Genomic DNA, 72089 nt, shown 5'->3' with positions numbered 1-72089 from the left:
TCCATAGATATCTGTGGCAGGGGCAAAATCCCACCAGTCTCTTTGCATAAGAGTAACCTTTACTCCAGTTCCCCATCTCCTTCTGAAACCTCCTTAGTCTAGACTTGATTGTTCATATCACTATCAGCATTTTGGTCAAAGCTATTCAACAAGTCTCTAGGAGGTTCCAATTTTCTGTCTTCTTCTGAGCCTTTTAGACTGTTTCAACCTCTCCTTTTACCAGTTGCAAAGCAGCTTCCACATTTTCAGGTATTTTTACAGCAGCATCCCACTCTACTGGTACCAATTTACTTTTTTAGTCCATTTTCACACTGCTAATAAAGACACCGAGACTGGCTAATTTATAACGAAAAGAGGTTTAAGTGACTCACAAGTCAGCATTGTTGGGGAGGCCTTAGGAAACTTGTAACCATGGCACAACGGGAAACTAATACATCCTTTTTCACATGGGAGCAGCAAGGGGAAGTCCAGAGCACAAGGGGTACTCACGAGATCTTATAAAACCAACAGATCTCCTGAGAACTCACTATCACAAGAACAGCATCATGAGAGTAGCCGTCCCCATGATTCAATTACTTGGCACTAGGTCTCTCTCAAGACACATGGGGATTATAGGTACTACAATTCAAGGTGAGATTTGTGTGGGGACACAGGCAAACCATATCAACTCCCTTTAAATGGCCAGAACTCAGTGTTTGGCATAAGAGTAACATACGCTGCATTTACACCTCCATTTAGGATATAGTTCACTATGTACAGATTAAAATACATAAAGAGGCAGCTGTAGGCTAAATTTGAGTTTACGGAAGAGAAAACCAGAAAACCAAGGCAATTAAGAAGAGACCTAATGAGGTTCAAAGACTGTTCTCAAAAGCTCCCCTCTGCAAAGAGACCTATATTTAACTGCAGATCAATATATATTCCAAGACAATGTTAAAACATCAGAGAAAGCATCGGGTAAACGTCAGAGCCTGACATCTGAGTATGATTCCTGACAAGGCAGATAGCTGCAAAGCAAGATCAGAAAAAGAGACAAAGGGAGCCCTCTAAAAACCACAGTCACCTATGGTGACTAAGTGAATGCCTAAGACTGCATCTTCTGAGGAGCAATGCCAGAGAGTTCACACTGCAGGAGAAATAGACTTCACTGAAATACTACAGCCAAGTTACTAAAGAAATAAGCAACAACAACAATAACAAGCCTTGAGGTAGATTGGGGCAGAGAGGTGGTAGCCACAGTTGCAATAGTATGCTATCCAAAATATTCAGTTTTCACAAAAAAATTATAAGATAGGAAAATAAACAAGACAATGTGACCTATACCCAGAAAAAATAAGCAGGCAACAGGACTGCCTGTGACAGGACTATGGTGTCTGACGTAATAGAAAACAATGTCAAAGTAGCCATGATTTCAAAGAAATGAAAGAGCCCATGAATAAAAGAGAAAAGGAAAAATTGATGACAAAGTCTCACCAGTACAGAATATTAATAAAGAGGGAATTTTAATTGTTTATTATATTAAATAAACAATTAAAAATTGAGTTTAAAAGCACAATAATTGAAATGAAGGAGTTCACTGGAGAGACTCAGCAGGACATTTCACTACCAGCTGAAAGAACCAGCATAGTTTAAGATATAACTATGAAATGCAAAGAACAGAGGGGAAAAAATAGAAAGAAAATAAACAGGGCCTTAGAGAAATGAGGGACTGTACTAGCTATACCAACACACAAATAATGGGAGAACCAGAAAGAGAAGAGAGAAGTAAATAGACTGTACTAGTTTTCTACTGGTATTGTAACACATGACCATAAACTTAGTGGCTTTAAACAACATACATTTATAATTTTATGGTCCTGAGGGCTAGAATTCTAAAATGAATCTTTTTGCAACTAAACTCAAGGTGCCATCACCTGGAGGTTCTACAAGATAATCTGTTTTTTGTTTATTTGCTTGTCTTTTGTTACATTTTCAAGATTCTAGAGGTTGCTGCATGCCTTGGTCTATGGCAGCCAGCAATTACATCCCCAACTAGGCTATTGTCTCATTTGTTCACTTACCTGGAGCAAATGGAGAGTTTACAAAGGAGAAGAATTCTTCTAGATGCTGGGGTATCGCAATAGGTTAACTATGTCATTGATTTTTTTTTTTGTCCCTGTTCCAAAATAGTGCATAGCTAAGCAAAAAAAAAAAAACATGCTGCGTATCACAATTTAATTAAAATAAATAAATGAAGAAGATAATTGTGCTACATATAGTCAAAATACAACTCTAATATAGTGTCATATGGAAATCAGAGTGGTAGGTCAAAAAGGGGAATTATGAACTCTGCAACAATCAAGTTTGGAACAAAAAAATAGGAAAAAGAATAATCCAGAGAAAAGAATAAAATTTCTTAAGACCTTGCATGATAAGCAGGACTTTCAAAAGCTAAAACCTGGACAAAGTAATTTTTAGAAGGACGAATGTTATTCACAAAAATTTTAAAAATAATATCATTTATTAATAATATTAAATTATGATGAGAAAGTATGTTAGATAAATATGTAATATTTAATAGTTTTGATACTAACTTATACAGTTATAATTATATTTTATTTCTAAGAGCAAATGAGGGTCAATTCTCAGACATATTCTATACATGTCTTCATAATCTTCACTACCAACATTATGTTAACGGACATGATGTAGTTTTTTACCCTCCTCTACTCTACTTTCTCTCCTTTTTCACTTCTGTTCCCTGGGTTCCCCATCAAAATATATTACGTGCATTTAAATCCTTACCTTAGGTAGGCTTTTGAGATAACCAACATTAAGAGAGATCATACGGGCTATGGACTTTCAGATAAGAGCTTTAGGGTGGGATTCATGTATGAAAACATTTATATGTTGGATTGCATCAAAGACCCCATTGCTAGTGGTAAGTGGAGAAATGGTAACTCCTGGTAGGCTGTAACATCATTGTTATTAAATCATTAGTTTGTCAGTCAGAAGGCTCAAAGAGATGGTCATTTAGAGTGAATACTTACATGAAATCAGAGGACCCATTACACGTCTACGTTCCCAGATGACAGTTTCTTAACTAGGGAAATTAAAAACACACTACTAAGATTGAAACCAGCAACCTGGCACGTTGGCTCAGGTCTGAAATTCCAGCATTTTGGGAGGCCAAGGTGGGCGGATGACAGGGTCAAGAGTTTGAGACCAGTCTGGCCAACATAGTGAAACTCGGTCTCTACTAAAAATAGAAACAATTAGCCGGGCATCATGGTGGGTGCCTGTAATCCCAGGTACTTAGGAGGCTGAGGCAGAATAACTTGAACCTAGGAGGTGGAGGTTGCAGTGAGCCAAGATCATGACACTGTACTCTAGGCCAGGCAACAGTGTGAGACTCCATCTCAAAAAATCTCTCTATATATAAAAGATTGAAACCAGAATGTCTGAGAAGCTATGTTATTGTTTGTGTCTAAGATTTGCAGTGGGACATATAAAATTAGTCTGCCTACTGTTAATTGATGTGGCAAATTATATTTCCTAATGATGGCTATAGGAAGATAGGTAAAATATAAAGATACAGATATTCTGCATATATATATAATAGAAATATATATATGCATATCCCAGCTTATGTATTATTTCTACATATTTTGCTAAAACATCTTCCACTGAGAACAATACTATCTTTGCTTCCACGACCCTCCTTAAAACTAGAAGGAAAAAAAAATAGACAAATTTTTCAAGTATAAATGGAAACTTCAACACTCACGTTTCAGCAACTAATAGAATTACTACATATAAATTATGTAAGAATATAAACTATCTGAACAACATATGCTACCAACATGATGTAACTGACATATGTAGAATACTCTACCCAATAACAGAATGCACTTTTTTATCAAGTGCCCATAGAACATATACCAAGAAGAAAACATAATTCTATCTTAAGCTGTAAAACAAACATAAACAAGAGAATTCGTAAACATGTGGAAATTAAACAATGCACTTAATGGATTAAAGTGGAAGACTCAAAGGATATCTTTAGCAATTGAATTAAAAGTAAATTGCACCATATCAAAATGAGTGGGATGCAGCAAAAACAGGGCTGATTGGAATGCATTGTATTAAATTATTATGTTAAAAATGAGAAAAGATTGCATAGCAATAAGCTGTTTCTAACTCAAGAACTAGGAAAAAAGCAAAATGAACCCAAAACAAGCAAGAAAGATAAAAGATAACAAGATCTGTAAAACTGAAAATAGAAAATATTAGAGTAATAAAACAACACTCATATACCTTATATGCAAAAAAGAGCTAATATCTAGAATAAATAAAGAAAATGCAACAGTATAAAAAGGTAAACTAAATAGAAAATAAAGTCATGAACAGAGATGTTACCTAAGTCACATAAATAGATGAAAATATGTTCAACATCATTACCTATCAGAGAAGTATGAAAAAAATTACATGAGATTGCTCTACATTTATCAGAATGGCTATTTTTTTTAAAGAAATAGTGAGAGCAGCAAATTTCGGTGAGAATTTAAAGAAACTGGATCACCTATACATTGCTATTATAGCCACTCTAGGAACCAGTTTGGCGCTCCCTATAAAACTAAACTTTCTATTTCTGTCTGACCTGGAAATTGCACCCCTGGGCACTTTTTCTTTAAAAATTATTTATCTTGACAAAAAAACTTGTATATGAATGTTTATAGCAGCTTCATTTGTGTTAACTAAACTTTAGAATCAACCTAGATGTCTTTCAGCAGGTGGAACGTACATACCATGAATGCTACTTGACAAAATAAAGTAACTAAACTAATGATGCACGCAACAATTAGAACAAATCCCCAGGGAATTATGTAAGTGATAAAGACAAATCTAAAACATTATATGCTTTACAATTCCATTGACATACATTTTTATGTAGCATTTCAAAAACGACAAACATTTTAGTGATAGAGAAGAGAGTGGGTACATATGGAGGAGAGAGAGTGAGTGGGGTTATATAAAGGATAATTTAAGTATCCTGGTTTTGTTGAGTTGGTTCAGAATCTTTACTGTGGTAATACATACAGGAACCTGCACAGGTGATAAAATTGCATAAAACTTAATACACACACACACACACACACACACACACACACGACTACAAGTAAAACTGAGGAAATCTGAATAAAACAGTGGGTTGTACCACTGTCACTATTGTGATTGTTATATTACAATATGGTTTTGCAAAATGTTACCATTAACACAGGGAATAGTATACACATTATTTCCCAGTATTATTTATTACAGGGCATACCATACACATTATTTCTCATTATTATTTATTACAACCACATGGAACTGAACAATTATCTAAAAACATCAATTTGAAAAAAACCCAAAAAACAGAGAAGGCTGTGATTGTAACAACCAACAAAATAAAGCAGAAATGATGCTGTTTGACTTCAGAGGCTGGATCTCTCTCTCTCTCTTTCTCTCTCTCTCTTTCTGTCTCTCTTTCCTCTACACATACTTTCTGAGCTCTCACATACCTTTTAAGACATTTAATTTCCTGAAACTTTCATGCTGGGAAGACGAAGAGAAACATGAAAATACCTGAGGAGTCCCAGCTTTTCTGTTTTTAAGCTGTTTGACTCTTTCAAATCTCAGTGACAGGCATGAGTCACTGAGTTATCATCTCTGAGTACAACTCTCAGTCAATAGGAGGTAGAGCTGTATGGATACAGGCACTTTTCTTTGCAGTGCCTAAAGAAGTAATTCGGACTGATATATACAAAGTGGAATTTCCACAATCATAACCAGACCGTTAAACTCTTTATGAGCTTTTTTCTTTCCTTCTTTCTTCCTATCTTCCTCATTTTTTTCCATTCTCTCATTTCGATTTCCTTGTTTTATCTTTCAGATAATCTAACTATTTCTATTTCTTTTTCTTCAAGTTTGATTTTTAAATAATTGAAACTGAAATCAAGACATCTTCAGGGGAATGAAAGAGCAAATTGCAATTTTATACAGTGTGATATTTCAGCAAAGAACCAAACATGTTGATCAAGTCCAGAAGAAGACAAAAAAGACAACTATGCAGATGTCTCAGAGCACAGCATTCCAGGTAGACAAGTGCACAGGTATCAGCAGATACCAGTGCTCAGAGGTAGGGGTTCAAGAAGAAGTTCAAGAAGAGAATGGTTGGGTTAGAATCTGTAGAATTAGAGTTTTATGATATGAGATTGATGTTAGACATAAAGAATCATGGCACCATGAGAAGCTGCTATGAATTATTGTCAGCATTTTAGTCCTTACTAAGATTAAGATAATAATATGTTGGTAAGTACCAAAGAGGAAATGATAGGATGTAATTTATATTGTTTTGAAAGTATCATATGCCGACTTAGTGAAGAAAAGAATAATGAAAAACAAAGGTATTAGTGGGAAAAATTTGGGGGAGATTTTAACAATCAAGCTGGAATATGATGAGGGACTGAAATCAGGTGTGTAGCAGAATTATTTTGGACAAATATCATTAGAAATGGTAAATTTGGAATGTGGACATAACGTAAGATAAAATGCAAGTGTTATTGTGCTTTTTTTAAGTGAGTAAATAGAACTGAGTTGACAATTACTGAAATGGGAGACTTGTTTAATTTTCCCATTTAAACTTGTAGGTTAAACAAGTTTAGAAGACACAATTGGACATATTAATTTGGAGATATCTATTATATATTCAAATGAGGTGCCTGATAGGCAGTTGAGGATATAAACCTGGAATTCTGGGAAGTAGCCAAGGCTGGATGTACACCCACTCAAATCATAAGATTATAAAATAAATAAAAATCATGAATGGACAAACTTGTACTGAGAAGAATACTGGTAACAAAGGAAAGAAGTCTAAGGACTGAGCTCTAAACTTCTTCAACATAATTAAAATGTTATGGAGGGTAAGAAAAATTGTACAACTGAGGTTGAGAAATAGTCAGTGAGATAAGGAAAAAAAGGAGACAGAAGAGTCATTTTCCATAACAGTATAAATCATTTTTTAAGAAGCACTGATTAAACATGTCTAAATCCACTGACATCATGGAAGATAGTTGACTACTAAATTTAGCAACGGTGAAACCACTAGGAAGCTTTTCCAATATTGATGGAAAGGTGGGGGGTAGGCCTGATTACAATATTTTTTAAATAGAAAAGAAATTGACACCGGGAAGTTCAAATAACTCTGCAGAAATAATTTAAGGTGAATAAATTGCCTATTTCCAGTATCCTCTTTCTCCAAGAAACCATGTGTGAGAGGATTTATTATAACTATTAATTTATGAAAGAGGAGACTGAAACTTTGGCAAATTAATTTATTGAAGTTCCTGAGAGAATATATCTGTAGGTTCTACTACTTGCTTAATGTGGTTTCAACGTATTTCTAGATAAATTCTATGCAGATTGCAATTTTATTGCTGCTATTTCATTTATATGTCTCTCTATCTTCACCTTTTTCTCTGACTTTCTGTGACTTTCTTTTAGTGCAAAACTCAAAATTGGGTTCAGTCAAGTTGCAAAAGAATGTGGGACAGTGTATTTTATTGTAAACACAAAAGCATCTTGCACTGGTAGATAATTAATGATAGATCATTCATTTGTTCTTACACATAATCCTTATGCATTATTCGATTTCACTTTAGTAAAAACTGTATCAATTATTTTCTGCTGCTCCTTTGCTATGTACAACATCAAGAGGATTACTTTAGATCTCATGTGCATTTGTGTACTTATTATTACAATAACATAAAACATTCATGAGTCTGTGCTGAGCCTAAAAACAAGGGCAAGTCTTAAAGTTTTAAGACATTAAATATTTAAATTTTAAACAAGTCTTAAAAGCTCTGAGTATCAGGTCAAGTGAAACATTAGCAGTTTACCCAAAGCATGAAGAGAAGGAAACAACACCATCCCTAATGAGAAAGTGATAAGAATTGGAAGAATGGCCAGAGACACTAATGAGGATAATTCTTCATCTTCATTATTGAGGTTTTAGGTAAATTTACGATTCATAGATAATATTTGGAAATACTGGAATTTCCTATTTTACAGCAGAACACTTTTCTCTTGACTATCCATTCATTCAGCAAACATTTATTGGGCTCTTGTGACTCGTATAATATTTCATTCAACAAATATTTATTGATTGCCTACTATATGCCAAGTGTTGGGCTAGGCATAAAAGAGAAAACAATAAAAAGCCAGATATAGTCTGTCATCGTGGACTTAAACAGTAGTGGGAAGAAAGACATTGAAGAATTTAGTTACAGAACAAGAAGTTTAGTCCACTAAATGAAACTTATTCATATTAATCAGTTTTCTTTGTTTATTATTTTTTAGGTATATTATTCCAGAGCCCCAGAAGAAGTTTTGCAAAACTGAAGACATCTCATAGACCACTGCCTGTTGTTAAATGGAAAGAGTGGCACACTGACCTAGGACTGGCCTTCTGTTCTTTCTACAAAACTTTGCCTTCTTTACTGAGGGCTAATTCAATAGCAGGTATGTGATTGCATGTGATTTGGCCTAAAATTGTTGTCATTTGTCATTTGTCATGGGTGCATTTTGAAGCATCCGTTTGCTTGTCTGCAGCTAATTTGTGATTAGTCAAAAGCATTAGGAGCAGTTGACACAAATCACGTGTTGCCTGGTAAATGCCTTTGTATTTACCGGAGCTGTGGTCCTTTCTGTTTGTTTTTATTTTAAGTACACCTGCGGAGTCACAGAAGAAAGTCAAGATCAGTGTAGGGAATTGATCATATTGATTAATTGTAAATTTTAAGGAGATAAGTGGATTCATGTAAATACACACTTGATTGTTGATTCAGTTATAGCATGTCATTCTACATAGTATGTTCAGTCCTTTTAAGTACTTAATTCTAGTATCGGACTATATGAGATTATGCTCCAGCCCTATCATTCAGTAAAAGAAGAAGAAAATAAAATACACAGCGAAAGGAAACAAATACTCTTGAAAACGTGGGACATTTACTATCCAAGGAACAATAGTCTATGCTTGGGGATCAAATGGCAGATACACTGGTTCCCACCAAGCTACTAGAGGGTGAGGGTTTCAGAACCACCAATAACAGATAAAGTCCATGTTTTATTTTAAAAAATGAGATTTTATTTTGCAAAAGGTGGGTTTCCTGGGCCTGAGTAATTATATAGCAGAAGCCAGTGGAAGAAACAAAGATGGCCCAGGACTGAAAATACCTACTCACAAAGTGGTTATGTCAATAAAACTATTTACTTTAATGCAAGAATGATAGGAATACAACAACAATAAAAACAACAGCACCTATAGATTATCTATATATATCACACAATCATCACATTTATTCTCACAATCTACGAATCTGTAATTAGATGCTATTACTAATCCTCTTGAAGAAGAAAGGGAAGGGCATGAGATTAAATAGTATATTCTAGGATATACCTCTAGTATTTAATTTCTCTCTGGTGTTTCCCTATATTTTTAGGATGGTTCATTTGATTTTTTAAACATTTGTACATTCTGCTTAAGTTGAGTTTTTTCCTTCTCTACCACATGTAGTTTTATTATTGTTTCCAAGAACTGCTTGCTTTTCTTCTTTTAAGTTTTCATTTCTCTGATTTCTAAGCCATTAATTTTTTAACGTTCTACTCTGGATCTAATGTAGGTGAATCCCTCATAGTGAGTAATATAAACGCAGGATTTTTTAATCATGCTTAAATTTAAGAAAATATACTAAGGTGTATTATTCCCCTCTCATGGCTATGAAGAAGTACCTGAGACTGGGTAATTTACAAAGGAAAGAGGTTTAATTGGCTCAGGGTTCTGCAAGCTATACTGGAAGCATGATGCTAGAAACTGCTCAGCTTCTGGGGTGGCCTCAGGAAACTTACAATCATGGTGCAAGGGGAAGGGGTATCATGGCATCTCACATGGTGGAAGCTAGAGTAAGAGAAAGAATGAAAAGCTTCTCCACACTTTTAAACAATCAGATATCTTGATAACTCTATCAGGAGAATAACACCAAGGAGATGGTGCTAAACCAATAATGAGAAACCTGTGGCCATGATCAGATCACCTCCCAACTCCAACACTGGGGATTACAATTGGAGATGAGATTTGGGTGGGGACATAAATTCAAATCAGATCAGGAGGCGTAACAATTAAACACATTCAATTCAATATAACCACAACATTTTAAAATAAAAAGCTGAGTTGCAAGAAAGTAAAAGACAGCCTCGGAGTACTAAAACAAAACACAATTTGAACTTGAAGATGATAGACTAAACACAATAGAAGGAGGTAAGGATTTGGCCATACAAGGAAGAGAGTTGAAACTAAGCTGTGTTATTAAGCCAGGCTAAGGTTCTATCTTTCTAATAAAAGAATAGCTAGAAAAAATATATGTATATAAATTGTTCACTGAGAAATGTAAACAGTAAGGAACATTGTCTGCCTAGCCTGTCACTGAACAGAACGTTTTTTTCTGACTGTGACTATATACAAATGTTTCTGGTCTTTGCCCCTGTTAGGTCCCTTTGTCTGCCCACTCCTTGTGTCTGCATTGTCACACTTTCTGCCTCATTTCTGCTGGTCTCTGTTGCTTTGGGCCACAGTGCATGCAATGTGGAATTTATGTTTCTGTTGTCTCCTGGTTTATCTCTAAAGATTGTATTCTCCTTATCCTTTTGCATACATTCCAAGTGAAAAGGTGAGGAGAATCAGAACTAAGTTACTGATCTGTCATTACCAAATATGATGACCCCATATCCAGATTTTCAAAGATACCTAGCCCAGCCTTTTGTCCAGAGTATTGTATAGCCAGAAAAATAATTCCTCTCTAATCTTGTTTGCATTTTTCTATCTGTTCTTTTAACACTGTCTCCTTTGTCACAGTACTTGTTATTTTGTTTTGTTTTTTGTTTTTCTTTGTTGGTTTGTTTGCCTAACTCTGCTCTTCCCCAAACACATTTAGTGTTACCCTTTTGCTCCACATTCAGAAGTCAGGTCAATACCTTACACTGGTTTATATATTGAAACCTAGAAGCCAGAGCTACACTTGTAAAAGAAAAGATTTGGAAGAATAAATACTTTCAAAAAATTATCAAAAGGGTACAACTTAAAATCTCTAAGAACACTCATGCCAGATGTTCCTAATTTTATTATTAATAGAAATGGTAGAATGACATTTACCAGTGCTCCCTAACCTTTGCAATTTGTGTAACACTGATAAGACTTGCACAGCTGTGCCCAGATGCCTCTAGAGCTAAGCTGACCATTATCTAGCGTGCACGTGTTTCCTTTGGGTACACTGTAAGTTAACAGAACAATATTTAAGAATCTCTGCTACAGAATAAATAAATTGGGAGTTCAGTGATGTGTTTGTGTGGTATTAGTTATGTCCTAATAATTACAATTAATTAGCATACTCAGTGTTTTCAGCAAGTGACTTAAGAGCAGGCTTTAAATTTTTCAACATTGATCTGACATTTTTTATGTGAACAGTTTATAAAGAAAAAATAGATCTTTTGTACAAATTTGAAGGTTAGGAAGAGGTAGTCTCACAAAAACCATTAAAAACATCTCATAATAAAACTTTACAAATAATTTACACTAAAAATAAAGCAAGTTAGAATATAGATATGTAAATTATGCCATTCAGTAGGCATTTGCTAATCACTAAAAGATTGGGAAGTTCACTGCCTCATGGAATTTGCATGCTAATTAGGGACAAGAGAAAATGTTCAAATAAAGGAAATAATACACAGCACATATCAAATAATGATACTATTATGCACATCATAGTCTCCCAAACTTGTTTTATGAAGTTGGAGAAAATTTTCTATTTTCAGTATTAATGATGTTCTATTATTTTTATTCTTTGTTTTTTACTTAGACCTTTTAAGCAGTACATTTTCAATTGCAAATGAGTTAATTAGACTTTATTTGAAAACACTTGGATCAAGGAAAACTTTATTTCTAGCTTATATCTGAAGTATTTCCTTTTTGTTCTGAAAAATCTTTTCTGTTTTCTTTGCTTCTCATTTTTATTAAGGTTAGTGTTAGCTGTTCAAGTTCTGTTTCTTGAATCTATTTGTTGGGTACAACTATCTTATCTTTTTTATAGCTAATTCAAGATAAGCAAAGAACCAATTTCCAGAGGTTTCCCTGGAAAAACCCTGAATTGACCCTTGAAAAAAATACATCTTATTTTATATTAGAGCTGTAGCTGGAGAGAGTCAAGAGAATGCTGTATGGAATCAATTCTTGCAAATGTCCAGAACAATCACATTCAGATGTGAAATGGTTTCAGAGTTATTTGTTCTTTGTTAATAAATTTGTCAATAAAAGATGGCAGTTATGAAATACAGTATTACATGTTGCTTCCTCCTCCTAGAAGCAAGGAAACAAAATATCACATGTTCTTCAATTCTAGCCATATGTCCAAATGAAAAAAAAACAAACAGAGATTTACAGTTTTATGTCTTTAACAATGTGAAGATTGTGAAAAGACTTATAATGAACTTAGAGAGTAGCTATTTATAGGGACTTCCTTTCTGTTTTGCCAACTATAGAGTTATTACAAGAAATAAGAAAATTGGAAGCTGATTATTGAAAGGCAGCTCTTTTCCTTCGATAGTAGTTCATTTAGGATAGATATAGATATACCCTATATTACATATATGTATAAATGAACAAGTGAATGCATCTGAAATTATTATATAGAGGTATGAAAAGAAAAATTAAGCAAAAAACTCAGATTAGCATGCTAAGAGACCCGGCCTCTTAAATTTATTATTATTTTTAATAACTTACATTGGTCTTTTTGATGATTAAATTAGTGTGTATTTATTATAGAAATTTGAATAATTTAGAAAACCTAACAGAAATATTTAAATTAGTTTCTATTCCAGAGTTAATCTGAGTATTTTTCTTTGGTATGTGCGCATGTGTTAACACATGACTATATATGTAAATTAGTCAGTGCTATATTTATTAACATATTGTGGGTACCTTTTTATAACCAAATATCTGCAATTATTACATATCTAAAATTTATCTTATAAATAATCATATTTTAGTTTTGCAATTTTCTATAACCAAGATTTTAATTCTTTCTAATAGTTTTATTATCTTAAATTACTATAGTAATTATGTTTATGTATTTCTGGTTACTATCATAAAGAAAATTTTAAAATGGAGGGTAACTGGGACAAATTATCTTTCTAAAAAAACAATGTTTGTGGGGAGGATCCAAGATGGCCGAATAGGAGCAGCTCTGGAGTGCAGTTCCCAGTGATAACAATGCAGAGGGTGAGTGATCACCACATTTCCAAATCAGTTATTACTTCCCACAGACCAGGAGGGATGAAAAGCTCCAAGGGTTTCCAGCATGGCTGTTTCCGCTGGTGCAGCAGGTCTCCAGACAAATCTGGGCAGCTATTTCAACTGGCCCCTGGAACACTTGGGAGACAGAGCCACCCATTTAACTGGAAAAAGGGGGGCTGAAACAGGGAGCCAGGGGATCCGGATCAACGGGTCCCACCCCCACAAAGACAAACAATCTAAAATGCTCTGAATTGAGAGTGTCACAGCAAGCACCGCTGGACCCAGAACAGTCGAGCTCTGTGGGGGGAAGGGTGTCCACCATTACTGAGGCAGTCCACCACTACTGAGGCAGTCCACCACTACTGAGGCAGTGTGCCATTACCAAGGCAGTCTGCCATTACCGAGGCAGTCTGTCTTTACTTAGGCAGTCCACCATTACTGAGGCAGTTTTAACTATACCTCTGTAAACAAAATTGCAAGGAACTTCACACAGCAGCTGGGCAGAGCCCACAGCAGCTCAGCAATGCCTCTGCTGGCACTGTGACTAGGCTACCTCCTAGCTGGGCAGGGCATCTTTGAAAAAAGGCAGCAGCATGTTAGGAACTTATAAATAAAGCCCCACCTTCCCAGGACAGAATATCTAGGAAAAAAAGGCAGTTATGAGTTTTGCTGTAGCAGACTTAAATGTACCTCCCTAGCAGCTCTGAACAGAGAAATGGAGCTCACAGCTCAGCACTTGAGTTCTACAAGGGTCAGACTGTCTCCTTAAGCAGCTCCTTGACCCCCATATGTATCTGAAGAGACACCACATAAAAGAGAGCTCAGGCTGACATCTGGTGGGTATCCTTCTGGGACAAAGATAACAGAATAAGAAACTGGCAGAAATCCTTACTGTTCTGCAGCTGCTTCAGGTGATCCCCAGGCAATCGGTCTGGAGTGGACCTCCAGCAGTTACAGCAGAGGGGCCTGACTGTTAGAAGGAAAACTAAAAACCAGAAAGAAAATCCTTTACTAACAAGCAATTGCTGAGAATTTTGTCACCACCAGGCCTGCCTTACAAGAGCTCCTGAAAGAAGCATTAAACATAGAAAGGAACAACCAGTACCAGCTACTTCAAAAATGTACTGAATGGTAAAGACATCAACACAATGAAGAAACTGTGTCAACTAATGGGCAAAACAACCAGCTAACATCAAAGTCGTAGGATCAAATTTATAGATAACAATATTAATCTTAAATGTAAATGGGCTAAATGCCCCAATCAAAAGACACAGACTGGAAAATTGGATAAAAAGTCAAAACCCATTGGTGTGTTATATCCAGGAAACCCATCTGACATGCAAGGACACACATAGGCTCAAAATAAAGGGATAGAGGAAGATTTGCCAAGCAAATGGAGAGAGAGAGAGAGAGAGAGAGAGAGAGAGAGAGAGAGAGAGAGAGAGAGAGAAAGTAAGAGTTGCAATCCTAGTCTCTGATAAAACAGACTTTAAACCAACAAAATCAAAAGAGACAAAAAAGGGCATTACAAGGAGACTTAGACTCCCACACAATAATAGTGGGAGACTTTAACACTCCACTGTTAATGTCAGACAGATCAAAGAGACAGAAAATTAACAAGGATATCCAGGACTTACACTCAGCTCTCGACCAAGGGGACCTAATAGACATCTACAGAACTCTATACCTCAGATCTATAGAATATACATTCTTCTCAGCAGCACATCACACCTACTCTAAAATTGACCACATAATTGGGAATAAATCACACCTCAACAAATGCGAAAGAAAGAAAATCATAACAAACAGTCTCTCAGACCACAGCACAATCAAATTAGAACTCAGGATAAAGAACTAACTCAGAACCACACAACTTCGTGGAAACTGAACAACTGGCTCTTGAATGTTGACTGTATAGACAATGTAATGAAGGCAGAAATAAAGATGTTCTTTGAAACCAATGAGAATGAAGACACAACATACCAGACTCTCTGGGACACATTTAAAGCCATGTCTAGAGGAAAATTTATGGCAATAAATGCCCACATGAGAAGCAAAGAAAGATCTAAAATCGACACCCCATCATCAAAATTGAAAGAGCTAGAGGAGCAAGACAAAAAAAAAAAAAAACTCAGAAGCTAGCAGAAGACAAGAAGTAACTAAGATCAGAGCAGAACTGAAGGAGATAGAGACACACACACACAAAAAAAACTTAAAAAAATAAAAAAATCCAGGAGCTGGTTTTTTGAAATGATCAACAAAATAGACCACTAGCCAGATTAATAAAAAAGAAAAGAGAGAAGAAAATAAATGCAATAAAAATTGATAAAGGGATATCACCACTCATTCCACAGAAATACAACTATCATCAGAGATTATTACAAACAACTCTGTGCACATAAACCAGTAAACCTGTACGAAATGGATAAATTCCTGGACACTTGCACCCTCCCAATACTAAACCAGGAAGAAGTCAAAACCCTGAATAGACCAATAACAAGAGCTGACGTTGAGGCAGCAATTAATAGCCTACCAATGAAAAAAAAGCCCAGATGCAGATGGGTTCACAGCCAAATTCTACCAGACATACAAAGAGGAGCTGGTACTACTCCTTCTGAAACTATTCCAAACAATACAAAAAGAGGGACTCCTTCCCATATCATCTTATGAGACCAACATCATCCTGATACCAAAACCTGGTGGAAACTCAACAAAAAAAGAAAACTTCAGGCCAATATCTATGATGAACGTAGATGCAAAAATCTTCAATAAAATACTGGCAAACTGATTGCAATAGCACATCAAAAAGCTTATCCACCATGATCAAGTAGGATTCATCCCAGGGATGCAAGGCTGGTTCAACATAAGGAAGTATATTTACATAATGCACCAGATAAACAGAACCAAAGACAAAAACCACATGAGTATCTGAATAGATTCAGAGAAGGCCTTTGACAAAATTCAACAGCCTTTTATGCTAAAAACTCTCAATAAACTAGGTATCGACAGAACGCATCTCAAAATAATAAGAGCTATTTACAACAAGCCCACAACCAATACCATACTGAATGGGCAAAAACTGGAAATATTCCCTTTGAAATCTGGCACTAGACAAGGATGCCCTCTCTCACCATTCCTATTCAATATAATGTTGGAAGTTCTAGCCAGAGAAATCAGGCCTGAAGAAAAATAAAGGGTATTCAATTAAGAAAGGAGGAAGTCAAATCATCTCTCTTTGTAGAAAACATTATTGTATATTTAGAAGACCCCATCATCTCAGCCCAAAATCTCCTTAAACTGATAAGAAACTTCGGCAAAGTCTCATGATACAAAATTAATGTGCAGAAATCACAAGCATTCCTATACACCAATAGCAGACTTAAAGAGAGCCAAATCAAGAACAAACTGCTATTCACAATTGCTACAAAGAGAAGAAAATGCCTAGGAATACAACTCACAAAGGATGTAAAGGACCTTTTCAAAGAGTACTACAAACCACTGCTCAATGAAATAAGAGAGGACACAAACAGATGGAAATATATTCCAAGCTCATGATTAGGAAGAATCAATATTGTGCGAATGGCCATACTGCCCAAAGTAATTTATAGATATCCCCAGCAAGCTACCAATGGGCCTCTTCACATAACTGGAAACAACCACCATAAACTTCATATGGAACCAAAAGAGAGCCCACATAGCCAAGACAATTCTAAGCAGAAAGAACAAAGCTGGAGGCATCATGCTACCTGACTTCAAACTATATACTACAAGGCTACAGTAATCAAAACAGCATGATCCTGGTACCAAAACAGTGTTATAGACCAATGGATCAGAACAGAGGCCTCAGAGGTAATGCCACACATCTACAACCATCTGATCTTTGACAAACCTGACAAAAGCAATGGAGAAAAGATTCCCTGTTTAATAAACGGTGTTGGGAAAACTGGCTAGCCATGTGCAGAAAGCAGAAACTGGACTCCTTCCTGACACCTTACACTGAAATTAACTCCAGATGGATTAAAGACTTGAACATAAGACCTAACATCATAAAAATGCTAAAAGGAAACCTAGGCAAAACCATTCAGGACATAGGCATATGCAAGGACTTCATGACTAAAACACCAAAAGCGTTGGCAACAAAAGCCAACATAGACAATGGGATCTAATCCAAAGGGTATATATCCAAAGGATGATAAATCGTTCTATTATAAAGACACGTGCAGAGGTATGTTCATTGCAGCACTGTTTACAATAACAAAGACATAGAACCAACCCAAATGCCCATCAATGATAGACTTGACAAGGAAAATGTGGCACATATACACCATGGAATACTATGCAGTCATAAAAAACGATGAGTTTGTGTCCTTTGTAGGGACATGGATGTATCTGGAAACCATCATTCTCAGCAAATTGACACAAGAACAGAAAATCAAACACTGCATGTTCTCACTCATAGTTGGGTGTTGAACAGTGAGAACACATGGACACAGAGAGGGGAACATCACACACTGGGGTCTTTTGGTGGGGAATAGGGAAGGGACATTGCAGGGTAGGGAGGTTGGGGAGGGATAACATGGGGAGAAATACCAGATATAGGTGATGGGGGGATGGAGGCAGCAAACCACATTGCCATGTAGGTACCTATGCAACAATACTTCATGTTTTACACATGTACCCCAGAACCTAAAGTGCAATAAAATATATATTAAACAAAAAAAAGTTTGATGTAAACTAACAAATGTATTTCAAGAAATGCAGTAGTATGACATCATTTTATGCTTGCAGCAGCAGCGTAGGGAATTGTTGATTTCTTCTTGCACCTGCGATTGTTGACACTTTATCCAATGTTTCAATGTTTGCAAATTGATTGCAGAAATATCTCTTGGCATTTATATGCCTTCTTTATACATTGCCTGTTGATACTTTTGCCCAGTTAATTTATAAGTTTCTTTCTCTTGGTTATTTTTGTTTTATTATTCTTCATAATATTAGCTGTATTGAACCAGATATACATACATGTGGTTCATGCTCAATTTGTGATAGCTTTTATGTTTTAATCTTACATACTGTTTTGTAATGTGCACATTTAAACATCTACATGATCAAATGTTGTGAATTTTTTTCTTAGGCATTGTGCAAAAATCTTCCTCTGTAATATAAGATAAATGTCTACCTATATTTTTGACTATTTCTCATGTTGTTTGTTTCTGAGAGAGTAATTGTTATTTTATTTAAAACAGTACGATAGGTCCACATATCATTTGATCAATGTTGCACCATGTTGCAAACCTTGAAATGCTATTATTTTGTTTAAATTGAATCAACACACATAAACAGTTATACACACACATATACACATATAAACACACAGAGTTGACAGGTTCTATTCTGTTTTAAAAAATACCTATGTACTCTTTACAGAATAATATCTTTTATATCCAGATAACACAAATCCCTCCTTGTTACTCATTCGCTTTTATAATTTTTCTGATAATTCTCATATAAATATTTTCTCAAAGGTGTTTGAATATCATTTGGCCTAGTTATAGTAAGATATTGAAATGTTTATTATAGTGTACTGAATTAAGAAATTAAATTGTGAACAATTTATATCTTATGTTATAAAGGTTTCTCTAGACCAGATATAGGTGATGGGGGAGTAGTCTACTATGATTACCTTTAAAAATTAGTATGCATATGTTAAAGATCCAATGATTATTTAACATCTGTAAATATGACCTAGTTTTTTGCTCTTTTACTTTGACCTATGAATATAATGAGGACTATTGCTAATATTGTCTAATGCATGCATATTAGACAATTTAATGTTTTGACAAAATTATATAGAAATATTTCTTAATAGCATCATCCATATTAAATAAATAAAATACCTTTATCACATATTTATCTCCTGATAATGTGCAGGATTCAGTTTTGTCCCTTGCAATCTAAATGAGAGCCCTCCCCAATCCGATCGTAATCCACATAACCCGCAAAAATGTCCTTCATGATCACCTGAATGATACCAAGGGCCAGGCAGGCCTTTCAGAAGCTACATGTCAATTTTTTGTTGTCATTGTAATTTCTCAGCAGTTTTCCAGGGTAAATTATGTTTCCACTAAGCTTTATTTAGCTAATTTAACTCCAACTTCACAGAATATAATTTTCATTCAATCTTCTCTTACTTGCTCCCCTCATCAACATCAATTCTAATGGTTAGAATGCTAGACGTTTCTTTCATTAATTCTTTTTTTAGGAGATGAAGTTTTGTTCTTGTTGCCCAGGCTGGAGTGCAATGGTACGATCTCGGCTAACAGTAACCTCCGCCTCCTGGGTTCAAGTGATTCTCCTGCCTCAGCCTCCCAAGTAGCTGGTGTGTGATTACAGGCACACACCACAATGCCCAGCTGATTTTTGTATTTTTAGTAGAAACGGAGTTTCACCATATTGGTCTTGACCTCCTTACCTCAGGTGAATGAACAGCCTCAGCCTGCCAAAGTGCTGAAATTACAGGCTCCGCTACCAGCCTCTTTTTTTCTTCTTTTGCATTTTCAACAATCTTATCTGGTCTAGAGGTTTTACATACTGATTTCTTTCTAGTTTATTTCTGAATCCCTGAAGTCTACCCTGAGTTTCAGAGACACAAATTTTTATGCTATTATTTTAGATATCATTGGATTATACTTAACAAAGGTTTTATTTAGGGATTTTTAAAACTTTATATTTTTACTGTTGATCACATATTTTCCATCCTATATTTCACATGTTTTTATTGAGAATATATTAATTTAATAAAACAAGTAGATTTATTTTTCCATTTGTTTTGTGCTCTCTAACAATCTAAGTAGTATGGGATTTATCTGTTAGATTGGGCTAGTACACTTTGAATAAAATAGATAACCAAAAATATGAGTTAGTAAAATTTATTCAAGAAAAGGAGTAAAATATGAAAAAAGTATCTAATTATAGAAAAAATCAAGAGTACTTGTTTCCAAAAAATACTGACCTCAAATAGTTATTTTAATTCTTAGTGATAATATATTACCCTACTTACATTATTTTTCCAAACCTAATCTGTGATTGATTTATAACTGATGTGGCTGGAGAAACAGGCATTGGAAAGATTTTAGAGGGCCTTTTGAGAAATGCCTTGGAAATATACCATTATCCTGAAGGATCAAGGAAGTCGTTGAAAGTTACTAAGCATTAAAATGATACGGCAGATTTGTGTTCTACAGAACATCTCTCTAACAGTGAGTTCAGGGTGGACTGATATAAAAGCTAAATATCATCTCAGGTAAGAGTTTTAATTGGCCTAAACATTGGCATACGTCAGATAGGGAGAGTTCTAATTTCAAAAATAGTAAATATATAGTATTTAATAGAGTAACTGTGTCCCAGGCACTACTGCACATGCTTTACCTGTATTATCCCATTTTGTTCAATTCTGTGAGGACTATTATTATTTTTACCATTTCCTTGATGGGCAGAAATAGGCATAGCCATTTAGGTCATGTGTCCCAGGCCCCATAATTAATAAATAGAAGATATAGGATCTGAATCCAATTAACTCACTCCAGAGATCCAAGTTTGATGACTATTAATTACAGCTCCCCCATATGTGTAGGGAGGAGAAGAGAATGTGCAAACAATAGGTACAGGAGTAAGGACTGTTTCATTATTCACAAATATTCATGGAACGTTTTTGCTACACCAACACAAAATGTCCAGACTTGCAATCCTGTGCTTCTGGGAAGATGGTGGAACAAATCATGAGAACACCGGATTTGGTATTAATAGAAGATGCATTACATTTTCAATCTTGGTTCTTGGGCTATTCAGGCTGAAGTATCCATCAAAATATTGGTTGGATTATTGTGCTTTCATTAAAGAGGTATATCTCGAGGATGTAATAGAGAAAAGTATCATCATATGAGGATATAGTTGAAGTTGTGGACACGGATGAGTTTTCAGTGAAAAAAAAATGTTTAGGCTTATGTGAAAAATGAATCCAAAGTAGCATTCCTAGCAAATAGAGACATGTAAAGAGAATTACAGTAACAGTAAACCATTAGGTAGAACATTATAAAGTAGACAGAAATACGTTCATAAATAAGACATAGAATCAAACAATAAGGGGATGAAAGAGCCCCATTTTGTCTGGGAGTAGCATTCTAAGATTAGAACTAAAAAGTACACATTGGACAAACAGGAAAGGTATCCTGGGTGGTCTTGGCAAAAGAATTTCAAAGGTATTGCTTTAGAAAGCTGAAGACTCATTTAATCAGTGTAAGAAAATAAATGATGCTAAATGAGAAACTATTAGAAAAATTATTTTCAGATTTTTTAATGATCACCATTCTAACTGGTATGATATCTCAATGTCGTTTTGATTTCTGTTACTCTAATAACCAGCGATGATGGTCTTTTTTTGTATGTTTGTCGTTGCATAAATGTCTTCTTTTAGAAAGTATCTGTTCATATCCTTCGTCCACTTTTGGATGAGCTTGTTTGTTTTTTCCTGTAAATCTGCTTTATTTCTTTGTAGATTCTGGATATTAGCCCTTTGTAAGATGTAGAGAGGATGTGGAGAAATAGGAACAGTTTTACATTCTTGGTGGGAGTGTAAAGTAGTCCAACCATTGTGGAAGATAATGTGGCGATTCCTCAAGGATCTAGAAATAGAAATGCCATTTGACACAGCAATCCCATTACTGGGTATATACCCAAATAATTATAAATGGAACATACATGTGCATGTGTCTTTATAATAGATCGAAATGATCTATTATAAAGGATCTATTATAGATAATCTACATATAATTTATCTATATAATCTATCTATTATAATAGATCCAAAGGATACTTTATATTCTGGATATATATAAATATTATACTTTATGTTTTGGAGTACAGAACATAAAATGTGTGTGTGTGTGTGTGTGTGTATAAAATATTATACAGCCATAAAATAGGATGAGTTCATGTCTTTTGTAGGGACATGGATGAATCTGAAAACCATTATTCTCAGTAAACTGACACAAGAAAAGGAAACCAAACACCGCATGTTCTCACTCATAGGTGGGTGTTGAACAATGAGAACACATGGACACAGAGAGGGGAACATCACACATTGGGGTGTGATGGGGGCTAGGGGCTAGGGGAGGGATAGCAGGGGTTGGGGAAGTTAGGGAGGGATAACATTAGGAGAAATGCCTAATGTAGGTGATGGAAGAATGGATGCAGCGAAGCACCATGGTATGTGTGTACTTAAGCAACAGTCCTGCAGGATCTGCTCGTGTACTCCAGAATATAAAGTATAATATATATATATCCAGAACCTAAAGTATATATATAATTTATATATATATAAAGTATATATACACTCAGAACATAAAGTATGCATATATATATATATATAAAGTATATATATATACACTTTATGTTCTGGATATATATATATATATATATATATATTAAACCTTATGTTCTGGAGTACATAACAATATAACATAAAGTATATATATATATATGTATGTGTATATATATATATATATATATATGTATGTGTATATATATATATATATATAATAACAACCAAAAATAATTATCTTCAGAATCATTTCTCAGAGAAAAAAAACAAGTTGGTGAAATAGCTAGAGGGATCTATGCATCAGAGATTAGGTTTTGACTTTGATTATGCCTGTGGGTTTTTTTTTTGTTTTTTTAAAAAACAAAAGAAGAAAAATATTAAAGGTGGAGTTTGCTCCTGATTTTATGAGCAGGAGCCAGTGGCATTCTAAGAATCTGCTTTTAAAGTTATTTTATTGCTCCTTTTGATTGATGCATTATTATTTGCATACTTCTCAGATGCATATTATGCTGGGTTGGTTTTAAACTGCCCCAATCCATTTACAATCCATCATACATGCAAAGACACAAAGACACAGACATATATTTGTGTGCACACACAGCACAACAACAAAAAAGCAAGAAACTAACATACACAATTTTGCATATGAATCCATACGCCAATACCAAACTAATTACTAGATTGATTGATCATTATTCAATATATATTTTGAAGTTCCTAGGGTATCTCTTGGAGGTGACAAGAAGATAGTTGTGAGCAAGAAACCCACATCTCTACTCTCTTAACTTTACATTCCATTAGGATAACAGAGAATAAATAAATAGATAGATAGATAGAATATTAAGTAATTATAGGAGCCATGAAGAAAATTTAAGAGGGTCAACAGGATACAGAGTAATGAGAAGGGAAGGTACTCTACTGAGGGTCAAGCGTAGGTGACCATAAGCATGGAACTGGCTGTCCTAAGCAAAGGGTCACCAACAGCAAGGCAAAGAGGAGTTCTGTGGGAAGGGCAAAATGACCTGTGACCTGAGAGTGTGAGAACCCTGAGGATCTATAAGCAAGAAAGTTCGATGGTTAGCTAAGGACCACTCTGCAAATTCTCACAGCTAATGGCAGGGAATTTTTTATTCAAGTTGCAATCAAATATAGAAAGAGTGAGTATCAGAGGAGAGACTTGATAATTACATATTCTATTTGATTTTGTGGATGCTATAGATGTATATTAGACATTTGAATAGTTTTGCATTCTTGTAAATGAGAATGTTAATAAGGTGTATTATCAGAACAAATAATAATTTAAAACCTGATTTACTTTTTGTTATCTTATGGAAATTGAAATAGAACTGTATTAATTTGGGTAGAATTAGGGAGCATTTCTATTTCATATGTTTACCACGTTGTTTCCACATCCGACATTTAAATCATCCACATATGAGATTGAGGTCAACTCCTAAGAAAATTAGAGTCATCCACAGCACAACCTGAGCTCAAAAAATTCTTTGAATGCTACCATTTAAAATGTTTTTTTAAAGGATATTCAAAGAAGTAAGAAGGGCTATTTCTCTATTTTAATCTTCATAGGACTCTGTAATAACTGAAGAATAGATCAGAACTTAGAGAAAGTGTAATATAACGTTGAATTTAACAAGGTGAAATTCTCTTTAGAGATTGCAAAATCTTGAAAAGGGTTTCCTTAGTTTTTGCTTTTATTTATTTATTTTTATTGAGATGGAGTTTCGCTCTTGTTACCCAGGCTGAAGTGCAATGGCCCGATCTCGGCTCACCGCAACCTCCGCCTCCTGGGTTCAGACAATTCTCCTGCCTCAGCCTCCTGAGTAGCTGGGATTACAGGCATGCGCCACCATGCCCAGCTAATTTTTCATATTTTTAGTAGAGACGGGGTTTCACCATGTTGACCAGGATGGTATCGATCTCTTGACCTCGTGATCCACCCGCCTCGGCCACCCGAAGTGCTGGGATTACAGGTGTGAGCCACCGCACCCGGCCCTTTGCTTTTATTATAACTACTTTAGATGCAGAATTGCCCAGTAGTGACATCTTATATCACTATAAAATCCTTTTTTTTTTTCTGCTTATGACTAATATCTTGGAAAAGCATTTTAAGATACACCGTGTGTTAGTTGCTATATAAAAATAAATGGCCTTGCATTATGGGCACTTTTCCTTCTGATGTATTATACAGCACTTCCAAGCTGTTCTAATGAATAGCAGATGAGGTGTGTCTCATAACAAATAGATTAGTGTATATTCTCTCCTTGCACTCAGTGTACAAACTCTATTAATTCTAATATGAGTTACGTCTTTTATGCAGACTTTTAATATATCAACCACTGTAAAAATTACATGCAATGAAAATCAGCATTTGGCAATGAAAGTATTTTATATAGTACAAAACATTAGCAATGGGAATGGACTCTTGAAATAATTATTACGTGCCAAAATCTATCTTTTTTTTTTTTCTTGTTTTGAGCATCACTTTCCTTTAAACCCCTTGTTAGAAAGTTAAGGTAAATAATTTTTTTTGTGTGTGTGATGGCTCTAAAAAACTGAAGGTGTAATTGAATAATTTTTTTAAAACAGTTGACATGACATTAATAATTTATCCTTCTCTCTTATTCTTCAATATACCACACAAGTAAATGATTTTGAACAGATTTTGGACTTAACAGATGCTGTAGTCTGGTTTAACTTATCGAAAAGATGTAATTAATTTTTTTCACTAAAATTATCTGATAGGCTTTTCATGTCATAGGCAGATTCTTACTGACAGGATGTGGAAATGCCTGCTTGTGCCAATTTATTTTCTCCGCTGCTTTGCTGTATTACCTGAAATTCTCTTCATTAAAATCTCTTTTTTGATCAAAGCACTGTGCCTCTAGACGGCTCCTTTAAAGTAAGTTTAATGCAAAATCTCAATTCATTATTTAATCTGTTACATGATATCGAATACCAAAATGAGAAGCAGAAATTTAGACACACCTCCAAGGCAATGAAATTCAGATAAAATATGCATTGTGATAAGAAAAAGAGAAAAGATGGGCCGGGCGCAGTGGCTCAAGCCTGTAATCCCAGCACTTTGGGAGGCCGAGGCGGGTGGATCACGAGGTCAAGAGAGCGAGACCATTCTGGTCAACATGGTGAAACCCCGTCTCTACTAACAATACAAAAAATTAGCTGGGCACGGTGGCGCGTGCCTATAATCGCAGCTACTCAGGAGGCTGAGGCAGGAGAATGGCCTGAACCCAGGAGGTGGAGGTTGCGGTGAGCCGAGATTGGGCCATTGCACTCCAGCCTGGGTAACAAGAGTGAAACTCCCTCTCAAAAAAAAAAAAAAAAAAGAGAGAGAGAGAGAAAAGATGGATTATAAAGGTGAAAGCATGATAAGATAAGAAGTAAGGGTGTGAGAAGGGGTAGACCCAGGTATAACATTGCAGTCACATTCTTAGCAAAGGACTAATGTTTTTCTTTCATATTTTCTATTCAGGCAAATATAGTTATTCTGAGGATGTAAGGCATTTGGTGTATGTTCAGGTATTGTGTATGTGTAGGTGACAAACTTTGCCCATCCTGTAACGTTTCTTCCTTTTCCATCTGAAGAAATGATGTTTGCTTATGCAAGTATTTGTCCTTTCCCCAGACAGAAGACAATGAACTATTACATTTAGGAAGATATAGTGGAATTACCATAGCCAAGTCTTCAAAATGAAGTTGTGGACCCTTAAGCACATATGAAAGCTTGGGGAGAATGATTATGTTAGGACAGGGCTTTTTGATCTCAGCCCTGTTGACATTTTGAGCTGGATTATTCTTTGTTGTAGGCGGTTGTCTTGAGTGTAGGAAATGTAGCAACACCCTGCTCTCTCTACTCACCAGATTCCAGTAGCACCCCGTCAAAGCTCCGACACCCAGAATTGCCTCCCTATATTCCCACACATCCCCTGGCAGGGAGATAAAATTGTTTCTCTTCTAGAATCAGTAGTTTAGGAACATTAACTTCTAGATGCTTCACCTCTACATGACGTGTTCCTTTTAACAGACATGTCTGAGAATGTGGGATGTGAATAAAGCATCCCTTTAATAAGACAACAGGAACGTAACAGCTGAGTCTCATGACTCAAACACATTTCTTATAATTCTGAAGCTTGATGTTAGAAATGGTGTTTTAATCTGTGTTGAGATATCTGAACTGCAAAATGAGTGGCATGAATAATGACAGTTTTCATTACACAAATGTACATTTTTATTTGGGCATTCTAAGGAGGGAAGGAAGGAAAGGAGAGAGGGAGGGAGGAAGAGAGGGAGGGAAAGAGCATTGCTCTTCTGGAAAAAAAAACAAAAAGCAGAAAGACTGATGTTAAATCTACTGAAGGCAGTGACACATTGTTTTATTGAGAAAATAAAATAATTATGGGTAAGTCATACCAAATCTACCTAGTCTTCTTTAAATTATACATTAGATGTGATTTTTAAAAATCACAATAGGATAACTTTTTTTTTCAAAATTATTTTAGGTAATCTTAAAGCAAAAGTTGAGAACAGTTGGATTAGCTATTTTGGATCTTGCCAGTAATTCCATCTCTTTAGAATATGACACAAAATCACACAGGATTAAAAAATTATTTCACAGCCAATTTAGATGACACTAGAAATTTCAGTACTTTCATTTCATTGTATTTATTTTTGTATGCATTATCCACAGGAAATTTCCGTACACCAAGTTACTTAGAGTACATGAATACTTAGTAGTTGATATAGCATCTGTCTGAGCCTGAAAACTGTTATCAGAGCTGATCCAGTAAAATGTCTTAAATTTAAATGTAAGATTTAGAAATGGGTAAAAAAATAATTATTTTTGAGGGTCAATTTATCAAGCATCTTTTTAAAAGTGTTCAAAGGTATAAACTGTTGTTTTCTGATATGCTCAACATCAGTTGGAAACTGCTTTTACAGTGTCGTAAAACTTTGATGAGTTATGTTTCCCAAACTTAGCAATAAAAAGATCTTGTTAATCAAACTTGATTTTGAATAGCTTTGCTTCATTTAAAAAAAAAATGTTTTCTTCTGAGCCATCGGCACTTTTAATAAGTAAACTTCTATTTTATTTTTGGATCTTCTAATAAACAATAAGGAAGAGTAAGGAGAAGAAAATTCTTGTAAAATCGTCGATTTATGGAATGGTTATCTTTAGGCATGTTTTTGATTGACTATGACTATCTTTTAGTTAACTGTGAATTAAGTGAAGATAATATATCAGTCTCTAGTCCTTTTCTTATTTTTTTTCTTTTCGTTTTTTCTGACATGGAGTCTCACTCTGTCACCCAGGCTACAGTGTAGTGGCATGACCTTGGCTCACTGCAACCTTTGCCTCCTGAATTCAAGCAATTCTCCTGCCTCAGCCTCCCAAGCAGCTGGGACTACAGGCACAGGCCACTACCCTGGCTAATTTTTGTATTTTTAGTACAGATTGGGTTTCACCATATTGGCCAGGCTGGTCTCAAACTCCTGACCTCATAATCTGCCTGCTTTGGCATCCTAAAGTGCTGGGATTACAGGCATGAGCCACCAGACCTAGCCAGAAGTCTCTAGTTCTTTAAAATTTGATAATTATTTTGCACATGTGACTTTTTCAAGACATATGATACCATTTTCCTGTGAAGCTGGTGAAAGGAAAGTCTTCTTTTATGGATAATATTTAGAAAGGTATGTGTGAACCTACTATCCTGGCTGTCAGATTTGCTTTCATCAAACATCAATGCTTGGTTTGAATACGTTCTTGAAAATAAATAGTACTGTGTTGGAAACTCTATCTCTAGATATCATTTTCAAATAAAGGTTATTCTTTCTCTAAAGAAATAATATATACTATTGAACATAAATTTAAACATAACAGTTGTGAATTAGGAGACCTTTTGAAGTGCAAACAAAGAGGAATTTCATTCTTAATTTTATCACAAAAATAAGAGTATGAGCTTTGCAAAAGGAAAGTTTCAGCACACATTGATATGTGACTTACCTCTTCTGTCTAATGTTAGAATCTGTTCATCCCTAAAAACTCTACTTTCTGCTAATCAAGCAAAAAAATTTATCATAGTTTAATGTAGCATTTTTAGGGGACCCTACACATACTACAGTTAACCTAAGTCCTGATCTTGAAGTTGTAATCACGAATCTGTGTGTTCATGTATTGACTCTTAAGCTCTCAAAAGTAGCTTTGTTATGACAAACTGTTACTAGATCACACACTCTGTGTTCTTGGCTAAAATGATTACCTTGTGTGAAATCAGGCTTTGACAGTTGTACTTCTTTTTTGTTCTGTCAAGAGAAATGCTTTCCCGTTTACTGAAGAAGAAAATAATATTCTCTAACTGCTGAGAGGAATTATGTTTGCTAGAAGTTGACTATTAATCATAATTTGAGGATTTTCTAGCATGTGCAGCTGAATAATTCTCACTGCAAGCCCACTGTTCATGGAAAACAGACATTTCTGAAAAATAATCTGTGTGACATCCTATGCTACTTCTCAACTTATATTGGTTCAATTTAGAACATTTCTACTTGACAAATGGAAAGAAAGTGATACATATTCAGTACAGTTCTCAATGTACCAGGGAGTTATATCTGAATAAACCCATTCTCAGTTGAAAATCACAAGTCAAAAGTCTGTTTTTGACTTGTTATTTTCAACAGAGAATGAGTTTATTGAGGGTCAACCCCATAGTAAGTCAAGGAGCATCTATGTAGTATGACAACTCACATATTACTTAGTGACTGAAAGCATTCTTTTGGGAACTGCAAATCATCCAGTTTGAGCTTTTAGTCTTGGAATTATGGTGAATTTAATGGTGAATCAGACCTACATATGCTCTCAAGGAGCTTTTAATCTGGTTAGTATATCAAAGGGGTCAATATCAGGGCCTAGAATTTGCTTAAAGGTTGTAAGAATTCTGAAAAATACACACACACACACACACACACACACACACACATGCACACACACATGCACACACACACAATTACTTTTAGCTTATTATAGAAAAGAAGAATTCTGATGGAGGGGGCCCCTCACACATTGTGGAGGAAAAAAAAAACCCTCACACTGAGGTGAATAGAATAGTTTGTCATGGAAAAAGTAAAAGGGGTAAGTTCTATAATAAGTAGCAGCATGAACAAAGAAACAAAAAGGGGAAATTAGTATCATATACATCAAAGAATAAATAGGTCAAGAAAAGTTAATAAAATATACATTACAACAATAATACTCTATGGGCACAGTTATAACTGTCAAAAAATACATAATAATGTATATTGCCTAATTGAGCACAACTTATCTACATCTGTTTATGTTTACCATGTATTTCAAAAGTCATGTTTTATAGATAATTGTTTGGTTGTGCTGTATGAGGATTATGAGATATCAGATTAAATTTATGTATTAATATGCAGAAATATTCATGTGGCATAAATAATTTAACACACATAGGAAAAGGAAAGTATAAAGCAGCTTATCATTGTACTGCAAATCATCTCCCGTTCTTCAAGGGCCTATTTCTTATGTGTTAGACAACACAATTCTGTAAAATTCTATTCCTTTAAAAATATTTTTAAAAATAAAGATTATAATGATTTCAATTTTCAAAGATCCTAATGAGTTTATATAAAAAATTCTCTTTTTTCAGCAACAAATAAGAAGTATTGGACAATTTAGTCTTTCTATTGCTGCCTTAGCATGTAGCTGGCAGCCACAGTATTTTATAAATAAAACATTTCAATAAATACTCCATAAAAAAGGCATTTCCTCATGAATATGTGCATTTAGGCTGTAATCTTGTTTTAATAAGCATTCATTGTTGAAAGTCACTTACTCTTATAATGCAATTTGTTGACACAAAGTATATATAACTTCTGTCTTATCCTGGGTAAGTAACACATACACTCTCACTTTTACAATAACTTTCTATAAGGCGTATAAGTCTCAAGAAAAAGATAAAACATGTGAAAGATGTCATACTATTTGTAATGAGACTTTTGAGCAGTGAATTTTATCTTTGCTGATAGTTCTGTTCACTAATCTGATGTTTCAGATTAACTGTCAAATAACAGTTTTTATTTTATTATACATTTTAATTTATATTATACAATATAAATAATTGTATAATGACCTTGATGATGTCCACTGAGTTGAGACACATTTCCATTATTATGCATATTTATGTACAAGATCATATATTTCCACAACATGTCCTAAATTTGGATACTTCATAAAAAATCAAAAAGGGAATAATAATTTCAAAATTAAAATATTAAAGCTAACAAAGTTACTCTTTTTATATTTTGTATATTCAGAGTATTTTGAACATTTGAAAACTAAATATATCATGCTATCTGGTGTAGGTTTCCATTTCAATGTATATTTTTAAGTAGTGATGTGGAATTCAGTAGAGAAATAGAACTCTATTTCTGAAATATAATATCCTTATTCTACTCTACATAAAAGAATTGGTAATCACATGGAGATATATATATATATATATATATATACTCTTTTGACTCCCATTAAATAAAGTTGCTAAGTGGCAAATGACATATATCTATGACTTCCCTTTTTTTGTTCAATCTTTGAAATATTAATATGCAGTCCAAAGTTCAGATTAATTTTTTGCTTATTTTCGTTAAGCATTAGACTCCTAGAGGGCAAAAACCATGGTTTTTATCCTCATACTAAGAGCCTTATCATAATACTTGGAACATAGCAAGTACTAAATTAATGAGTTGTTTAAATAATTTACATCAGATAATAGACAAGCTCAAAATACAATATTGTAACAAAATACTATATTTCTAAATGCAGTTTACCAGATAGAGTGTATACATTATTAAAGTAAATATTTAAAATATTTACATAGATAAATATATACAGGCACATATACACATGTATGTCACATGAAAATATTGACAAATAAATATTATTGGAATTATAAAATACTTCAGTAATTGATATAATAAGACTTTTTAAAGAAGTATGAACAAAAGAATTTTGAATTGCACAGTTGTCATATCAGATCGTTTAATCAATTGTAGAAGTCACTACTTAATAATTACAAAACACCCATGCTTTTAAAGTTCTGGAACACATATATTTATTAAATACTAGACTTCAGTGAGACATCAGAAAACTATCAGAATTTTGAAATCAAATAATCTGATGTAAATGCAATAACGTTAAACAGCATTTATTAGCGAGACCAGCTCCCAATATATCAACATGGGTTTAAGATCTCTCAAAGTGATTGAGTGGTCGGTGAAAAAGAGAGATAAGGAAAAAGTTTTTTTTAAAGCTGGGCCCAGGGGAGATACCACACAAAGCCACTCTGTGGATGTCTGATATTCCCCCTGAAAATCTGTTTTTTGTTGTGCTATTTCAATAGGGGAGGGGGAGCAAGGTTATGCAAAGTTTGAGTGATAATTATACAAAAAGAATACACTTGCCAAAAGTGGTGCACAAAAATCACAACGTGGTATTATAAAAGCAGAACAATGTAGATAACTTTCTGTGTGTCAGCATAGAAATCATACACCTTAGCAAGAATATAGGTAAAACATAAACTTATGACTATCAGCAAGACCATATGGGGCTCACAGCTACAGGGGGAACAGGATCTAACACAGGACAACCAGCCTGACCACAAAATCTGCAAGCGGAGGGGGCCTCAATGCAGGCCTGGAGGAGCAATGGGAGAAAAAAGACTTTTACATCTTATCTCAACCACAGAGACAGACGCTCCTCAGGCGTCCATTTATAGGCTCTCCATAAAGGTCACCTTCCCTTTCCAGGGCCCTCATCAATATGCCTTTCCTGGGAAAAGAATCTGGGTAATAAGCCTCTCCATTACTTGTGGTTTTATAGGCTCTCTGTAACAAGAAGCCTGTTAACGCGCTGTCATCTCTCTCCTGCAGTCAGCTCTGTGGTTAGTCCCTTTCACAGAGTTCCTGTTTTTACCAGAACACTTCAGCAAAGTTACAAGTTTCACCTCAGCAGAGCCAAAGTTATAAGTCACATCTCAGCATTTCACATTATCCTTCATTTTCTCAGATATAATCGACACAGTAAGTAACAAGCATCACTAAGCAAATAACTCATTTCGGAGAAACCAAATTCTAAGAGAATTTATGGGTTAGAAATCAACAATAATTTCTTCTTGTTATTTCAGATAGCTTGGGCTTTGCCAATTCTTCCAGAAGCTTTGGGTTTCTCAGTCACCACAGGGGGGTTCAGAGTATTCCCAGCAAGCACTGACAAAAATTTACCCTAAATGTAATGGAGAAAATATTTGAAGAAAATATTCGAAGATAAATTTACTATAAATAAGTTTAAAGATCTAACATTGAAAGGGTACATGGTGTGCTAAAGAGATCAATAAAGACTTAGATCTAGATATTAGGGATGTTTAAAAATATACAAAAGAAGGGTAAAATAATTTTTAAATAAAAATTTCCCAAGCACACAGAATACCACTTGCAAAAAACCCCCACAGATCTTCATCAGTGTTTTTAGCCACACTATGGGATATAAGAAGATAATTGTGTAGTATTTGTTAAGTATGAAAGAAATGGTACTTAGAATCTTCTTTTTTTGTTGTTTTTGTTTTTGTTTTTGAAATGGAGTATCACTTTTGTTGCCTTGGCTGGAGAACAATGGCACAATCTCGGCTCACTGCAGCCTCCACTTCCTGGGTTCTAGTGATTCTCCTGCCTCAGCCTTCCAAGTAGGTGGGACTACAGGTGTGTGTCACCATGCCAGGCTATTTTTTTTTTTTTTTTTTTTTTTGTAGAGATGGAGTTTCACCATATTGGCCAGGCTGGTCTTGAACTCCTAACCTTAGTGATCCACCCGCTTTGGCCTCCCAAAGTGCTGAGATTACAGGCATGAGCCACCATGCTCAGCCCTAGAATCTTCTGTTTAGCTATAAAATCAAATCCAATAGTATTTTTGGGGAGCGGGGATTCACTCAGGCTGGAGTGCAGTGGTGGGATCATGGGTCACTGCAGGCTCAGGATTCAAGCTATCCTCCTACCTTAGCCTCTGCAGTAACTCGGAATACAGGGGCACCCACCGTGCTCAGCTGATATTAATTTTATTTTGTAGAGAAAGGGTCTCATTATGTTCCCTAGGCTAGTCTCAAACATCTGGGCTCAAGGGATCCTCCTCCCTTGACCTCTCAAAGTTGTGGGATTACAGGTTATGAGCCAAGAGTCTGGCTCAGTAGTGTTTAAAAGGGTAAAATATCTGTTAAGATAGTGGAGAAGGAGGCACCAGTAAACTATTTCCCCACTAGAGAATAATTTCACTGGTGGTATCTAACCAATGTAATTATTTTGCAACCCTAGAGTGTGCTGAATGCTTGCAAAAGAAGACTTGGATTACAAATGGTGATTAAATTTTAAATTTGGCCATTTCAATCAACCCTGAGCAGAGTCACAGCTACACATCTTCCCCAACTCAACCTTGAGGCAGGCAGCTACAAATATATTGCTAGAGCAGCTTCCACATAACTCCTGGGAACATGGGAGGACCAAAAATACTCTGCCTTCCTAATACCAGGGGTTATTACTGATTGCTGCTTCTGATCAGAGAGGTGCAAATAGGCAAAAGCCATTGTTGTTGCACCTCTTCCATTATTACAAGCATCTCCCCTCTTACTGAAGTGACTTCCAGGGAATTTAAAGCACTGGTGCTTCTTTATTGTCCTGTTTTCATTTTTCTCTTTTTCCTCTTTCAAGGGCCAGGCATTGAATTTTATGACATCTAGAATGTATCACATATGGCCAGGCATGGTGGCTCACACCTCTAATCCCAGCACTTTGGGGGTCCAAGGCAGGTGGATCAGCTGAGATCAGGAGTTCAAGACCAGCCTGGCCAACATGGTGAAACCCCATCTCTGCTAAAAATATAAAAATTAGCTGGTTATGGTGGCCTGGTGGAGGCTGCAGTAAACAAAGATTGTGCCATTGCATGCCAGCCTGGAAGACAGAGCAAGACTCCAGCTCGAAAAAAAAAATCAAAACAGAAATAAAAACGTATCGCATATAAATAGGAGACATTATAAAGTCACCTGGCATGCCCAGGGGAAGGAAGAGGCTCAGAAAAGACATAAGAACACTTTATGCTTACACCTCAGACTGATCCTCAGTGTAGAGACAGCTTACAACAATCGAAAAACAAAAATACAACAAACCTGAGGGGAAAAAAAAAAGAGAAAAATCTGATTTCCGGAGTTACCACATACAATGGGCTGAAAGTTCATATCTCTCCCAAAATTTGTATGTTGCAATTATACACTTGAAAGTGATGGTATTAGGTGGTGGTGTATTTATGAGGTGATTGAGTTATAAGGGGGGGAGCCCTCGTGAATGAGATTAGTGTTCTTAATTAAAAGAAGCCCCACACAGCTCATTCATCTCTTTAACGATGCTAGAAAACACAGTGAAAAAGTGGCATCTATGAACCAGAAACCAGATTAGGAAAACCTCATCAGATATTCTGACACCTTGATCTTAGGCTTCCTAGCATCTAGAACTATGAAAGATTGTGATGGTTAATATTATGTGTCAACTTGATTGGAGTGAGGGATGCTTAAATGGCTGATGAAATATTGATTTTGGGTATGTTTGTGAAGGTGCTGCCAGAAGAGATTGACATTTGATTCAGTAGACTGGGCGAGGAAGACCCACCTTCAATGTCTAGCTAGCTAAAACATCAAATCAAGCTAGCTAAAACAAAGCATACAGAAGAAGGGCATATAAGCAGTAGAGTCTCCTCACTCCGTCTCTCTTCCCATGCCAGACACTTGCTTTCTCTCCTCCTGCCCTTGGATATCAGACTCCAGGATTTTGGCCTTTGGACTCAAAGACTGGTACCAGCCAGTGTCTTTCCAGGGACTCTTGAGCCTTAGGCCTTAGACTAGAGGATACACTGTTGATTTCCCTGGTTTTGAGACTTTCAGATTTGTACTGAGCCAGGCTACTGGCTTCTCTCTCACTTACAGATGGCCTATCATGGGACTTCACTTTGTTGCTATATGAGCCAAACCTCCCTCATAAACTCCATTTTATATATGCATATATCCCATTAGTTCTGTTCCCCTAGAGAACCTTGACTAGTACAGATAATAAATTTCAGTTATTTGTAAGCTACACAGTTTACAATATTTTGTTATAGCATCTCAAACTGACAGAAAACAATTAGGTTCAAATATGTGGTTTTCAACAAAGAAATCACAAGGAATACAAACAAACTGGTAAAGACAGCCGATTCAAAGGAAAAAGATAAACAGAAACTGTCCCTGAAAAAGAACTAACAGCAGATCTACAAATACTTTAAACAACTATTTTAAATTTTCTCACAGAACTAAAGGAAGATGTGGAGAGAGTTTACAAAAGAAAAGAAAAGAAAAAAACAGTTGTGAACAAAATGGAAATGCCACAGGAAGAGATAGAAAACCTAAGCAGAAACTAAAAATAAATTCTGGAGCCGAAAGCTACAATAACTAAAATGAAAAACTTACCTGAGGGTATTAAAGAGAGGTAGGACATGGAACTAGAGTCAGGACCAGATTGAAGACAGGCTGAAACAGGAAAGAAAGAAAAGCCCCTCTTCATAAGACAAGCCCACTAGCGCCATGACAGTTTACCATTGCCATAGCAACACATGGAATTTATTGCCTCTCTCTATGGCGACAACCCCTTTCCATGGCAACAAGTCTGAAGTTACCACCCTTTTTCTAGAAAATTCTGAATACCCTACCCTTTAGTTTGCATGTAATTAAAAGTAAGTAAGAAAGTGACTGCTGCAGTGCCCCTGAGCTCCTGTTCTCTTGGCACACCACCTGTGGACTAGCTCTGCTCTGCAAGAGCAGTCAGGGAGCTGTAACTGTCACCTCAGTAAAGCTGCTTTCTTCTGCCACCAGCTCCCTCTTGAATTATTTCATGAGTGAAGCCAAGAACCTTGCCAGAGAGAGCCCTAATTTGGGGATTCTCCTGCCCTGCATCAAAAGGAAAATTTTAACAGGTAGAAGAAAAAAATCAACAAAGCTGAAAATAGTACAATAAAAATTATGGAGTCTGAGGAACAGAAAGAAAAAAGGAAAACTATACATTTGATAAAGATCTAATATCTAAAATATGTAAAGAACTCAAACAACTCAAAAGCAAGGAAACAAGTAACCCAATTGTGAAATGGGCAAAGAATGTAAACAGTGCTTTTGGTGAGAGAAGGAAGAAGGAACAGAGAGAGGAAGAGGTGAGAGAAAAAGCAAAGCCAATTTTAAAATCAATTGTAGAATCTTATTATTATACAGTTTCAATTCATTGAACTGTTTTTTTTTTTTTACTTTTTTTCTCCAGTGATGTTTCTTCCTGAAAACTCTTGCTCCTCTCACTACCAGCTTTTGTGTGAAAACACACACACACACACACAAACACACAGTGGTGCGCTTGATATAAATCAAAGCAGGTTGAGCAGCTCTGTCTCAGTACTTGGTTTTGTAACCAGAAATGTAAATAATATTTAGATATCTAAATATCATTTTAGATATCTAACACATACTATCAATAATGATAATGGTGAAGTTCCATGTTGACTCAGGAAAAGCTGAAAGGAAGCTAAAAAATTATTAAATACAATCCATAAATAACATCAAGGTGAAAGAATGGCAGCGTGTGGCAATATCCTGAATGATGTTGTTTCTGATAACCCTCAAGCAAAAGTTTGTGCTGCTAATCCCATTAAATTGAGCTCTACAGACCAGGACATAATGTTCTCTTCTTATTGTTGCATTTGTTTGTTTTGCTATTTAATGGCTCCGATTTTTATGCTTAACTTAAATTAAGGGATGGTGCAGAAAAAAAGCAAAGCCACTTAAAGTTTGACTTGATGAATCTATCTAGGAGAGCATGTGAGATTTGGAAACAGATGCTTAGCCTCTGGACAAGGAGAACTTCTTGCCATGGAGAATGAGACTGGGGAAGCCAGGGCTTCAGTTTTGAATTAATCAAGATTTGTTCTCTAGATATTTGACTCAGCATTTTCTATAATACTTGTCCAGAATGGCTCCAGTCCCCCTCATTTTTCACAGCTCAAGTTGGAGGAAAGTCATGAAGAATAGAATATAGAAATGTGGGCCGGGCGCAGTGGCTTACGCCTATAATCCCAGCACTTTGGGAGGCCTCCAAGGCAGGTGGATCACGAGGTCCCGAGTTTGAAACCAGCCTGACCAAGATGGTGAAATGCAAAAAAAAAAAAAAAAAAAAAAAAAAATAGCTGGACGTGGTGATGGATACCTGTAATCCCATCTACTCAGGAGATTGAGGCAGAGGATCATTTGAACCAGGGAGGCAGAGGTTGCAGTGAGCCCAGATCACACCATTGCTCTCCAGCCTGGGTGACAGAACCAGACTACATCTCAAAAAAAAAATTATATATATATATATATGGAGGTTATTTCCAAGCTGAGCTAGTACAAATAGTTCTACTGGGTCAGTAACATTCACATTTCTGAGGAGACAGACACTTTGAGGAAAGTGTTACCAAGTCATAAATATGTATTTTTTTTCATCTCAGAAACTCTACCAAGCAAATTTAGTTAACTTGGCCACAGGCCATAAAACCTAAATATTGTGAGGTTGTTGAATGTTTAAACCTAACATCAGTAGATAGCCCTACAGACCCTGACATGTTTTCTAAATTCAAAGCCTCAATGCAGAGGAATAGAAGCTAAACATAAGTTGGAAAGGCATCAGTTTCTCTTTAACCTGGGCACCAGAGAAAAACAAAAACCTATGATGAAAAAAATAAATGTATGACCAGGCTTCCACGACTCTACAGGGTTCTGGGGAATTAATTATCTTGCACAGGGCTAATAAAGCGTCTACATGTTTCCTTCTATGCACACAGACTACTTCACACACATTATTTTCCTCATTCTCCCCATAGCCCGATAAAGCAGGAGAGGCAGGTGATTTCATAGCCATGATTCTCCTATAGTCTCAGAGACTTCGTCCTTCTGTCAGTGTTTCAAGGGTCTCAACGCTGTATGATCAGTACATCTATCCATTTAGCATAAGCAGAGCTCAAGTGCAGCCTCTAATTCAGCTTCTTCACCAAAGCTCAGATCCAGAGAACAATGATCAACTTGGCGTTCATTTTTCAACTTTAGCTGCCTCATTTGAATGACACTATTTTAATGACAATAAATGCTGTAAGGGCACCGTGAAGTGAGAAATATTACCCTACATTAATACCCATCTGCCTGCTATCTCCCTAAGATCCTGAGGCATGTTTCAAAGCGAGCATTGGAGAATTTACACCTAATTAAAATCACAGGGAGAATGGAATGTCAGAGGCAGAATTTAGTTTCTTCCTTAGAATTAGAGTATTTCTGAAACTATCCTGTCCACCAAACTTGCCTAAGGGGTTGGGGAGAGCATATGTATGACAAAGGAAGTATCAAGGAGAGAGAGATAGATGGGTTAGTTTTGTTTTGTTTGTTTTTAATAAAAACGTTGACTTAGGTCTTAAGGAATAAAAGTGCTAGAAAATGAACTAACTAAACTAATTTTGCCCTCATAATTTTCTGTTTTTTTTTTTTTTTTTTACATGCCTAAGTCCTATAACTACCCTTTTAGTAGACTCAGAAACTACATATAAAGAAATTTTGGTAGAAGAAACAGTGAACAGCTGAAGAATGAACAATCCACAAAGCAATGACTTCAGATAAAAAATGGAAGATGTCTTCTTTTGTCATTTAGTAAGCTAAGGTACAAGGAGGAAAGGGACCGGGTCTTAGCTGTTGTCATTCTAGTTTACTGTCCCTCTGCCACTAGTTCTCAATTCTCATGCTGCAGAGAAAATGGAAGACTCAAAATACATGTTTTCTTGTTTTCCACTTACACACACGTTTTTTAAAGACTTAAAGAACTCATCTGATCAGGAGCTCAGACCTGTATAGACTATCTCACACCCAGCCTTAAAGTCGCAGCTAAGGAGGCCATTTAATTTTGTGTCCATCATTAAAATTATTATACTTCAATTTGCTCATTCAACAAACATGGGAGAAAATGAAGAAATGACATATAGGATAAGGACGTATGCCCCCAGTATGGAGACGGCAAGACTGGATTCAGGCAAGATGGAAGATTTTAAAATAGCACACATGTGCACACAATATGATAATGTCTATGGATGGGAAGTTTTACTTCAAAGTATCATCTGGGGCCCATCAGACCCTTTGTAGAGATTCTCGTCCCCCAAACTTATACAAAGCTGCCCTCAAACCAGGGTTAGTCAGGACCACTTGGACCTGCAGGAACAGCTTGGCTCTGTCATTGATTTAGATACTCGTATCTAGGAAGGAGCATGTTAATCACATTTCCAGTGAGTATTCCTTTGAAGGGTAACAGGATTAAAAAGTTTGAATTTCCAAAGGACTTCATTTATTTCCAGTAAAAAGAATTATATCAGCACAGAATTTGCATTCCTCATTCAATTCACCTCAGACCTCTTTTAGCTGCCAAAGAAACATTTATAGGTTCAAATAATTAAAAGGTCATCCCATTAGCTCCTCATAGCAGATTTAACATTTTAGTCATGTTTCCCAGGTTCTTCCACCCACTCCCCATCTCAAAATATAAAATATTAAAGTTAAGATTTAATATAAGATGGAAATTTCCCTTTCTCAAAAACTTCCAATTTCCAAATAGGGATAGTGTCTCTATTCACTTATGCCTTCCCATCACTCATCACCGAAGTTGAAAAGTCTACCTCTCAGCACGTTGCTGCTCTCCTTTTCTGGATACTGTACTTCTCTCCCAGCCCTGAAATTCAGTCCTTGCCTTTTACCAGCTGAATTTCATATCACTGTCTCCATCCACCATCCATCCTAGCCCCTAGGTGGTGCCACAGGTAACTGGCTAATTTTTATTTTTCAGCTGACGACTTCTTGAAAGCAGCAGGCTCATTCAGTATAGCAATCATTCATCCTGGAGAGTTGTGATTTGAAATATTTTTGTACACACCACAATTTCTGTTTTTTACAAACCTGTTTTAAGATCAAGGGGGTGTTCAGATAGTAGGGGAGAAAAGTATTCTCTTTCTCCTTCCCAAATCAGTGCTAGCCCGTATATAAAGAATAAATGACAAAGCTCCTACCCTTTTTTATCCTGGGTATGAGTAAGCAGAGACAACTCAGGAATGAAAGTTGGTGGCACTTGCCAAATCTCCCAGGGCAGTCCTTGCCACCTCCACAATAGAAGATCAGGAACTGGGCACTGGGGTGTGTATGTCACAAGAGGGTATTACTGTATAAATTATTTGAAGATTATTTGTTGTTTGGGATTAGCCACACCTCAGTACCATTCCATTAGAATTTGAGAGGTGGTGAAAAAGACACAAAGCTAGCTGCCTAATGTCTGCAGCGGATGAAGTCAATCAGAAAACATTCATTTCTGTTGTGCCCGTTATTCCATCTATGTTATTCCCATAGCTAATCATGTACTTTCTACACTCTGGTCTGGCCACTCAGCCGATATCTACAGGCATGCAAGGAAGGATTTTGCTTTTCAAAACATTTTTTGAGTGTTTGCGTCTTAGATTTGGCTTTTGTAACTCACGTTATATAAGAAGGCTAAGTTCAGCTGATAAGCAATTGTGCTGGCAATTCTCATTAAGGTTAAACATCTGGCAAACAAATAGTAGCCTACACAATCAATTTTTTTTTTAATATAAAGGCTATTAGGTTAATGAAACTCGGTCTCTCTAAGTTATATGGCAACTTTGGACATAGCATTCTTTCTAAGCCTAGGCTTTCTGGGCCTACCACTAACTGTCTTACTCACGTAACAAAGGGGCTATCAGGCTCAGATGATTGAGTTTCTAAATGGCTTTGAAAAATATTAAGCTCTGCACAAAACAGGAGCATTACATTTTCCTTTTAATTCCTAGAAGTCTTCATTCTAATTTCTGGGCGACTTATTTATTCAGTGGCATAGCTTGTGTACTAGGTCCTATTACAAAGAGATCCCAGAAAGTAAAAGAACTACCTTTAATTTTTAAATAGATTTTATAATTATTAGGGAAGGTAAGGAGGATGAGAGGAGGTAGTTCAAAATGGAATGTTTGCAGGAAAAAAAAGCAATCGGGTGAGTAAAGGGTCAATACCTGTGCCACATGAGGAATGTTTGATGGAATTGATGGGAAATATTTATTCTAGATACAACTGGAGGAGGTTATGATGGATATGTTTAGAAATCTGGAGGGCTGCCACATGCAAGAGAGATTAAGTTTGTTCATGGCAGAAGGCAGAAAAATGAAGGAAAAAAATGCCAACAAATGGAGGTATGTCAGAGGGACACGGGAGTTAACTGAAAAAGTTCCTAATGGCCAAAACTGGAACAATTTCAAAAATAAATTAAAGCAGTATTTTACTATAGCCTCAAGTGTAAAATAAGTATTCCTGAGCCCACAATAACATAAATAAATGATTAAACAAATAAATAAGTGAGAAAGAATAGACACAGCTCCTGTGGAAAATAATCCTAAATAACATGTAAATACTCTATCCTCAAGGAGGTGGCACATTATTTATCACTCCCCATTCTTAAAAGTGTGAACTAAAAAAAGTGATTATTTCCAGACAGTATATTTTGGATATGAGCAACAAGCTAACTTAACCCTGGAGAAACCTAACAGACACCAACTGACCCAGGTGATCACTGACTTCAGTGGTATTTAGCTGTGTGCATAAAATGTGCCGTTGCTACCATGTGAAGGGAAGGGCAATTTACCTGTGTGGTTTTCCTCCCCAAAACCCACTACCTAGTCTAATCATTAAAAAAAAATTAGGTAAATTCCAGTGAAGGAATATTCTACAAAATATCTGACCACTAATCCTCAAAATTGTCAGGGTCATCAAACAATAAAAGCCTAAAAACAGTCGCAGTTGAGAGAAGCCTAAGAGACAAGATAACTAGATGTAATGTGGTATCCTATATGGCAGTGCTCCCCAGCCTTTTTGGCCCCAGGGACCAGTTTTGCGGAAGCCATTTTTTCCCCCCATGAACTAGGGGTAGGGGAATGGTTTCAGGATAAGACTTCTCCACCTCAGATCATCAGGCATTAGATTCTCATAAAGAGTGCACACAACCTGCATCCCTCCCATGTGCAGTTTGCAGTAGGGTTCCTACTCCTGAGAGAATCTAATGATGCTGCTGATCTTTCAGGAAGTGGAGCTCAGGTGGTAATGCTTGGTCACCCGCTGCTCACCTTTGCTGTGCAGCCCGGTTCTGAATAGACCACAGACTGTTACTAGTCCATGGCCTAGGAGTTGGGGACCCCTGCTATCTTGGATCTTGAAACAATGAGAGGCCATTAAGAGAAAACTGAGGAATTGTGAATAAAGTGTAGACTTCAGCTAATTATGATGCATAGATGTCAATTCATTAGCTGTAACAAATATATTTCACTAATGGAAAGACGTTAATAACAAGGAAAACTGGATGTGTGGTATGTGAAAACTCCGTATAATGTCACATTAATTCTATAAATTTAAAGCTGTTCTAAAATAAAAACGTTTTTAAAGAAACAAGGACAATCCTAAAGATTCCATAAAACTAATAGAATTTATGAACTATTAAAACTAATAAACAAATTTAGCAGTTTGGAAGATATAAAATCAATATGCAAAAATCAGTTGCTTTTCTATACACTAACAATAAAATATCAGAGAATAACTTTTTAAAATTATTTACAGTACCATAAAAGAGAATAAACTACTTAGGAATAAACTTAACCAACAAGGACAAAGACAGTTGGGTGCAGTGGCTCATGCATATAATCTCAGCACTTTGGGAGGCTGAGGGAGATCACCTGAGGTCAGGAGATCGAGACCAGCCTGACCAACATGGAGAAACCTCATCTCTACCAAAAATACAAAATTAGCTGGGTGTGGTGATACATGCCTGTAATCCCAGCTACTCAGAAGTCTGAGGCAGGAGAATTGCTTGAACCCGGGAGGCAAAGGTTGCTGTGAGCTGAGATCGTACCATTGCACTCCAGCCTGGGAAACAAAAGTGAAACTGTCTCAAAAAAAAGAAAAAAAAAAAAGAGGAAGGAGAAAGACTTGTATACTAAAAAGGACTAAATATTGATGAAAAAGTTAGAGAGGCTACCAATAAATGAAAAGACATTCTGTGTCCATAGATTGGAAGACTAAATATTGTTAAAATGTAAATTCCTCTCAGAGCTGCCTAGAGATTCAATGCAATCCCTATCAAAAACCTAATGACAACAAGCTTCAAATAACATCACACTCAGTGAGACTTTTAAAGATTGTTCTCTGAAATCAAGAGTATGACAAGAATGCCCATTCTCATAATTTCTTTTAATATAATAGTGGAAGTCCTACCTAGTCTAATAGAATAGGAGGAAGTTTAATGACCTCTGTTTGTTAATGACATGATTTTATATTTAAAAACCCTAAAAACTTCACCAAAAACTCTGTAATTTCAAACATAGTATAAAGCCACTGTAATCAAAACAGCACTATATTGGCATAAAAAGAGACACATTGACAAATAAATTGGATAAGGAATGCAGAAATCAACCTATCCACTTATGGCCAATTGGATTTTGCCAAAGGTGCCATGAAGACAATATAAAGAAAGAATGGTCTTTTTGGTAAATGATAGAGAAGTTCTTTAGTTTATTTATGTTCCATTTGTCTGTTTTTGTTTTTGTTGCTTCCAATTTTAAGGTCTTTGTCCTGAATTCTTTGCTTAGACCACTATTTAGAAGAGTTTTGCCTATGTTTTCTTCCAGTATTTTAATAGTTTCAGATCCTACACTGAAGTCTTTAATTCATCTTAATTTTTGTATATGATGAAAGATAGGAGTCAAGTTTCATTCTTCTGCATAAGACTATTTTAGTTTTCCCAGCACCATTACTTGAAAGGGTGACCCTCCCCAGTGTTTGCTTTTGTCAACTATGTCAAAGATCATTTGGCTATGGATATGTGGCATAATTTATGCATTCTCTGCTCTGTTACATTGATCTATTATCTATTTTTATACTAGCAAAAATAGACTTTCTGCTATGGTGATTCCTAAAATAAAATTTTTAAAAAGATAAATGTATAATTCAGCAGTTCCACTTCAGGTATGTAACCAAAAGAATTAAAAGCAAGGTCTTAACAAGATACAGGCACACAATGGAGATACTGTGGACTCAGTTCTAGATCATCACAAAAAAGTAAATATTGCAATAAAATATCATGATTATTTTGATTTCCCAGTGAATATAGAATGTGGTGTATTTACATTATACCATAGTTTGTTTAAATGTGTAAAAGAATTATGTCTAAAAATGTACATACCTTCATTACAAATATAAAATAAATGATGTCTACATTTTTTTTAATGAAAATTGAAAATAAATGATGGCTAAAACATGCTAACAATCATCTGAGCCTTCAGAGAGTTGTAATCTTTTTGCTGGTAGAGGGTTTTGCCTTGATGTTGATGTCTGCTGGCTGATCAGGGTGGTGGTTGCTAAAGACTGGGATGGCTTTGGGAATTACTTAAAATAAGAAAACAATTAATTTTGTGACATCTATTCAATCTTTCTTTCACAAAAGATTTCTCTGTAACATGTGATTCTATTTGGTAGCATTTAACTTATAGTAGAACTTTTTTCAAATTGGAGTCCTGCCTTTATCAAAAAAGTTTATGTAATATTCTAAATCCTTCATTGTCATTTCAGCAATTTACAGCATCTTTATCAGGAGCAGATTTCATCTAAACAAATCACTTTATCTACTCATCAGAAGAAGCAGCTCCTCATCCATAAAAATTTTATCATGAGATTGCAGCAAATCAGTCATATGTTCAGGCTCCATTTCTAGTTCTTTTGATTTTTTTTATTAAACCTGCAGTTACTTCCTCTCCTGAAGTCTTCAACCCCTAAGTGTCACCTACAAGGTTTGGAATTAACTTTTTTCAATCGTCTTTTAATATTATTTTGATGACTATCCATATGTCATGAATGTTCTTAATTGAATCTAGAATGGTGAATTTTTTTCAGACAGTTTTCCATTTATTTTGCCCAGATCCATTACAGGAATCACTCTCTATCAGAGCTATAGCCTTACAAAATATATATATTTTTAAACAATATAACTTGAAAGTCAAAATTCTTCAACTATGGACTACAGAATGGATGTTGTATTAGCAGGTATAAAACCAACATTAATCTCCTTGCACATTTCTATTAGAGCTCTTAGGTGACCAGGTCCATTATCAATGGGAAGTAATATTTTGAAAGAAATATACTTTTTATCTGAGCAGTAGGTCTCAACAGTAGACTTAAAATATTCAGTAAACCATGCTGTAAACAGATGCATTATCGTCCAGGCTTTGTTGTTTCATTTACACAGCCCACAGAAAGTCGATTTAGTGTAATTATTAAGAGCCCTAGAATTTTGAGAATAGTAAATAAGCATTGACTTGAACTTAAAAATCACAGGATGCATTAGGCCCTTCCAAGAAAATCAGTCTATTCGCAGAAGCTTTGAAGGCAGACAATGACTTCTCTACTCAGGTTATTAGAATACTAGATGTTATCTTTTTCTTATATAAGGCAGTTTCATGAAGATTCAAAATGTGTTGTTTTGTGGGACTTTCATCAGTGATCTTAATTATACCTCATACATAACTTGCTGCAGCTTCTACTTCAGCACTTTCTGTTTAACTTTGCACTTTTATGTTATGGAAGTGGCTTCTTTTCTTAAATCTCATGAACCAATTTCTGCTAGTTTTCAGCTTTTCTTCTGCAGCTTCCTCACTTCTCTCAGCCTTAACAAATTGAAGAGAGTTAATGCTTTGCTCTGAATTCAGCTCTGGATTAAAGGAATGGTCTGGCTGGCTTAATCTTCCATACAGACTACAAAAACTTTCTCCATATCAGCAATAAGGCTGTTTGCTTTCTTATCCTTTGTGTGCTCAAAGGAATAGCATCTTACATTTTCTTAAGAACTTTTCCTTAGCATTTATAACTCTGCTAACTTTTAGCTGCAAGTGGACTACCTTTCAGCCTAACTCAGTTTTTGACATGCCTTCTTCACTAAGCTTAATTATTTCTTGCTACACATGCATACACACACACACACACACACACACATATTGCATCATCATCATCAACATATATAAGCTATATAAATATAATCATGGGGTAAAAGTGCAATTTTACTACATTGATATATTGCATTATGGTGAAGTCTTCAGTGTATCCATCACTGGAGCAATGCACATTGTATCCAACAAACAACTTCCCATCTTCCACTCTCTTCCCACCTCCAAACCTCTGAGTCCCAATTGTCCTTCATTCCATACTTTCCATATGTATGCATTATTAGGCATGCATTTATAAGTTAGACATGCCATGTTTGACATTTTGATTCTGAGTCATTTTACTCAAGATGAGGGCCTCAAGTTCTGTCCATGTTACTGCAAAAGGCATGATTCCATTTTTTATGGCAGAATATATTCCATTGTGTATATACACCATGGTTTTAAAAATCCATTCATTCATTAAAGACCCTCAGGTTGATTCCAAATACTTGCTATTATAAATAATGCTGCAATAAACATATGTGTGCAAGTATATTTTTAATATAATATACTTTTTTCTTTTTGGTAGGCAACTAGTAGTGAGATTGCTGGATCAAACAATAGTTCTATTTTTAGTTCTTGTGAAATAGCCATACTCTTTTCCATAAAGGTTATACTAATTTACATTCACGCCAACAGTGCATAAGCATTCCCTTTCCTCCACATCCTCTCCTATATCTGTTACTTTTTGTCTTTTTAGCAATAGCTATTCTGACTAGTGCAGATGGTATATGGTATATCTTACTGATTTTAATTGCATTTTCTGATATTTAGTGATGTTAAATATTTTTTCATATGCTTCTTAGCCATTTTTTTCCGTTCATCTGAACATTTAGAGGGCATTGTGAGGTTATTTATTGGCCTACCTTCAATATTATTATGTCTCAGAAAATAGGGAAGCTTGAAGAGAGGGAGAGAGACAGGGAATGGCTGGTGAAAGTAACAAAAAAGCTTGAAATTATAAAAAATTACCAAATGTGATGCAGTGATAGGAATTGAGCATATGCTATTGGAAAAATGAACAGACTTGCTTAACTCAGGGTTGACACAAAACTTCAGTTTGTAAAAGAAATAAGTAGTATCTTTGAAGCAAAATACAGCCATGCATAATAAAATGAGGTATGCTTGTATTTGAACATCCATGTTCATAGAAGCATTTCTCACAATAGCCAGAACGTGGAAGTGTTCACTGGCAGATGAAAACACAAACAAAAATGTGATATGTACATACAACAGCTTACAATTCAGCCTTAAGAAAAGGAAGGGAATTCTGACATATACTAAAATATAGATAACATTTGACATTATGCTAAATGAAATAAGTCAGTCATATAAAGATAATAGCTGTATGATTCCACTTACATGTGGTCACTTAAAGTAGTCAAAATCATAGAGACAGAAAACACAATGGTGGTTTCCAGGGTCTTGAGGAAGGCAGGTAATGAAGGAATTATCATTTAATGGGTATAGAATTTGGCCTTGAAAGATGAAAATAATTATATTAATGGATGGTGATGATAGTTGTACCATAATACGAATATACTTAATGCCACTAAACTATACACTTAAAAGTGAAATAAGAGACAGGCATGATGGATTATGCCTGTAATCCCAACACTTTGGGGGCCAAGGCCAGCATATCACCTGAGGTCAGAAGTTTAAGACCAGCCTGGCCAACATGGTAAAACCCCATCTCTACTAAAAATACAATTATTAGCCTGGCTTGGGGGTGTACACCTATAATCCCAGATACTCAGGATGCTGAGGCAGGAGAATCACTTGAACTCAGGAGGTGGAGGTTGCAGTGAGCCGAGATCACTTCACTACAGTCCAGCCTGGGTGACAGAGTGAGACTCCATCTCAAAAAAAAAAAAAAAAAAAAAAAAAAGAGGGAGAGAGAGTACATTTTGTGTTACATTTATTTTACCAAAATAAAATTTGAAAATGAAGATTAAATACCATGACTATGTTTATTTTATCTTATACCTACAAAGAAGTTCAATCAATAAATTTAATCACCATATTAACAGAATAAAAAAAACGCCAGATACTTATTTAAAAAGATACAAAGTGTATTTGAAACATTTTATTATAAATTTGTGATAAAAATGCTCAGTTTACTAAAAAATAGAAAAGTGTGTTTTGTAGTGAATATATTTTTTAAAAAGTAATATGTATTGCTCTAAATGTGTAAATGTAGAAAGACTTTCATTTAAAATAAAAAATATAACACAAGGAAACACATTTTTACAATTTCAAATAACACATTTTAGAAGCCCTAGCATGCACAATAATATGATGAAAATAATTTGATGTAGGAGGATTGAAAATAAAGAAATAAAACTAACATGTTTGTAATAGATATGACTCTTTAGGAAACTATTAAGACACATTATTACATACTATTGTACAGTTTATCTAGAAAGCAGAACATAAGGATAATATAGAAAGTTCAAAAGCATGACTTTATATCAGCAAACAGCAACTAAAAATTATTTAAAATAAAGTCCCATTTAAAACATCATTAGACAATATGAAGAAAATAAACATAAATTTATCAAAAGGAGTTCCAGACTTTCCAGGAAACACCATCAAGGGTTATTACAATGCATAAAACCTAAATTAATGAAGAAAGTTTTTCCATTTATAGGGTAATATGCCATTTAGAGATGTTAGTTATTTTGAAGTGCACCTAGAAATTACCAATAAAAATTATATGCAAAGACTCATTTGTTTTATAAGATCAATGCTTCTCTGATGTAACAACCTCACAAAGATGTTGAAAAAAGGAAATTATAGACTAGTATTTCTCATAAATGCAGACATTTTAATTTAGTAATATATCTCAGGAATTTAAAGCTAGTTAACATTTTAGGACTGGTTGGAGTATTTAACACATGAGATGTATAAAGGAGTAAATCCTATAATCAGTTCAACTCAATAATCATTGATTCATGACACAATTTGTAAGTTAATTACGATTAGGATGGTATTTCTTCAGTCAAATAAAAAACAACTATGACATGTTCTACAAGTAAGGTCATTTTTAACAGTGAAATATTAAATATTTTTTCTCTAGATTGAGAAAAATGCAGATGCCACCTTTCACAACCTCCATTCCGTGTCATATTGGATTTCCTAGCTAGTGAAAGGGGGCAAGGAAAACAAATAAAAGGCATAAGGATTAGAAAGAAATACGTCAAAGTGTCTATATTCTTTGACAAGATTCTGTTTAATACATTAAAATATTAAGTAATTTACCAAAACAAATATTTCTAGTTCTAAAAAGTGAATATTGCAACCTCTGAGCTCATGGAATATTCATTTTAGAGTCAATTATATTTCTATATAGTAGCACCAAACAAGTATAAAATTAAATAAAAATATCTATTTTCAGTAGCATTAAAAAGCCTGAAATGCTTAGAAAGAAATTTAACAGCAGTCAAATAAAGTTATCTATTTTGGAAATTATAAAACATTGCTGTAAGTAATTAAAAAAAATAAATGAGGAAATACAGTTATCTAAAAGATTTAAATTGTGAATGTTTTTAAAATAGTAAATCTCCAAAACTGATCTATAAATCAACAAAATCTACATCAAAATCTCAGCAAGTTTTTTGTAGTAAATAGCAAGATTATTTTACAATTAAAAAATGCAAAATGCTTATAATAGCCAAAACAGTCTTGAATGAGTACAAATTAATTTGAAGACTCACATTATCAGATTTCACAGCTTATAATAAAGCTACAGGCACTGGGGCAGTGACATGGATAGGCAAACAAATAATAAAAAAGAATAGGTAGTTAAGATGTGAACTAATGCTTATAAGTTCAATTGATTTTTAAATGAAAGTTACAAAACAATTCAACAGGAAATACAAAGATTTTTTTAACAAATTGTGCTGGAACTTATGGATAGCCACATAGAAAAAAATAAAATCAACCCTTATTTATATATAACAACACACGCAAAGTTAATTCAAAATAAATCATGAGCTAATTGTACAATCTGAAACCATAAAGGTTAAAATAAAATAAGGGGCTCAAAACTTATCAGAGGGTTGGGAAGACTTTCTTACACAGAAAAAAAATTACCATGAAAGAAAACAATAGTAAATTATGTTTAATGAATATTTTACAAAATTCTGATCATCAAAAGTCACTGTTAAGAAAATAATTAGTGAACCACAGCCAAGAACATATGTGTGATAAAAGACATATATAGAATGTATTTTTTTAATCTTATAACTCAAGAGTTAAAGTATAAGAACTCCAATAAATAAATGGGCAAATGGCTTAAACAGACACTCCTAAAACAAAAATATGCAAATCACTTGAGAGCTTATGAAAAGGTATATATAATTAGCTCAGAGAGAAATACAAATTATATCCACAGAATAACTTTATGTATTCACCTTAATGATCAAAATTTTAAATAAACCATCTATATTAAATATGAGCAAGGGTGTGGAACAATGGGACTTCTCATATATTGCTTATGTTTGTACGAAATAGAGCAAATATAAAGGTTGGGCTGTAGCCCCACCCAAATTTCATCTTAATTTGTAGTTCCCATAATCCCCACATGTGGTAGGAGGAAGCCAGTGATACGTAATTGAATCATAGAGGTGGCTTTACCCATGCTATTCTCATGACAGTGAGTAGGATCTCACAAGATCTGATGGTTTTATAAAGGGCTTCCCCCTTTGCTTGGCATTCATTCTTCTCCTTCCTGCCACCATGTGAAGAAGGACGTACTTGCTTTCTCTTTTGCCATGATTGTAAGTTTCCTGAGTCCTCACTAGCCCTTTGTAACTGTGAGTCAATAAAACTTCTTTTCTTTATGAATTGCTCAGTCTCAAGCAGCTGTTTTTTTCCCAATAATCATTTTATTTTATGTTTTTTGAATTTCATCTTTCAAGCCTCAAAACACTTTTACATATTAGAGTCAACCTCTTAAGTAGCATTTTTTAAGTTTTTGTGATACAGGTGGTATTTGTTTACATGAGTAAGTTCTTTAGTCATGATTTGGGAGATTTCGGTGTACTCATCACAAACAGGAGCCTGCAGAGCCAAAGCAAGACTAAGCAAAAAAAGCAAATCTGGAGGCATCACACTACCTGGTTTCAATCTATATTATAACGCCACAGTAACCAGAACAGTGTGGTACTGGCATAAAAATATGCACATACACTGATAAAACAGAACAGAGAACCCAGAAATAAACCTACATACTTACAGCCAACTGATCTTCAACAAAGCAAACAAAAACATAAAGGGGGTGAAGGACGCCGTTTTAACAAATGATGCTGGGATAATTGGCAAGCCACATGTAGGAGAACAAAACTGGATCCTCATCTCCCTCCTTATACAAAAATCAACTCCAGATCGACTAAAGACTTAAATCTAATACCTGAAACTATAAAAATTCTAGAAGATACTGGAAAAACCCTTCTAGACATTAGACTAGGGCAAAGATTTCATGACCAAGAAACTAAACCCAAATGTAATAAAAACAAACATAAATAACTGGGACCTAATTAAACTAAATGGCTTTTGCACGGCAAAAGGAACAGTCAGCAAAGTAAACAGACAACCCACAGAGTGGGAGAAAAATCTTCACAATCTATACATCTGACAAAGGACTAATATCTGGAATCTACAATGAATTCAAATCAGTAAGAAAAAAATAAACAATCCCATCAAAATGTTGGCTAAGGACAGGAATAGACTCACAAGAAGATACACAAATGAAAAACATATGAAACAATGCTCAACATCAGGCAGTTCTTTACAGCAGCATGAGAGTGGACTAATACAGTGACTATTCTGTAAAATTCTTGGCCATTTTCTATAAAGCTGAACATACAGCTACCCTTTGACCTAGCAATTATATTCCTCAGGATTTATCCAAGAAACATTATAATATGTCGACAAGATAGAATATATTCACAAATGTTTATATGAGATTTATAATATCTTAAAGCTATAAATAATACAAGAATTCAATCAACAGTGAAATAGATACCTGCTGTGTGTCAAATTCATACAGTGAAACACTACCCATCAATAAAAAGGAAAAAAAATGATTTCTTTACTGTTTATAAATTTCATAGATATTTTGATGCACAAAATAAGCCAGAGACAGGAGAGTACATATGATAAGATTTCCCTTATATGAAGTTCTAAAATATTCAAAACTAATTTATGGTGAAAAGAAAATCTAACTGTTTGTGGGGGTATATGGGTATATAATTTACTCCCATGGCAAATGAGAGAGTTCTTTGGTTTAAAGGAAATTTTCTATATCTCATTATTGTTATTCATTGCATGAGTATATTCACTTGTTAAAACTCATTAAACTCAGTGAATTTCAATATGTCTAAATAGTAGACAGGTAGTAAACTCCAGTTAATATATTGAAGATACAGAAATCAATGCTTCTCACTGTTGAGAGAGTTTCAATATTCAAAAGGGGAAAACTAGCATATACTATGTGATGTGGAATTGGAAGTATCAATATTTATTTACATAACATATATTTTCATGTGTCTGTGTGTGTGTGAGAGAGAGAGAGAGAAAGAGAGAAGGAAGAAAGAAATAAAGGAAAGGCAGGAAAGAAAACAAAAATAAGCCTACCCAACATTCAGATTTAAATACCATTTCCCACTAAAAGAATCTCGTGCTTACTGGAGAAATGGTTACTATTTTCAGGGCTAGACAAGAGCAATATAAGCCTGGAGCATCTTGTTGTCTTGTAGAAGAGGAGCTCAAAGAATCATGGAAATATGTCAAAATGACACAAGTTGTTTTGACAGGGCTCCCTCTTGTCATATTTAAAGTAAATATTGCAAGGATTGGATTGAAATAACTCAGTAAAATAACGAATTATAAACCTATACTGATAGAAGTAAGCAAATGAATAAATAAATAAATAAAGCCCTTCTCTACACTAGAGTGCCACATAATAAGCATAGCAGAAATGACATATTTAAAATTAACAATGGATGCTAAACTTACAGGGTAGATGTTGGTTGGAACAGAAATTGTTTCTAAATATCTCCAAAAATCTACTTATTAATTGCAGAGGAAACACTGTAATAACATCATTCAATAATGTGGGGAAATATCACCTGAACCAGAATAACAAATACAGCATAATTAAATTTGGGACAAACAAATTTGTATCAAATAAGATACTCAGAGTAAAACAAAACATTATTACTTCTGTTAATCTAATTATAAAGAGGTATTAGACAGACCTAAGTTGGGAGACTTAACTCTCTCAACAGTGAGAAGCATTGATTTCTGTATCTGCAATATATTAACTGGAGTTTACTACCTGTCTACTCTTTAGACAAAATAACTAGGCCTGTCTTCTCAAAAAACGTTAAACTCAATATATGGAAAGAAAGACTGAAATATGACAATTAAATACAATATATGATTGTGAAATTTGTTTCTGACAACAGAAAAACAAATAGCTATAAAACACATTATTATGAAACTTAATTAAATGTGATATTGTCTGTAGACAGGATAATTCCCTAATTTTTTCTAATATTTAAAATGTATCTGTGGTTTTGTAAGAAACTGTACTAATTTCTTAAGAAATATAAACCAAATTATTTAAGGTTAAAAATCAGAATACCTTCAACTTATTATAAGATGATTCAGAAGAAACAAAATCATAGTCCAGGCGTGGTGGCTCACGCCTGTAATCCTAGCACTTTGGGAAGCCAAGGAGGGTGGATCACAAGGTCAGGGGTTCGAGATGAGCCTGACCAACATGGTAAAACCCCATGTCTACTAAAAATATAAAAAATAGCCAGGAGTAGTGGCACACACCTGTAATCCCAGCTACTCAAGAGGCTGAGAAATGAGAATAGCTTGAACCTGGGAGGGGGAGGTTGCAGTGAGCCAAGATTGCACCACTGCATTCCAACCTGGGAGACAGAGTGAGACTTTGTCTCAGAAAAAAAAAAAAGAAATAAAATTGTGTATGTATAAAATTAATACACAGATATGTAAATGTTCTAAAATAAAACAAGTGTTGAATTTAGATAAAGGATATATATAACTTCATGACATGATCTTAGCAACTTTTCCGTACATTTGAAACTATTTCAAAATATAAACCATGTCCCCTGTGATAACTAATATTACGTGTCAGCTTGATTGTATTGAAAAATTCAAAATACTGTTCCTGGGTGTGTCTGTGAGGGTGTTGCCAAAGGAGATTAACATTTGAGTGAGTGGGCTGGAAGAGGCAGACCCACCCTCAATCCAGGTGGGTACCATATAATCAGCTGCCAGCCCAGCTTGAACAAAGCAGGCAGAAGAACAGGAAAGGAACTGACTTACCAAGTCTTCCAGCTTTCTTTTTCTCCTGTGTTGGATACTTCCTGCCCTTGAATATCAGACTCCAAGTTCTTTAGTTTGTGGACTTTCGGACTTACACCCGTAATTTTCCAGGGACTCTTGGACCTTTGGCCACAGACTGAAGGCTGCACCATCAGCTTCCCTACTTTGGAGGTTTTGGGACTTGAACTGATCCACCACTGGCTTCCTTGCTCCTCACCTTGCAGACAACCTACCATGGGACTTCACCTTGTGATGGTGTGAGTCAATATTCCTTAATAAACTTCTTTCAGATATACATATATCCTATTATTTCTCATTCTCTAGAAAACCCTAACACTGCCCCCACAAAAAAACCCTGGTATAATCTCAGATCCCTTTTCCCCACTCCACAGTCAAGGGTGCTGTCCCATCTCCTACCTCCTCACGCTTGAGAAGACACTTGAGAATGATTCTCTTGCCAAAGTAATAGCATCTGTAGATTGAGAAACATTGACCTGACTTACCATAGGTAGCATAGTTTAAACTGGAAATAAATGAGAGTTTACTTGATGAAGATGGAGACTCCATTATCATTTCATTCATACCAGCTCTCTTCTTCATTTTGCCTTCAAAATGCTAGCATATAGGTGGGTGAATCTAGTCCTCTTCACCAGAATCAAAATTGAAGAATTGCTGATTATAGAGACCTCTGACTTAATCCCAACGTTTCGTTCACACTGGAGTGCTGTTAGGCTGAGTAAAACCTCTCTCCCCTCTTTTCTATCTAAATTAGTAACAACTGAATTACTCAAGTTTCACCAGCCGAAAGCCCCAGCAATATCCTTTACTCTTTTCTTTCCCCACCACACATAACATCCATCAATAAATCCTATGAGTTTCAGGCTTTTTCAACTTTTGTTCTTTTGGAATGCATTGCTTTTTCTCAGTTATTTCTTTCCTCATCCAAAAAATGGAGGTACCCTAATGTATTCTGCATTTTTCCTCAGCAATTTTTACCTTATAACCTATAATACCAATTTTTATTTATGTTTAAGATATGTTCCTCTCATTTAAGTTACAAAGAGTAAAGAGTGTTTTTACTTAACTGTTAATTAACGTATCTTGAGTGCATTGAATAATTCTGTTGATACAGTAAATGCTTAGTGTTTGTGGAATAAATGTTTCTTTTCTACACAATTCTAATTTAAGTAACACCTATTCCATTTGAATCTAAACCATTAGATTCACTGAAAAATAGGCTTTCAGTAAGATGTTTATACTTGGACTAACCTTTCGGGTTTTAAACTTGCTGTTATTTGTTTAGCATTTTTTTGTATTTGTTAATCTCTGTGCCAAAATTTTTACAATTAATCTTCCAAATAACTTTATATTATCATAACAATTTTACATATGAAACAAATCTAGGCTCTTAGACGTTAAGCAAATTGCCAAGAACACAAAGTCAATAAATTAATAACTTTAAAAAACTTTTTATATGAATACAATTTACATACATAAAACTGGAGAATCGTAAGTAAAAAGCTGGATTAATTGTTGGGAAATGAATACACTCATGGAAGCAGAACCTATGACAAGAAAAATAATTGGATAAAAAGCTACTGTGATTCCCTTGTTTTCTTTACAATCTGCTTCTCTCCTCTCCAAAGCAAACCACTATCTCCTAGCACTGTAGAACTTTTCCATATTTTTGAAATTTATATAAATAAAATCTGATATTATATATAATTTTGTGCCTTGATGATTTCATTTAACACTATAATTCTAATCACTGAATAATACTCTGCTTGTATTGCTATACAACAGGTTGTTTATCCATTCACCTATTGAAGAACAACACCTTGATGCTTTTGGATTGGGAATTATTAGAAAGCACTATAAATATTTGCGTGTATGTTTTAGCGTAGACCTAAGTTTTTAATCATTGGGTAATAGCTTAGAGTGTAAATGCTGGATTAAAATGGTTTAGCTTTTAAAAAAACTGCTATACTGTGTTCTAAAGTGGTTGAATCATTTTGCATCAATAAAAGCAGTGAAGATAAGTTCCATTTGTCTGTATCACCTCCAGCAATTGATGTTAGTTTAAATTTTAGTCATTCTAAGTGATATGTAGCGATATGGTATTTCATAGTTGCCTTAATTTGCATTTTCCTAAAAACAATATCTAGCATCTTTCATATGCTTACTTGCAAAAATGTATTTTCTTAGAGAGTCTCTGTTCAGTTTATTTGACATTTATTTATTTATTCCTTGACACTATCTTTATGTGGATACCAACTGAAAATTATTATTCTTTATGTAGATTCCAATTTATATAAATATTCCTCTCTTTGAAATGCTTCTTTTAATTTTCTATGCAGGAAAACTTAGCAGTGATATTTTTTTTCAGTTGCTCTTTGAAAAAACTTTCATTTCTTCCTTACATTCAAAGAATAATTTTGCTGGAGTAGAATTCCAGTTTGGTGATTTTTTTTTCCAACACTCTAAATATTTTACTGTAGTTTCTTCTGTTCACCTGATTTCTGAAAAGATGTCCAACATATCCTTGTTCTATAGGTAAGATGCTCCCAATACCCCAGCCTTTTCTATGATTTTCTCTTTGTCTTTAGTTTTCTGAAGTTTGAATATGAATGATTAGGGTGTTTCTTGTTAGTTTGGTTTGGATTTCTTTTAATGTATTTTATGGATGTTCCCTGAATGTTCTAGATCTGTGGTTTTGGATCTATCAGTAGATTTGGAACATTGTGAGCCATTATTATTTCAAATACTGCTTTTGCTCCATTTTTCTCTCTTTTTCAGTATTCCAAATGTGTATGAAAAAGTTTTGGAATTATCCCTTTTTTCTTGAATTATTTTGTCTTTGAATTTAAAACCTTCTATTGAACTATCCTTAAGCCAATGTTTCACTCATATATGGTCTAATAATGAGCCCAGCAAAGTCATCCTTATTTCTATTTTAGTGTTTTTTATTTGTAGCATTTAAAAAAATTTTAGAATTTCTGTTTCTCTTTATACTGTCCATCTGTTTTTTCATGCTGTCTACTTTTACCATGAGAATCCTTAACATACTAACCATAGTTGTTTCAAATTCCCTGTCTAATAATTACAGCAATTTTCTCATATCTTAATCTGTTTTGATGATTGCCTTTTCTCTTCAGATTGTTTTCTCTTTTCTTTTTGTTGAGTCATCTAATTTTTGGTAAAAGGCATGTTGTATTGAGTAATTGGAATTGAGGTAAATATACCTTTACTATGAGGATTTCTGTTAATTTGCTCGTGAGTTGAAATGGTTTTTTGTTTTTGTTGTTGCTGTTTTGTTTGTTTTTTTATTTGAGACAGAGTTTCGCTCTTGTTACCCAGGCTGGAGTGCAATGGCGCAATCTCAACTCACTGCAACCTCTGCCTTCTGGGTTCAGGCAATTCTCCTGCCTCAGCCTCCTGAGTAGCTGGAATTACTGGCACGCGCCACCGTGCCCAGCTAATTTTTTGTATTGTTAGTAGAGACGGGGTTTCATCATATTGACCAGGATGGTCTCGATCTCTTGACCTCGTGATCCACCTGCCTTGGCCTCCCAAAGTGCTGGGATTACAGGCGTGAGCCACTGCACCCGGCCGAGTTGAAATGTTTAATGTTTATTGTGGCCATGGGCACTAGAGACTTTGAATTACTGTAGCGTTCTTGCTTTTGTTTCTCCTCTTGACTGGTTTGCCTACGTACTTTGCCTTAGAGAGGTACTGTGTCCTAAAGCTCCGCTAAAGCCACCAGATAGTATCCTGGAGCTCTGTTGGTAATATTCTTGCACACAGCCCCACACAGAGGATGGAAGCTCTACCTAAGTTATGGCAGGCTCAGAGTACTTGGTCGGGTTGAGTTTAAAATCATAGAAGGTCAAAGCTGTCTTCTGTACTGAGTCAGTCCCTGGGTAGGATCACAAGACCAGTTGAGACAGTTTCTTTTTATTGGTTAGGGAAACATACGTGAGTGTGTGTGTGTGTGAGTGTGTGTGTGTATGTGTGTGTGTGTGTGCCTAAAATGCTGTAGCTTTGTTCTCCCTGCCCCCTACTACCATATCTGATCCCACCATCCTAAACCTATTTGCTTGATGATCACACTCCTTATTGCTATATTTGTTCTTCTCTAAATGATACAAGTAGGGTCCAAGGGGTTGGTTCAGAAGAGAACTCTTTCCTCAGCTAAAGTGAGGCTCTTGCACAATGTTTTCTCCTGTAGAGTAGGTCTTTGTTATAGAGAACAGAAGGCTTTGGACATAATTCACAATTATTTCATTTTTCCTCCTTTTGCCAAAGCCATGAAAGCATCAGATTTCTCTTTTATTATTGCCTAACTTTTATTCTGCAGAAAATCTCTGAGCCAGTACTATGAGTCCTGGGCAAAGCAGTAGTCTCTGGTCTTACTTGACTGGCATATCTGGTATAGAGTATCTGCCCTCTGAGCTAGCTGAGTAAGGGCAATTATGGCCCAAGCACTCTGAGTCTTCCATGACTCAGGTAGAGTTTTTCATCCTATGTGTAGCACTGGGCTAGAAGAAGAAAGGCTTTGAACTGTTAGATGTACTCATGAGGAATTTAGCCTGTAAAATTCAGAGTTTAGGGAATTAATTCACTGAGACAGGAGTATTGTAGTAGAGAAAAAATTTAATGATTGCAGGGCTAGCCAAAGAAAAGATAGCATTTTATTATTCAAGTCAGCCTCCCAGAAAGCTTGGATGCTAGTTTTTTGAGGATAATATGGCAGACAAGGTGTTAGGGAATGGAGAATGTTGATTGGTTGGGTTATGATGAAATCATAGAATGTCAAAGCTGTTTTTTGTGCTGAGTCAGTTCCTCGGTGGGATTACAAAACCAGCTGAGCCGGTTTCTTGGTAGTGGTTATTGGTCCAGGTGGTGCCAGTTGGTCTATCAGAATGCACGGTCTGAAAAATACCTCAAATACTAATCAGGATTTGTAATACTGATGTTATCTATAGGAGCAATTGGAGAGATTATGAATCTTGTAATCCTTGGCTACATGACTCCTGAGGCGTAATTTTAATTTTGTAGCTATATTTCTAGTTTTACAAAGGAAGCTTCAGTCCACAAGCTTCCTTTGTAAAACTAAGGATTAGTTTTGAGAAGGTTAGTTTTGAGAAAGAGCTGTTATAATCTTTGTTTTAAAGTGATACGGTGAACAAACTTTCTCCCATAGTTAGCTTGCCATATGCCTGGGAATGATCAGGGCAGCTTAAAAGTTAGAAGCAAGGTGGAATAAGTTAAGTCAGATTTTTTTTACTATCACAATTTTTTAAGTCAGATTTTCCTCACTGTCATCATTTTTGCAAAGGCTATTATATAATCAATGATTGGTAGCTGAGAAGAAAGGGAGCCCAGTTTTCTTGACCATGAGCTCCTGAAGTGGAATGCAATTCAAGTTGAGCTGGGAACAAAAAAGGGTGGACGTGGATTGTTGCTCACATGCTAAATACTTATAGTTGTCTTACTATGCTTTAGTATATTTTCTTGAAGAAATCATTCTGAATTTGTTCTATGTTCTTAGCATAGAACATATCCCAGGGTCATAAAGTCATAAAATAATTTGTAAGAAGTTTTTAAAAGTTTGGTTTATTTTGCTGTGGAGTGGTTCTCTGGAGCTCCTGCTATTCTAAAAGTGAATCTCCTAAATTTATTTTTATACTATTCATATTAAATATAGTAAGTATACTTTATCACAGGAAGTCTGGTGATAGTATGGTATAGAAATATGAGTACTGGCCTTGAAGCTACACACTACTGGGTTTGACAAGCAGTTCTGTCATTAACTATCTGAGTCATTAACCACCTAAGGCAAATTATGTTAGCCTCTCTGAACATCAATTTCCATAAGTTACACAGAATAATTATAACGTTCTTTTAAGGTTATTATAAGATATTAATGAGACAAAGCATACATGCAAAGTGCCTTGCTCAGAAACGTCATTAGTGTTTAATTATTATTAGTGGATTAGTAATTTAATAATTTTGTAGTATCAGAATCTTTTCTACTTCCTTAAATACAGATAATTATAGCTTTATATGGCTTTCTCCCCTTCTTTTTAGGTGTGTGTGAGTGTATGTATATGCGTGTGTGTGTTTGTGTGTGTGTCTATATATATATGTATATATGGAAAAAATAACTTCTGTTTGAAGAATCTGAGCACTTTAAACTTCTTGGACCCAGAGAAACATTAAAATTTGATAGCAATCACATGCTATGTCTCCTCTTTTTAGCTATGTATTGATCTATTGAAACTTTTTCTTACTGCCACAACTAGCCATGAACCAAAATAATAATACTGCAAGATGGGATGCTGTAATTTGAATATTTAAGCACTTCAAGTGATTTTTATGCAAGTGCTATGAGAAACATTTTGAAATGTCTAGAAACATTAGGGTTCTAATGATGGTGACTGAAATCTTGGAAAGCCTTCTGAGAAAGACTGGGAGGTATTTCAAACAAATTTCGAGTATAGAACAGGTACTATCTGGTTACAATGATTCAATAATTCCCTACCCAAAACATTTTTAGAGTTTAAAGCCCCTGCTGCATGTTTTCAATGCTTCTACATAATTTGCACTTTGAATCCTTAATGGAAGATCCTTAATTTGCTTATATAGAGTAGAAAAGTGGTGGATGGAAAGGAATGTAGAACTGTCCTGCATTCAGTGTTAACTTTCCATAGTTATAAACAAAAGTAAAATGGAGCAAATCAAAGTTTGGGGTTAGAAAGCTTTTAAAAGTTCAGAATTGTATAGAGTGCAGATGCATAATTTAAGTTTATTAAAGTGGTTCAGCTTTAAAAACGTGTCATATTGAAGAACATTTGTAATCAATAGTTTATTAAAACAGTATTCCTCTTGATATATTTTATCTCTGGAGTTTTAAATTTTAATGTGACATATATTAATCTGTATTATAATAGCAATCATAAAACACTCCACATAAGGCATTTTCTCACTGTGTTATGTCCTATTTCATGAGATAATTTCTCATATCTTCTGATGTTTAAAGTGCTATAAAGTAAATGCTACTCCAAACTATGTAAAAAATGTGGGATCCATAGCCATTGATGTCCCTAGTTTCACGGTTGTGTCTGTGAGTGCAACAGTAAGAAATTACATGGTAGTTTGATGTTTAGTGTAATGTATACTTTTGTTAATTTTAACTTCTCTAGTGAAAAACCTCCAGAAAATTCGAGTGGAAAGCTATGAATATTCAGATTATTTTCAAGTTGTAGATTCTCTCTTAGAGTAAGAAAAAAGAAATACGTTTACACATATCACATACACACACACAAAGCACACACAAACACAGCATGCACTGGTAATATGGGACACTTCTGGCAAGTTAAATATTTTGTTTTGTTTTCAAAGAGTAACTCAATCGACTTCAAACAACTCAAAGTGCTCTTTTAGAAAAACATTAGGTGGCAAATAAAGACAATTTAGAATACATGAAAACTGAGCTGTGGATTAAACAAAAGACATATAGTGGGAGACCTGTAATGTTGGGCTGGTATCCACCAGTATTCAAGGGAAATAATAATGTGGTCTTCCAGGAAGAGAGACATACAAATCTTGGTCCTGCTCCTAACTCCTGCTGCTTCTGCTGTTGACATAGCAGTATTGTTAATAACAGCCAATACATTTTAATGACTTTTTTTTGAAAAAGACTCATTTTGTTTCCTCTTTTAAATTGATCCAAGTGGATCTTTCTCATACACACACACACACACACACACACGTGCGCGCGCACGCACACACACCACGTCCTGTGTCACCATTGTTTAACTTGTACTCATTTTCTAAATTGTTAATGATTGGAACGACTCTTCCAGAAACCTTCCATTTACTACCTAAAACTATATTAGATCCTTAGTGATGGATTCAGTGGTACTCTGCTCATACTCCATCATAGCACATATGTGCCTATTATTTGTCTTCTGTACAAGATCATAAAAACTTGATGACAGAATCTGGCATATCTGTGGAGCTCAGCAGTTAGTAATTAAATTGAACTCTATACAACAACTATGTGAGACATGTTTTACTCACCATTGATCACAGAAGTGAGGCATGGGTCCAAGTTTACTCAACAAATATGCAAAAGAGGAAGACCTTGCAAACAAACCTGGGGTTCTAAAGGAAGTTTTCTTTGCCAGTACAAAGGCTGACCTTTTGAATAGGCACAGATCTGTCCATCAATATCTCATTAGAACTTCCCTACATTTACACTGAAATGGCCACCCTTAGAATTCCAGTTCCCAGATTTTATTTTTTACTTCACTCACTTTTCATTGATTGAGAACTCATTGTTTTTTAATCTCGTGTGTCTTTCATGTGACCTAGCTGGTTTGCTTTTAAATTTTATAGTCCTCTTTCAGAAATGCAGATATTCCTAAATTCATGGCACATTAACATCATTAATTCACTCAGCAACATCCTTTATTCATCATTTATTCTCTTTAAACTCCATCACCTATTCCTTTTATTCCTCCTATCCTAAAAACAATCATCTTATATATTTATATATTTAATGCATTTTTGTCATAAATGTGCACCCTGTTTAGTGTTAACTTGTATATAAACACATTATGCTCTATTAAAAGTCTCATATATTGCTTATTATTGTCATTCAGCAAAAAGCTTTTAAGATATATCTACTTAGTCCATATATATCCACCTGTTGTATAGATAAATATATATGGGCTAAATGTGATATAGTTTTCCACCTGTTGTATAGAGCTCCATGATCTATTCTACCATCTCTTACCAGTTTGCTCCCCTAGTGGTGACACAGGCAGATTACCTCCCCGCCACAGCCAATGATGCTGCAACTAACATCCTTGAGCATTTATTATGATATATTCCCAGAGACAGAACTTATAGACTACAGATAGGCACATACTAAATTTGATGTTCATTTTGAAGAACATTTTTAATAGACAGTTTATGAAAACAATATTCTACTTGATATACTTTATTTCTGGAATTCAAATTTTAATATGACAAAAATTAATCTGTATTATAATACCAATTATAATAAAACAATTCATGTGAGGCATTTCCTTACTTTGTTGTGTCATATTTCACAAGATAATTTCTTATATTTTCTGATATAAGAGCCAGATTCTTTTTGAGGATGTGAGAATGTCTGTACCATTTTATAATCCTAGCAGCAAAATAACTACAATACATTCTGCCATTTGGAAAAAGAAGAGAGGTAAACTGATCTACAGAAAATCAAATATTATAGGCAGATGTTGCAAATGTCCCATTCCACAGGGAAGGGAAATGCTTGATTAAGCCCTGATTCTGCTTCCTGAGAGAAGTAACTATTCCATTGAACTCTGTAACCTCTTGCTCCATCTTCTGGAAGGTTTCTCTGCGTCCTTTAACCTAATCAGAGGATATCTATTTAAGTCAACATCTGGGCACCCAACAGTTATTTTTAATCTCCTACAGTGGGCTGGGTTCAATCTTCAACCATGATAAACTTGGAGTTGACAATGTTTGGAGTTACAATTTCTCTGGTAGTACAAATCTAAGTACTAAGTATAAGCTTAGTTCGCTTCTAGATATTTGATTCCTGTCAGCTCCGTGTGCAAATATCTACAGCTGCAGTTCTTTTCCAGACATTCTTCTTATATTTCATCTATTTCTCTATTTGTCTGCCCCCAGGCTTCTGCGCTCTCTCTCTCTCAATCATGGGTAACTTGGCCACTAAGTAGGAGAGCAGCCACAGTTTCACTCTGAGCTTTCTCTGAGCTCTTTTGTCTCATTGGAAGAATCTATTAGATGCCAACTGAGTTTTTTAAAGGATCTTATCAATGGTTGTAAAAGCCATACTTATTAAATTAATCTTTGCTGGATGACCAGTTTGAATTTGTTATTTTTATGTCAAATATCTGTTTTATTCCATTTTTTAGTGTTCAAGATAAAGAGAAAGTTGCCTTTCCAATTCAAAATATCCCTGAGTTTGTGAATCATGCTTCTTTCCTTGCCTGCTTCAAAGTAACCAATTCTTTTCTGAGCTCAGCTTCTTGTAATGCCCAGCCACAATGACCATTAAATGCTTCCAGCATGCTTTTCTGTGATCTGTTCCCTCAAGCTGCAAGTTAACTAAGGTGACAATTTTACCAAGTGTTTCACCAACACAGGACTTGCATCAACATCCTTCCAGACTCTGATAGCAATTTTCTTTTTGTCCATTTTTGTTTCCTAAGCCATTACCCCATGGTTATACTAAGCCATAACCAATGACAGTGACTAAAAAACCATAATGTAAATTTCTTGATCATATTATATACACATAATGAATCCACTAGAGGCTGTGTTCTGCATTCCTATTTCACATGTGAAATGGCAAGAACAGTCACTATCGAGACCATTACTAATGATAGTAGCAGAAGAAAACAAATCTAGGGTCTTGTTCCAGCAATTAAATTTCTGGCCTAGAAGTGACACTTTCTACTTCGTCACAATGGATTGGCTAAAACAAATTCCATGGGCTCACCTACTCAGAGGACCCAGAAGAACAATGGATCCAGGTATTTATAAGGTGAAGACTTAAAGTAATTAGTGAACAATACACTACAATTATAAAGTAAGATCTTAGGAATTTTAAGATGACTTAACTGTATAAAAATCTATTAGCATATAAGAGAGGATTCTGTGTAGAGAACACAGAAGACCCTCTGCATTCTGCTTTAGATCATTCTTGCACCGCAATACAGACATACCTGAGGCTGGGTAATTTATAAGAAAAGAGATTTAATTGGCTTACAGTTCTGTAGGTTGTACAGGAAGCATAGTGGCATTTACTTTTGGGAAGGCCTCAGAAAGCTTTTATTCAAGGTGGAAGGTGAAGTGGAAGCTTGTCTTTGCCACATAGCCAAAGCAGAAAAAAGAGAAAGACAGAGTGGCAGGGAGGTACCACACACTTTTAAGTAACCAGGTCTCATAATAACTCACTATCACAAAGACAGCAAGTACCAAGCCATTAGGGATCTGCCCCCATGATCCAATTACCTCCCACCAGGACCCTCTTCCAGCATTGGGGATTGCAATTCAACATGATATTTAGGCAGGGACAAATATCCAAGCTCTATCAATTCCAAATATAAAGTTATTAAACACTGGAAATTAAAAGTGAATATAAGCTTTTTAAAGGTCTGATGGAGTAAAGAACAGAGGAGTTTCCACCAAAAGTCATAGCCCACGTGATGAAGTCAGGTAATTTTAAAATAACTTACCTGATACCTGCTGCTTCAAATCCAAAGAACCACTGGCAATCTCTCCTACTTTACTCAAATGCCGTTAAGAAACATAAACCATCATTCTCAGCAAACTGACACAAGAACAGAAAATGAAACAGGCATGTTCTCACTCATAGGCAGGTGCTGAACAATGAGAACACATGGAAACAGGGAGGACAGCATCACACACTGGGGTCTGTTGAGGGGGAAATGGGGAGGGACAGAGCGGGATAGGGAGGTTGGAGAGGGATAACATGGGGAGAAATGCCAGATATAGGTGATGGGGGGATGGAGGCAGCAAACCATATTGCCATGTATGTATCCATGCAATAATCATGCATGTTCTGTACATGTACCCCAGAACCTAAAATCCAAAAAGCATATATATATAAAAGAAACATCTAATTTTCAAGAATCTTTCCTGAAAGCTGCTTCAAATACCACATTTATGCATGTGTATGTTTAAAAATATCTACTCAGAGGAATGCATCTCTCTTATGCCTTTGACATCTCCTCTGAAGTCCATTCTCCTGTGAAGTCTGCGATTAACCCACGACACAAACTAGATGAAGGGGATTCTGAAAAATAACAGATTCCAATTATTCCTTTGTGAGGCAGAAAAATATCTTAGAAGGAACTAATGTTATGCTTTGTTGACAACAGATAATTGAGCATGTATGTCAAACTATAAGATCATATGACAAGATACAGAAAAAGAATTTGACAAATACCATCATTCATTCATAATGTAAAAAAAAAACGCACTTTAGCCAATCAAAAAGTAAACATCATAGGTAAATTCTATTTATCAGAAAGCCATTACAAACATCATCCTTAATGGCTAAAAAGTAGAAGCCCTCACATCAAAATAAGAAACAAGAGAGGGATATCTGCTATCATAACAATTCAGCATTTTACCCAATGGCCTTAACACTCATGCCTTTGTGGATGAATGCTCTAGTTTAAACATCTATGCCCCCAGGGATTGTTAGTTAGTGTTTTCACTTGGATGGTTGATGACCATCCAACACTGAACTTGTAAAATAGAACTTCTGATTTGCCTCTAACCCTTTTTCTTTCATTCCTCTGGTTTCTCATTGCTGTGTAGTAAGCCATGCCAATACTTGCAACCACACTTATTGATTGGTGGATTATTTTATGGTTTTGTGACTTAGAGAACTAGTCTCAGCTTGAGTGTTTTTGCTGAGGAACTGCCATGTGGTTGCAGTCATGGTGTCTGGGGCAAGAGATATTTGTAATATAACGATAGGCATACTGCAAAAACCAGGGCCATCTTTATGTTTACATTATTCATTTCATCACATACTTGTAAGTTTGTCAATCTGATTACAATTATAATTGGCAATTTAATACACATTTCTAATCGTATTATTTAATTTTTCATAAATGAGTAAGAAGTTTTTGATTTATGTTTGTTCTTTCTTTAATAAAGTAATATCTAATATTTCATTTCTCTTTGCACTATTGCAACACCATGACCAATAATTTGTTATTTGGGTCGGGGTAATAACATTTTTCTTAACATTTTCAGAAAGTGGGATCATATAGAGAGATACATTTTATAATATTTTTACTATGCGATAATTTGTTCTAAGTAATGCATAAAATTACATTGTATTATTGCAGATCTTTTATTTTGGAGTAATTTACTCAACTATTTCTTTAATAATGGATATTATTCCTGATCCCAGAGTTTCGCTACCATTAGTAATGCTACAATACATATTGTCATGCATAACTCATTGTGAGCATTTCCAATCATTTCCTTAGGATATATTTCTAAAAATGGAATACTTAGGTCAGAGTGTATGGGTATTTTAATGATCTGGATAAATGTTGCCAAGTTGCCCTCCAGGAAGTTTCCATACATTTGTATTCCCACAAGCAGCATATTAGACTATCCATTTGCATTTCTTTAATTATAAGTCATGTTGAGTATTTTAACACATTCATTAACGGTTTGTAGTTTTTAAGTTTTCTGTACAGGTGAAGTTGGACAGCTGGTAATTTACTCATTGTCTATTTTTCTTATTATTTAGTTTAAAATTTAATTTTCTGATTGTCATTTGCAGAAAATTGTGCCATTTCGCTGTTAATATTATTCATATTTTAAAGATATAATACTTCAGTATGCGTGTTTTCGAATTTTCACATTTTTTTGACTTGCTTTTATCTTCCTATGACTTATAATTATATCCATACCATATTACATATCTACTTACATTTTTTGTTCATTTTTATGTTGTTAATTTTTATTTTATCAAATTAACGTATATTTTATTTTATATTAACTTTCTCTGTAACTTAATATTAGTGATTTTCTTTTTTTTTAATAGAGTCTCACTCTGTCACCAGGCTGGAGAGCAGTGGCACAATTATGGCTCATTGCAGCCTCTGCCTTCTGGGCTTAAGGACCCTTCTTTGAAACATTAATGTGTTTTATCAAGATATAAGGGTTTTGCTATGGGTCCTTATCACAGACACATTTATAATTGTATCTGTGTCAGCTAGGGGTGAATATGGAAGAAAAAATATCAAATATAAAGCTTTATAAAGTTAAAAATATAGCTTCTATTGTTAATTCACAAAATATATCTTAAGTTTCAGAGTCAGCTTCTACTTTTATCTTGAACACTACTTGTTGGAAGTTAGGCTCTATATTGTAAACATTTTAAAATTAGGAAAGTACTGATTCTTCTTGACAAAGTTGATCTTGACAAAAAGTGAACATTGTAAAAATCTCCAATATAGATCTAAGTTTGAATAACAAGTGAATTCTATAATTGTAGTCTATTACTAGTATTTCCCATAATATTCTAATATCAACATGATATATTGCATTTCTTCCTTGTCATCAACCAGATATTGGCTAATAACTTCCTTTGGACCTTTTCTTTACAAAAAGTTATATAGAAAATTCTTTAGGCATGACTGGTGCCCAGCAATGAGATTAATCTACTCATAACAAAAAATGATGATTATTAATTCAGCAACTGACAGATTAATATGAGAGACATAAATGTAATAAACTGGACTTACTTTATATTAAAATTTAAAAGTATTTTGGAAGACTTGCCTTTAAAAAAGGTATTTTTCAGTAGCCCTTTCATACTTTTAATCCATCATCTTCTTTGTTTTACCATAGTCTATGCCTTACCTCACAGCTCTCTACTGGGCATACCTTGCCTGTTATCTTCTATAGGGTAGAGAACTATAAAGAGGAAAAGAAGGGTAGCCCTCTGTGCATTTAAACACGTAAACATTCATCTAATTGTAGCAGGGTGACAGTAGCAGGGCTATGAGAGTGTCCCAAAGACACTCACTCTTCCCGGATCGGATGTGTTTTCCCAGGTCCTTGGGCCTCACTCACCCAAGAATGGAGAGAGTGACCTGGTGGTGCGGTGAGCTTGTTCAAATAAATATTGGACCCAGAGAGTTTTGCAGAAAGTGATTTATCAGTCAGAGAGAAAGAGAGAGAGAGAGAGAGAGAGAGAGAGAGAGAGAGAGAGAGAGAGAGAGAGAGAGAGAGAGAGAGAGAGAGAGAGCGCGCGAGCTCCCTCACTGTCATGGGAGGGGATCCAGAGATGGAGTCCCATAGTAGGGGGCGGATTTTAACTCCAGAGTTATTCCCACCCTACTCAAGTTCTCGTCCAGTGAGAGTACTTCTTCCAAACTTCCTCTGGAGTGATTGATCTTTGACTCTGATACTGGATTGGCTGTCCAGCCCATAACAGAGCCTCTCCTTGCAGGGCTTTTGGCAGTCTTTTTAAACAAAGGAGCACACCTGAAATTTTACCTAGCTGGCATTTGGGAAAGTTAGACGATGAACTCTAGGTTTCCGGATGGGGAGGTGGATGGAGGCATGATGCTGGGAAATTGTTACCTTTGAAACCATGCTTTTTGAGGACCCGGGAAGAGAAGTTAACATAGTCCCTCATGAAGAAGTCGAATGAATGATACAGAAATAATTTCTGCTTAAGCATCCAATTAATTTATGAGGGTATTGCAGCCACCGATACATTTCTCTCACATCACAGATAGAATATTTTCACATCCTACTTCTGTGAAAACTGACCTTGGAGGTATTTAAATCAAGTAAAAGTGGCACTGGAACCTAGAGCTTTAGATTATTTTTTCATGTGTGTGCATCTGTATAACCTATTCAAAATTAAAACGAATTTTTCTTGTAAAAATATAAAACACTGGGTGAAATGGCTTATGCAATATAAATAAGTATAAAGGAAAGAATCATCTCCTTTCTACATTTGTAAAGCATCCTTGTTCACGTCTAAATTTGCCAGGCATCCAGTATGTCAAAAACTTTCGAATTAAGTTTGAACATTTTCCCACATACAATAGTATTGTATTAAACCACCATGCCAGAAAGCTGGCATACAGTAGGGCCCCTTTTGCAATAGGAGAGTTGCAAATTGCCACCAACGCTTCTCTTCATCAAGGTATATGATTTGGCAGATAGCTCACTAATTGGGCTTTATAGAGATTATTGTCTTCAGAGCTGCCAACTGATTGTGCTGTTTCATTCTCAAATATAATGGGAATGTCACAGAGTTTGATATTAGCTGCCAACTCTCAGATAATTCCATGGACTCTGAAATTGACATCTATCTAAAACAATCTGGACACAAACATTTAATATTTTATAAAAACAACACTCAAAAGTTTATCATTGTTTATTTTTTAATAACTAGCAGATATCAAAATAAGCCACTTGTCTCCTAGGCACATTATGGAAATAGATTAACTGTAGAAAGGCACATTGATCTCAGAAGAAGCTAATTTAAGTTTATGAAATTATTTTGATATCTGGGTACCACCATCTTTTGCAATTTTTCAAGTTTACAAACTTTTAATAAAAAGTGCATGCTCCTTGGAATTATGTATCTACTCTCATTTTATAGGATCTGAAAGGTCTATGAAACTGTTTAAAAATTCCATTCCACCTCTGAAAATGACACAAAAATAGAAATTTTTTATGATAACTATGTCTAAATCCATTTTTTTTTTCTGTGTTAAACATGGTGCTAAGTCTATAGCTTTATCTATGGCAATAAAGTCACTGCAGGAGAATATTCATTATCAGCGCAATTGGTCTTATTTTCTCCTCAATAATCTTTAGGTAAAATAAGAACTACTGAGATATTTATTTTACCTTCTTTTAATGACACATATTACTGATTTTAACATGCATCACTTATTAAGGCAGATGCTAACAATCTCATGAAAAATAAAGACTGATGATACTGCAAATCAACCCAATGTTAGAGCCAAAAATAAATGTTAAAACAGGTTTGCTCCTCATCTCATTTAAAAAACAAATGAAGCTGCCATAGTAGTTCTCTATGTTAGGAAAGAGGATCAATAATCCTTCTGAAATGCTATTTCACACAGAGGGAGTGGCGAGTAAAAATGTTATGGTTT

This window comes from Callithrix jacchus, chromosome 3 (assembly GCF_049354715.1).
Source record: "Callithrix jacchus isolate 240 chromosome 3, calJac240_pri, whole genome shotgun sequence".
Classification (NCBI taxonomy): domain Eukaryota; kingdom Metazoa; phylum Chordata; class Mammalia; order Primates; family Cebidae; genus Callithrix; species Callithrix jacchus.
This window is presented reverse-complemented; position numbering follows the sequence as displayed.